Source organism: Elgaria multicarinata, chromosome 7 (assembly GCF_023053635.1).
Source record: "Elgaria multicarinata webbii isolate HBS135686 ecotype San Diego chromosome 7, rElgMul1.1.pri, whole genome shotgun sequence".
NCBI classification, from domain to species: Eukaryota; Metazoa; Chordata; class Lepidosauria; order Squamata; family Anguidae; genus Elgaria; species Elgaria multicarinata.
Genome location: NC_086177.1, coordinates 57,159,173 through 57,231,261, shown reverse-complemented (window position 1 = coordinate 57,231,261; position 72,089 = coordinate 57,159,173). Strand labels below are relative to the sequence as shown.

General features: G+C 43.4%; 1 protein-coding gene across 1 annotated transcript; it reads right to left on the bottom strand.

The window, feature by feature from the left end:
- Nucleotides 1-17,750: 17,750 nt before the first annotated feature.
- On the bottom strand, nt 17,751-56,256 carry GATA6 (GATA binding protein 6). The gene is made up of 7 exons (XM_063129826.1): nt 55,314-56,256; nt 41,728-41,909; nt 34,942-35,067; nt 32,834-32,921; nt 32,634-32,747; nt 27,428-27,435; nt 17,751-18,097 (listed from the first exon to the last, which is right to left on the bottom strand). The coding sequence occupies exons 1-7, from the start codon at nt 56,254-56,256 to the stop codon at nt 17,939-17,941; spliced, it is 1,620 nt and encodes a 539-aa protein (XP_062985896.1). The 3' UTR covers nt 17,751-17,938.
- Between the last annotated feature and the right edge of the window lie 15,833 nt (nt 56,257-72,089).

The window sequence follows — 72,089 nt, the reverse complement described above, 5'->3', positions numbered from 1 at the left end:
CCGTGAAAAACCATGAGTGGCCAGTAATGAGCGTGTGAAAAAACGCTCGTCTTATGACACACATAGGCCGTAGCTAGACCTAAGGTTTATCCCAGGATTGTCCTGGGGTCAAACCTGTTCATCTAAGTGCCACACAGGGCATCCAGTGCTGAGGCAGGGATGAACCCAGGATGATCCTGGGATAAACTTTAGGTCTAGCTACGGCCATAGGCAATATTTTCAAGATAGTTGGTGGTTCTAGATAGGGTGCTACTAGCACTATCAATCAGAAGGCATTGTGCAGCTGCTCTGTCTTTTTCTCCTAAATGGCCGTTCTGCATTAAGAAGGAAGAAGCAATAAGAAAATTTGAGAAGGTCACAAGTAAAAGTCATTGTCATCGGCATCCCCTGAAAACTGTTGTAAATGAGACAGGCGCCATAAAAGCTTCATTTGGAAGCACCTAGTGTTTCCTGTTCTGTAGTTCCTTCACACTGGGGACCCAGCATGGTGTAGTGGTTAGAGTGTTGGATTGGGATTTGGAAGAACCGGATTCTAGTTTCCACTTGGCCATGAAGCTCATTGGGTGACTTTGAGCCAATCACTGACTCTCAGACACAGCTCAATAGCACTGGGAGGGCTTGTTCTGAGGGAGGGGGCCATTCAAAGAAAGTTTTTTCCCCTTGAGTTTTGGAGACCCTTCCAAATTTTAATGAATATATATTAAATGCTTAGCCACAGCTTGGCTCAAAAGGAAAATAAATGCTTTCAAGTAGTAACAAACAGGAAGATGCTACATTTAAATATAATATAGTTTGGGGAGCATATGCAAAATGTTTCCTATATAAATGTACAGATTAATAGTTGAGGCCATGCTTGAATAGACATGCTATATTGTGGTGCCTAAGCACTTGTGTGTGTAGGGGGAGGGGGACTCAGTTTGTGTGGCAAAATGCAACACTGTCTGGAGAACAGAGTGGCCTTGACAATGATTGTTGTTCATACCAGACAGAAAGTGGAAGAGTCTTATCTTTAAATCCAATATACAGTCTAGGGAAAGTAGATTTTTCCATTAGACTGATACTGCCCACCCCAACCTGGTATTCTCCAGATATTTTGAACTACAACTTCCATCACCCCCAGTCCGCATGGCCAATGTTCAGGGATGGTGGTCCAAAACATCTGGAGCCCACCAGGTTGGAAAAGACTGGATTAATACATGCAAAATGTTTTTACAACATGTTTTGCTTTATGCTCAGAAGTATGGCCTTTTGTAGGCTTACAGATATTTCCTTAGAACTGGATAGCTAAGTTTCTCAGCAATGAGAAGACATGCTTCAACTAGTACGTAATGTTGCCTCTCATCTTCTGATGGATATCAGGAGACAGGAACATAGTCCATCAATTCTGCGATAGCTGCACTGGTCGCCTGGTAAGGTGCTGAGGCTTACCTTTCAAGCTCCCTGTGGCCTGCCAGCCACATACTTCAGAGCCTGCCTCCTCGCCATGAGCCCCACCTGTTTACTCTCTCCAGGTTGAGTCCTGTTCTGCGTGCCTTTACTGCACAAAGGGAGGACAATCTGCAGGGCTTTTACTCCCCCCCTTCCCGAGGACCTTTCCTGGAGGCTGTGGGATGACCTCTCCAGTGAAATTTGGAGCTGTTCTTTGCAAAGGCAGTATAAAATTCAAGTAACAAAAGGAATCCAACAGCTGTGGAAAAAAAATACAAGGCAGGGAGGAGGCCCCTGCAACAATACCAAATGAAAAGATACAAGTACCTTGAATTCCCAGTAGTATTCAATCACTAGCCGTTCTCTGTCTCAGGCAGTGACCTACACTACTTCTTTAAAGTGCTTTATAGCAGTTTTGACAACTGTTGGGGCCCAGGACACACTGCATATACAGTTTTCAAAACGTCTTCAAAGTGCTTTAAAGCTATTTAAAAGCAGTAGTGTAGATCCCCTTCCCCCGGGCCAGATCTACACCAAGCAGGATATGGCACTTTGAAAATGGTTTGAAAATTGTATCTGGAATGTGTCCTGAGCCCCAACAGTTGTCACTACTATTATAAACCATTTTAAAACATTAGTGTAGATCCTGCCTTGTTCTGTAATTTGCCTGACCAGTTGTACTGCCTTAATATGGGAAGAGTCTGAGAAACATTTATGTGGCAGAAGAGGACTCAATTAAACTGGTGATCATTTCCAACTGCTCACTTATCCATGAAGCAACCTTTCCCTTGAGAAAGGCTGTGGTTTTAAACATGTTGGGAATTAAAGATGCTCATGTGTCTACAGAGCCAGTACCATTTTGAGAGTAAAAACAAACCAATTCCAAAAAACGTTTGGTTGCTAAACTCTGGTGAGGGTTTCATTGCTGCTCTTAAACTTAAGTTTTTGGTTTTATTGTTTAAAATCTTTGTTGTGAGTTGCCTTGAATTTGGGAGAGGTAGGTAGGTTATAAATTATGTCAATAAATTAATTAGCATTTACAGTGCCTTAGCAATTAAGCAGTGTATTGCTCCCTAACAAGTTTCATGGGACTCCTTTCCTCGCATAGAGGAGAATCAGAAGTTAGTTTGGACTTAGGCCATAGCTAGACCTAAGGTTATCCCTGGATCGTCCTGGGGTCAAACCTGTTCACCTAGGTGACACACAGGAGATCCAGTGCTCAGGCAGGGGCGAACCCTGGATGATCCCAGGATAAACCTTAGGTCTAGCTGTGGCCTTAGTTTCCCAAGGTTAGTTTCCCAAGATTAGGATGATAGTATGGTAAAAATAGGAACGCAATTGTGGCTTGCGTTGCCACAGCTACCATGGTTGTATAGTGGGACTAGGTTGGCAGTTTTTTTAAAAAAACACCATTAAAACTAATTGTCAATAAATAGATTAAAAAAAACAACACCTTCTGATTAGTAAAGAGGAATGGTTTCTGCCTCTCTGCAAGAAAACTGAGGGGAGATGGTTCTAGCCCTGCTTTAGGCTAGAGAAAGGTTGAGGGCCAAACTCTATATTAGTAACTTCCTTCCTGTCGTGGATGGGACTCACTGTTGTATATGGAGGTTTGTTGAAAGAATCTATCAGGTGATCTCACAGTGGTGAAGGACAAAGGAAGGAAAGGACTGCAAAGAGTCATTTTATACACAGTCAAGGGGAGAGAGGAAGTGCTAATAGCTTTGAACTATTAACATTCTTGCTGAAGAATAAGGAGCATGAGAGAATTGCCTACGTATGGGAACTCCAAAGACTCTGAAAACTCCAGGAGGAGTCAATTCTGTAGGAGTTTCTTGGACTCAGCTAAGTTTCCTGGCATTGCACAACTATGAACTGGGACAGAGGGCTGTGTGGAGAAAGATTAGTGCCAGCTGGGATGCACCTAAGGCCAGTACCATCTCCATGATTGTGGTGACTGGTCTTAAGTGAGACTGATGATCATGGAGAGGGCATCCTGGCTCATGTTCACTTTTCTCCAAGTGTACCCGTGCACACAATTGTGTGGAGGAATTTAATTTAGCTTGAGATAATGGAATGTGAGATTACAGTGCTGTTATACAGTAGGTATCTTATACAGGAGCCACTGGCATGTATGCTGGCAGAAATGTCTTGACTCAGCATGTAAAGGACATGACTTCCAGGAATATTACTCCCATCTGCACAGCACGACTGAATAATGCCCTGTTGCTTCAAGGGCTATTAGTCATTATGGTGATGCTCAGATGTTGCATGCCTCTGAATGCCAGCTTCTGGGGGACAATAGTGGAAGAGGCCCATCGCCCACATGTCTTGTTTGTGGGCTTCCCAGAGGCATCAGGTTGGCTGCTCTGGGGAAAAGAAGGTGATGCTCAGATGCAGCAGGGCGCGCTCTCTCTCTCTCTTTCTCTCTCTCTCTGTGTTAAATGCATCCTGTGCCTTACAAAAGCAATGAATTGCATCCAACCAGTTCCTTTTTTCCAAAAGTCTCCTGCAGCAGGACCAGAGGGTGCAGCCCCTTCTGTTGAGCAAGAGCAGGTATAATATAAGTACCTTGCCTGGAGTAAGGCATGAGGTGGGGTATGGGGTGACATAAGGTGTACAAAATTATGCACGGCACGGAGAAGATGGATCTCTCTCTCTCTCTCTCTCTCTCTCATATAATACTAGAACATGGGGGTCATCCCATGAAACTGATGGTTCAGCACAGATAAAAGGAAGTACTTCTTCACATGACACATGGTTAAAGTATGGAATTTGCCATCACAAGGTTCTGTGATGGCCCCAACTTGGATGGTTTTAAAAGGGGATTGGACAAATTCATGGAGGAGACTGCTATCACTAGTTACTAGTCATGATGGCTATATGCTACCTCCAGTAGGAGAAGAAACAGTACACCTTTGAATGTCAATTGCTGCAGAACACAAGTGGAATGGTACTCACTATTGGCTATGCTAGCTAAGGCTGATGGGAGTTGTAGGCCAAAACCTGTGGACACAAGTTGTCCACCCCTGCTTTAAAAGGAGAGGGAGTCCCAGCAGCTGTGGTTACTTCTGCCCATTTCTACACTGGTCCGGAACTCTGGCTTCATCTGTGAATTGAAAGACATAATTCCAGATGCGACATCAACACCTGGGTCTGTCCTGCAGCATGTCTCTGCGCAGAGGTGCAGCACAAGAGCCTCACCATGGCACTCCCAGGGGTGCAACATTGCATTTGGGATGCACCCTGTTTGCTGTTCTTGGGTATTGAGAGAAGAGGCTGGGCGATGATGTTACTCTGTTCTTGGGAGAGTTTCGGGGAAATGGGAAAGCCATCTCATCGCTACAGAAGGCTGCTCTCTGTGAGTTGGGGAGAGGTACAGCCTCAGGGCTACTACCGTGTTCTGTTTCCCTGGGCTGCTCTGTGGTCATATCCCTGGACTGTAAGTGTGGTGTAGTGGCGACAATGTTGGATCAGGACTGGACAGACATGTTAAAGTCCTTACTTATCCATGAAGCCCACTGGATAACTTGGGACTGGTCACTCTCTCTCAGCTTAACCTACCTCAAAGGGTTGTTGTGAGGCTCAAATGGGGAGAGCTAAGTAGGCTGTCTCAACTCCTTGGAGGAGAGGGTGAAATATATCAATGTAAAACACTCCACATCCTCTCATCTGCAGAAGTCACCAGACTGCTGTGTCCCAGATGATTATGTGGGTCTGACAATTTACTTTTAAGCTAGATTCTGTTTTTAGGTAAGCCTCATAAAATATTTGAGAACTGTTGGATTAAACCACAGGGCAGAAGCTTTAATCGTGGGTTTCTGATTTTAATCTGATGAAGTCTGCAAGGAATAGAATTCTGAGACATAGACCAATATAGGGGCAGACCGCCTTTCCCTATATATACCCAGCTGACCTTTAAGATTTTCCACAATCCTCAGAATATCACTACGTAATATCTCGGAAGCAGGCCTTCTCAGTGGTGGCACCCACTTTCTGAGACATCCACCCCCATGCAGTTCGGGAAGCAGAAAATGTGGTATGTTTTAAACACCTCCTGAAAATGGGCATTTTCTGGTTTGTAATTAAACATGTTTCATCATGATGATGCTCTTTGTTACTGTATTTCTTTTATTGTTATTATAGCTGAAATCATTTTTAATGGTGTGTTTTGAGCTGTGATTTTAATGGTATATGTAAAAAAATTAGGGATTTTATTATATTAAGTGTTATATAAGTATTCATAATAAATAATTCTGATTAAACACTTTTGTACTCATGGAACATAGATGTATCTGTGTGTGCAGCATATAACCCATGAAAAAAACGCCATTGGAATGAGTTCTCCATGTAACTCTTCTACGGACTGACCTGTAAGCTCTAGAACTTTACATTTCAAACCCATTCTGATAAAACTGTTTTATGTCCATGCATGCGTAGGACAACTTTTTAAAGTCATCGTATCAGCACAAACTTTTATATCAAAGTGGATCCTCAGACACAGATAGATGGTTTCAGAGTTCTTCTAGATGTCACTCCCAGCAGCAATAGTAATGCCAAACCAGAAATGACAGTGGGCAGAGGTTGGCATTTCCACTGTGGCTGGAAGTATCTCTAAGAAAGACTAGCACAGGAAGGAGCTGTAATGGTTAGCACTCTGAACTTTAAATCCAGTGGTTGAGAGCACATGCTTTGCATGCAGAAGGTCCCAGGTTCAATCCCCAGCATGTCCAGGTAGGGCTGGAAAAACTCCTACCTGAAATCTGAAGAGCTGTTGCCAGTCAGTATCAACAATACTGGGCTGGATGGACCAACTCAGGGCTAGATGGTCTGATCCAGTATAAGTCTGATTCCTATGTTCCTAGATGTTAATTGACTACCTTTCCCAGTTTGATTGTTGCTGTGCCATCCTCACTGTCCCTGCCAGTTGATATGGACTAGGAGCAATGAGCATGAGGACTAGCCGAGTCCCATATAAAATGCAAATGTTCAGCACATCAGCATGCTAACCTCTGGGAAAGCACTCTCAGAGCCTAATGTACTCCACAGCGGATGAGTGCTTCTACTGGTGAAGCTGCCTTACCATCATCTGCTCATCCCCAGATTATCAAGATGCGGATCTATGAGAAAAAGAGACATGGACCGTAAAGGGACTACAGAAGACTGTGAGGGTCTGGAGATGTGAGACTTTATGTCTGGCATGGCTTGAGAAGAAGGAAGTCTGGCTTCCTCTCTTAATCACAAGAAAACATATGTGTACAACTAAAGAAAACATTTGTCATTCACAAGAACATCTTTCAGTTCTCTAAGCCTATGGACAGTAAATACTTTAAAACATTAATTACATGATAATAATTTTAGGGAAGTTTGCAGAGGGTTAGGAGAGAAGAGAAAAACATGACTTCCTCAAATCTGGTTTGTTTAATTTACCCCCAAATATATTTCTAACTCTTCTGAAAATGCAGAATATGAAGTCAGTTTTGGGACTCATTGATATGGATTTACCAAGAGCATGTTCAGTTAAGTTTCTTTCCTGATATACGATATATTCTGGAAACAGCTGGTGCAGTTTGTGCTGCATCCCAAGATGAAATCACTGTTTAATCCCTCACTTCCAGGCTTGGTTGTGGGAAAGTGCATTTCTGATGGAAATGGAACTCCTTTCCCTGTAACATTCTGCAGAATGTCTGAACAGACATCATGCAAAGTATTTCTAACTTCCTTGGGAGGAGGCATAAGGAAGAGCTGTGGAGTCTCCTCTGGCTAGGGAAGACTCCAAGCTACACTTTAAATGGCAGGGTTCAAACCTCCCTCCTCCAGCAGATCTAATTCTTTCCAAGTTAATTTAGGAATCAATGATGATTTCTTAAAGCACACATGTTGTATCCGTGTAGCCCCCAAAATAGATTTCAATGCTTGAACCATCACAAAGACAAATGAAAGTTATTAACTGCAAAGCTGAGTGGGGTAAACAGGGACTTCAGAGGTTATGTCAATAGGGAATCAGAAAATTCAAGGCCAATAAGATTTTTCAGATTTACAAAGCATCAGCTGTAGGATGTTGTAGAACTGTCACTCTGCCTGCAGGATGACATCTGTCTGTGTCACGGGTGGAAACCTTTGGTGATGTAGACATACCATCAGTAGGGAGGAGCAATGCTGGCAATTCCATTCTGTTCAAGCCAGATGGAACTCCGCAATGTTTCTATTCTGAGAAGTGGTGGTGGTTTGTAGCAGATTCCCCCCTGCCGCCATTTTGGATATGGTTTGTGCATTTTTGGGGTCCTGCAGACTTTTTTGGAGGGGGACTTGAAATTTGCACAAATGGGGTTTTAATTGTTTAATTATGTTTTTTTATCAGTGATCTTATGCAAATACGCAAAATCACAAGTCCACTATGTAGCCTCACATAGGCATCTTCCCCTCTTGTAAATATCCTTGTCAGTTTCATCCTCGCCAGGCACTACTACTTTAGCCCAGCAGAGCCATATTTAATTTGTTTTTAGCTGTGTATATTTACTGTTTTATACTGTATGCTTTTATCTGTATGCTGCCCTGAGATCTTAATGATATAGGGCATGATATAAATGTTTTAAATAAATAACAAATAATATTCTTTACTTGTCAAAGAACTTGCCAATTTCATCCACGCTTCCAGATTCAAACCCGGAGTGGATGATGATGATGATGATGATGATGATGATGATGATGATGATAATGATGATGATTTACATTTACATTTATATACTGCCCCATAGCCGAAGCTCTCTGGGTGGTTTACAAAAGTTAAAAACAGTGATTCACTGCTCCACTGACATAGGAGCCACATACGACCCACCCACTGGCATTAGTTCTGGTGGGAGCCTTGGGCTGCAGTCCTATGGATGCAGAGAAACAAGTTTTCCCCCTCCCTCTGAGATAGGAGGCAGAATACAGGTTCTCTCCTCCCTGCCTCTGTGGATCTTTCTGTGGCCCTTCCCTCTAACCTCAGGGAGGATTGGAGGCTTTGAAAGTATGGCATGGGTACAGTGAGGAAAACTTTGGATACGCAGCACCCAAATCTCTCCCTGCCCCAAACATGCGGGAGTATTTAGACAAGCCTGAGAGCTCATCTAAATGTTTCCTTTCCATTGCTCACAAAAGGAAGGAAGTGTTGTTGTTGTTGTTTGTGTTTGTTTGTTTTTGAGGAAATCCAGGAGGAAAGGAGTGGCGAATATCACCCCCACCCCAGGACTTCACCTGTGAGCCACACTCTTGCTGTCACCACTGCCTTGCAGAATTCTGTGCGATGGCAGCAAAAGAAGTCCAGTAGTTTAACTAAATTTGACCTACTTAGTGCTCCATAGTGGTAAACAACCATTTATTTATTTTTACACCACCGTGAATTTCAGTAGTGCTGCAGCAGTGAGGAGCCAAAAGAGCTGTGTGTGGCTCTCACCTACTGGTTTAGGAAATGTTGGAGTGCTCCAGATAACAATAGGATTGCCCTGTAAAGTGCAGGACTGTTATGTGGAGGCTGCAAGATTTGAGAGGAGACAGGGGAGCTAGAGGGGCTAGTCCCCAAGGGCAGTTGCCATTATGCATGTGTGCCATCTGCTTCCAAATTTTAAGTCAGCCAATAATATTAATCTACAAGAGATCCCTCAAACCACATTTCACACCATCAGGAGAAATTATTTCAGGTTTCAAACATACAGGCTTGTCATTGTCTTGACACAGAATGCAATGTGCTTTCACTAGCTTGTCCTGCAGCTCTGCCATTACAGTTTGTCCTGCTGCTTCCCTGCTAACGGCCTTTGTTTCTGTGCTATAGTACAGTGTCCTGTCATAAAGCCCAAACTCCATACCAAATCAGGCCTATAAATCACTCATCCTAATAAAAGGAAGGTCTTTAAGTATAGCGCGTGGGTCTTTCTTGCCGTTCTGTCAATCCTGGGCAAAGTACACTTTTATTGGACCAACATTGTGCAATAAACACAGCTCCAGGGACCTTTGCCCTGCTGCTTCCCAACAGAATTTATGTTTTGTTTGCATTTGGGGGTGGAGGGCAAGTGGAAAGGTAAGGCTTGTTGTTTTAAAGTCCTTATATTACACCACTTATTGTATGAAGGTAATCTCAGAGTAACATGAAGAAAGGACTGCTTCACATCATGCCCAGAAGAAAAGAGAGAAGAAAAAAGCTGAACACGATGGGAATATTATTTAATTGAATTCTCCCATGCTGGTCCCAGCCTAGTGGGCTAGTGGGGTTGCTGGTGGACAAGTTGCCCTTTCATGATGTCATTTTTCCAATTTCTGAGACTATGGCCTTGTTCACACATTATATTAACTGAAGATTCGCTTCTTGGGTTTCCTGAAGTGTTGCAGCAACCTCATGGGAGAAATTGTCAACATCTCTAGTGTGCTTCACTGTTTTCTCAAACAGCCTTGATGGGAGCTAGCCACGTTGTCATTTCTGCCTACTATCTATGACCAAATGTTATTGATGGATTACATTTCTATATCACCCATTAGCCAAAACTGTCTGGGCAATTCACAAAGCGAACTTAAAACCTCAAAACACACGGACACAGGAAAACATAATTTTTAAAATGCATACTTTTAAAACAGAATAAAATCAGAGTAAGGACCAAGATAAAAGCCAACAGAAATGGGGAATATCAGGGTTAAAATTTGTAGGTTAATATCAGCAGATCTAAAAATGTACTAACATATTTTTTTTCAAACCAACAGGCTAAAAAGCCTGAGAAACTAAAAAGGGTTTCACCTGGCACTGAAAAGACCACAATGTAAGCACCAGAGACACGATGGGGTGCCACCACTGAAAAAGCTCTCCATAGTAGCCAGGCTCCCAGAGAAGGGCCTCTGAGGATGATCTTAGGATCTGGGCAGTAACTTGGCTCCAAGCCATTTAGGACTTTGTAGGTTAATTTCAGCGGTTTGAATTGGCCCCAGAAACAGACTGGTATCCAGCGCAGATCATAAAGCACTGGTGTATTATATTCAGATCTAGCCATCCCCATTAACTATCTTGCTTAGATGGCTTCCAGCTGATGAACTGAAGTCAGGTTTGTTCCCAAATGCATAAACACAGAGGATCATTGGGAGGGAGGGGAAATCCCGTTTCCCTACTGTTGCTTTGCCTCCTGCTTCTGTCCCACAGGGATGAGCAGCTTCCTCTTTCTTCAACGGGGAAGAAAGAGGAGGCAAACAATTACCACATGGCCCATTCAGTGGGCGTTTTTATCATGCAGCTTCTCCTGCATACAGCAGGAAACGGCAGCAAGTTTTGTTATAGCCCCAAAAAATCAGATTTGATGAGGCTCATTTTGTGATGGAAAAAAGAGCAGAAGGAGTGGGAGATGCGTGAGAAGAATGCTTTATCGATAAAACACTCATCTGAAGAAGCCCTTAGGCTGGATATGGTGGGATCTCATTTCATTTCTATTATTTCCAGTTTCTGAGATAATCCAGTTCATTTCTCTATATAAACTATGCTTGATAACATCTGCTTGGTGAACTTTGGCTATTGGGCAGTATAGAAGTGAAATAAATAAATACATCTACAAATATGATCAATACACCCCTACTTTCCTCTCCCAGATAACTACTAAAAATATTGAATGATTTATTCCCTATAGGTACCCACTGGTTTCTTCTCTCCAATTAGAACCTTTTAACCAGTAATTTGCTCTGATTCATATGCACATCAGTGTGCCACTACCAGAGTTTCTCCACACAACCATTCTCACAACCGCATGTTAACAGATATGTGAACCAGTTGTGTACATGTCTACATAGAATCTCAGTGAGCCCTCTGATATTGCTGATGGTTTTTTGAGCCACTGAAACTGGAAGATCTGCATAAGGTTGCTTTTGATTCACACAGTACTGTCTCAATTCGTCATCAGTAAAATAAGGAAACAAGGTTTGACAGTCTGTTTGAATCTTTTAGAGGGGAAAATTTAAAAACAAGCCTATTCTGTAAAATACAGATGAATTCCATTTATCTTCTGCCACAAACAATATAGACCTAAAATAGCTGAAGTCACTTGACATCCAGTTATTTGTAACGTATTTATATGTGCACCTTTGCAGCAAGAGGTGATCTGTAAAGCAAAGCAGGTTTCTGCATTTGAATCACCCTTATCCCATGTTTAAGAGGCTAATGTTGGGAGAAGAGGAACATGAATTTCTCCTGTATTCAACTGCTGTGATTGGTTGTTGGTGTAGTTTTTCCGTCCCTAATCCTGCAAATCATCTGCCTGGGAGGATGTACTAGGTTTTTAGGAAATAGCTGATTTTGCTTTATTGGACATGCTGGAAGACAAATGAAAAAATGTTAATCCACCTCTCATAAAATAATATGTCTTATTATGAAATACAAACACCAAATGTTAATGATTAAGAATTTAAAAATATAAATAAGTAAAAAGTAGTAATTGTATCAAAGGGAAGATATTGGAGAGACACAAGCAGGTTCACAATTAATTCTGGGTAACTGGCATAAAAATGACCTGTATGGTTTCCAAAGAGAAAATGGAGTTAAAGCCCTACCATTTGGGTCAAAGAATTATTTGAGTAAATGAACAGGTGTGAGGCTGTATTATTCTAGGTCAAAAGTGTACTTAAAAGGTTTTCCTTATCAATTAATGACCAAAAAATATTGTCAGAAAATAGTTTTCACCCATGTTCCTGCTGTTCTAGTATGTACAGATTGAAAGATATGTTGACTGTTAAAGACATTTCCAGGAAGAAAATGATCCATACTTATGGCTGGCATTTTTTTAAAAATAACAATAACATCAGATTCTCAAGGGTGGAATTCCACAGATGAGGAAAGAGAATCATGACAACTATTTTGCCTGTTTCAGCAAAAGCCCTTTGAAGGTTTATTGCTCTTCCTTCACCCTGCTGAAATACCTCTCCAATGGCTAACTAAACATGATCGTACAAATAGCACGAAGCCTATCCATGTTTACTCAGAAGATCCTATTGTAGTCAATGGAACTTACTCCCATGTAAGTGTGTGTGGGACTGCCCCCAAAGACACCACCACTCTCCAAAAGAAACTAGCTTGGTAGAGATCTTTCTGAACCTACCCCTGGAAGACAGGTTTACTTCAATTTAAGTGAGAGCACATACTTATTCTTTTATGCATTCATAGAATTAAGGTTGCAATAAAACATAGCATTATAAAAATCAAAATAAATTTGGGGAAGATGCGCAATACAGCACAGGGGGTAGTATAACCAATGTTAGTTTTACATAGAGTAGACCTATTGACATGAATGGGATTTAGTGTCACAACTAACTTCAGTCTCATTCATTTTAATAGGTCTACTAACATTGGATACTTCCTGAGTTGTGTATGCACAGGTTGCTATTTCAGTTCTGGCCAATATGTCGGAAGGACCGAAGTCAGCAGGTTTGGGAAATGCCCCTGTCTGGGACCCCAGAGCAGCCTTCTCCACTTGGTCTTTTCCGGGTGAGCTGGGCTACATCTCCCATCATACCAAACACCTTCCCAATGGTGATGCTGGCTGGAGATTATGGGTGTTGTTATCCAACACATCCGTGGGGCATCTGGTCAGGGGAGGTTGTCCCAGAGGGCTGAAGCCAGTCAGGCTCTCTAGGGCAAGATGGAGCAGTGGTCAAACTCAGTATAAGGTATGCCAGCATTAATAGATGTTTGACTTTTCCTATATGGTAGACAATAAATTGTCAGACACATGCTGCTATGGATGGATGACTACAAATCACTCCTCCAAGTTGAATGTGTGAACTCCATTTAAAAGTATATTTGAGGTGCTTGAACAATTCTACCTGTATTTCAGTGATCTTATTTTCCATACAGTCAGCAAAAAAGCATGACAAGGAGAAATATTCCATGATATCAGTTTCTTTTATCACATCTGCTTTCATTACTCCCATTTAGTATACATATTTGCCCTTTGATACAGGTCAAAAAGTGCATCTGTTAATGAACGTAATGAATCCATCAGCCATCATGTTGAGACTCAAATCAAGGCATTCAGCCTTTAAACATGGAGAGACTGGGAAAAAAAATATTAAGATCCACATCATGTGGAATGCGGTGGGGAAATGTTCCTTTACTCCCAAAAGATTTTTCCACTTTTCCAAAATATATTAAGACAGAGATGGGATATTTGTGGCCTTCCAGATATTTGGGCCTGCAACTCCCTTCAGCCCTAGCCAGCATAGACAATAGTGAGGAATGAAGGGAGTTGTAGGCTAAAACTTTTGGAGGGCCACAAGTTGCTATTAAGAGATAATATAGATGACTTATTAGGTGAAGGGACGAATTTGTTAATTCATGCAGGCTTTCCTCCTGCTTGGCTTGATTGTACGTATGGTAAATGTGCTGTCTGCTCATAACCTGCCATTCATGTGTTGCTTTTTCTCATCCACTTCATCATAGACATGCAGGCAATTTGTGCTCACAGCAGCCCAATGCACCACATTATCAGTTCACACCTGAGGCTGGATCAATGCTAATGTTGGATTTAGCACCTGCTGCTTTTGTCTAAATGGTTTGGGGCCAGGTTATTTGAAGGAACGCCTCCTCCCATACGTACCTGCCCAGACCTTAAGATCATCTACAAGGGCCCTTCTCCGTGAGCCCCTGCCAAAGGAAGTGAGGCAGGTGGCTACTAGAAGGAGGGCTTTCTCCGCTGTGGCACCCCAGTTGTGGAATGAGCTCCCCAGAGAAGTCCGCCTGGTGCCTACACTGTACTGCTTTCGTCGCCAGCTGAAGACCTTTTTATTCTCTCAGTATTTTAACACTTAATTTTAACTTAAATTTAAATTTTACTGTTCTAACCCTGTATTTTAATCTTATATCAATTTTGCTGCGTGGTTTTATCCTGGTTGTGCTTTTTATACTGTATTTTGTAATTGTGCTTTTAACATGTTTTTTTATTATGGTTTTAATTTTTGTGAACTGCCCAGAGAGCTTCAGCTTTGGGTGGTATAAAAATGTAATAAATAAAAATAAAAAATAAAAAATTGTCTGTACCACTGAATAGATCAGGAGTTAGCAACTTGTGGTTCTTCAGATGTTTGGGTCTACAACTCCCATCATGCTTCACCACTGGCTATGCCAGCTAGGGCTGATAGGACTTGCAGTCCAACAATATCTGGGCGGTTAAAAGTTGCCCATCCCAGGGATAGATGGTAGATATGAGACTTCACTTATTGATTGTTGCCCATACAGAATGGAGCTCCCTCAGATGGACCCTGTCTCCAAACTATGATTTGATAGTGAAATAAACCACTAACAAAACAGGGTATTATTCTAGGACATCATCATCTTATTTTGACGAAGGAATGCATAGTGCCATAAAAAGGGGGTAAGCAAGAAGACAGAGATGGCAAGGAGAGGGCCAACAATTGAAGGGGAGATTGAAGGGTAACAAGAAGGCTGGATCCACACAACACAACTTACACTCAAGGCTGAGTATGGTTTTAGTGTGGCTTATTGTTGAACCCTGGGTTGATGTTGAAATGTGGGTTGTTGTGTTGTCTGAAACTAACCACAACAAACCATCCTTGTTAACCATGAACAAACCACGAAGAGAGCCCATTGTTTGTTGTTAGGTTGTGAACTATGGCTTGTTTGTTGTTAACAAACCATGGTTTCTAGCTGGGTTCACACAACTCACAACAACCCAGGATTCAACAAGAAGCCACATTACATCCATACTCAACCTTGAGTGTGGGTTGCTGTGATCTTTCTAAGAGCATTTCTGGTCCACTGGGGTAGAGGGTTGCTTCCCTTCCCTTTTGGGATTAGCTCCACTGGAGGTTTAGTATTAGGGATACCTGAGCTTATACATCACAGGAGCAGGGCTGTGATGAAACCTCAAGAGTTTTAGCCTCCCAACCTGGTGCCCTACAGAGATCTCGAACTACAATTCCCATAATTCCCAACCATTGGCATGCTAGCTGGGACTAATGGGATGTGGAGTCCAAAGCACCAGGTTGCCTGCCCCTGATCTAGTGAGCCACTTTGATGGTAATGAAAACCTTCATCCCCAATCCTGCCCTTCCTATTCCATTGCTTATTTGCCTATTCAAAATGCAGGCTGTACAAAGGTCCTCTGCATTAGCACTGTGCTGAGATAAAGTTAACACAGGGCCACCCTAATCATAAAGGCAACCTTGGCAGCAATCCAGGGTGCCAGACTTCCAGGCCTGCCTGCCTTACTCATCTGGAGGAGGCATAGAACCGCCTCACCCTTGCATTCCAGAGGACAAGGATCAAGAGATTTTCCCTCTCCAGGTCCAATCTCTGACATCTCCTGGGAGAGCCACTGCCGTCAGTGTAGAGTCAATGTCAAGCTAGATGAACCAATAGAGTTGACTCAGTATGGGTCGGATTCCCTTGTTCCTAAACGTTTAATTCACCTACAGCATCCAAGAAGAAGAAGAAGAAGAAGAAGAAGGGAAGGGAAGGGAAGGGAAGGGAAGGGAAGGGAAGGAAGGAAGGAAGGAAGGAAGGAAGGAAGGAAGGAAGGAAGGAAGGAAGGAAGAAAGAAACCCATTTGTGCAGCCTTGGGACTACAATATATTAATAGGCTAGACAAGAAGACAGGCTCAGATCTTTTGATGTGTGTCACAAAATTCCTGTAGTGCACATGGTAGTCCTTATTTGTATAACTTCCAGTCCCTGCTTCCCCATGTCCTTTAGTATTACAGTAACTAGAATTATGAAAATTGATTGATGGATCTGACCCAAGTACCTTAGTACCCAAGTACCTTAGATCAGATCAATAATATATACATAATAAGCAAAGAGGATTGGTCCATGAGAACCACCACCCCTTCCAAAATCCACAACTGGGCAATACTTTTATTAGGACCAGCCAAAATATTAAAAATCTGTCCTACACACTGTGTAGCTCAAACTTGCCCATTCCTGTCTGTGGTGTTGATGGTTGGCAATAAGTGAGGGAAGTTATTATTATTTGCATGTGTAGATGGTAGAGGGGTTTGAATATTCTTTTGAAAATTCCAACATCTACTTACCCAATTCCTTTGCAAATTTGAGCATACCCCTGTTTTGTAAATATACTAAAGAGAAATAAGATTGTACAAAGGAACACATAACCCTTTTATTTTTAAACCTCTGATGAAAACAACTTTCCACATGACATCCCATTGTTTTGTTTTGTTTTAAAAATGTAAGCCAACCTAGCTATGGGTCAGCTACATCATACAGCTTGCATCCAATATTTTAAAGATGCCTCAATATTTTAATGGAGTATTTACATATTTATCCATTAGGTAGTAAAGTTTTACTGCAATTGATACTTTTCTAGCACATACTTTATTCAGTGGCAAGATATTGGGGGATGAATGTGTAGTTATATATAAAAGCTTATGACCGGATAGACAGTTAGGGTCATTTTTTTTCCTGAGAAAACATTTGTTCTTGAAACTTTTGTTTTAAAAATCAGAAACACAGAAGTAGAATGTTTTTGTTGCAATAAAAAAACCCTATAAGGATGCCTAGTTAACTTTTTTCTTTTAAATTATTTACGTACCATTAAGTTAAAATGTTTACATTCATTCCATTCATTCATATAAAAACTGTTGTTAAATCTTATGCTTGTGATTTAACACTGATTGCTGCAACACAAATTGCACTTTTATAAAAAAAAAACAAAAAAACAAAATTATCGTATATATGGAAGGAGAAAAAATCTGAATGCTACCCTGTTTACAAATTCTGACTGACTACATACAGTACAGTCACAACATAGACACTCTATCCTCCTCCATCACAGTATAGGTTAAAAAACAATAATGCAAATATTTTATACCAAGTTCTTGTTAGCAAGTTCTAACTCGGGAGGGGTGTACCAAATGTGATTTCCTTCATTGGGCTGTATTGGAAGTCTGCCTCAGAAAAGCTAGTCAGAGATATGGGCATGTTGTGAGAGCAGAAGGCACTAGCTGGAACACTGACCTGCGACAGGAGATCACATCAAACCACCAAGTTCAAGATATGCGCATTGGAACAAGCCGCACACTCGTTTAGCTCTTCTATGTTGCACTATGCAATGCAAGCTTTGCCTATTTGTCTACAAAAAAAATAATGTCAACACCAAGTGGATCCTGGATGCTGGTCGAGCAGGAGTGGAAACAAATACACAAGAGCATGGGTAGTAGTTGTGGTGACGATCTAGTGCAGATGGGCACTCCTCCTTGTCGAGCTAATAGAAGTGGTTCGGGCTCCCTTGATTTTCTTGCATAGCTGAGGACGTGGGCAATCAAAGAAAGGCCAGGATGGGTGGGTGGGTGGGTGAGGGGAGGAAGTAAACACCTCTAGAATCAAGGCGCAGATACGACTGGCAAGGAATGAGCCTGTCATCATTGTCATTGCTTCTTGGGCTGCTTGATACAACGACGACTAAAGACACAACGCAAGTGTTGATGGCGGCTGCCCAGTGCAAGTATCCAGCACCGTGGTTTTGTCACCAATTCATGTGAGAGTCAAGGCACACCAGGAAGGATCCTGTCTCACAGAGGCCGTCACTTCCGCAGTGGAGGACAGGCTGACGCCAGGGTACAGCCCTTCCTGGCCAGAATATTTGAGCGTGCTGGTCTCGGGACTGGCGCTCTCTCCCCGGCCAGGCATCACCTGCAGCAAAGAAACAACACGAAAAGTTTAAGTACATATAGGTTTCTTATAAAAATGCATTCTTAATGTGTTCACTGCTCTGAAATTTTTGAATGGGGAGCAGTATATAAAAAATATAAATAAATAAATAAATAAATAAATAAATAAATAAAAACTACATTGCCTGGGGTAGGGGGGCAGCCCTAAAGAAACGCTGCCATAACTAAAAATGGGAATTGCCATCAGCTACATTAGGGGTAAGCAAACTTTTGGTGCTGTGGGCATACTGGGCAATTTCAGTAACTGCCCTGGGCACTTCTACAAAATGGCTACCATGGGAGACATGACTAGTTCCAAAGGGTCCTTTGAACTCCCCGTTTTCACCAACAACAGAAATCTGTTTCGCAGTGACCCAAGCTCTCAGTAAGAAAAGATTTTATTTATTTTATTTTAACTGGGAGGTTATGGCACCTTGACAGGTGCCAGAAGATGTATTTGAGGGTGCCTTGGTACCAAAGGCATCACAGCGTCAACCCCTGGGCTACATCATCTGCTAATTCACCCATTAAAGTGAGTACCTGGGAGCAATCAGGACTGATCATTTCCGATGAAAAAATATATATTTAGTGAACCAGTCCAGTCCAGTGTCTTTGGATCCAATTTGGAAGCCTTTAGGCTAAAAAGCCCCAAATCTTAAAAATTATTTTTTAAAAATCCAGCCAAAATTCAGAAGTCAATCATTTGTAAATTGGGGACTTCTCACTGTTACCCCTGTTTCCTCCCCATTTTTCTTCCTTGTGGATCACTGGTTTAAGAATCAATTTGTAGACCACCATTGTCTACACCTGAAAATATAAGACATGCTCCATTTCCCAGCCCTGTGCCCACCGTAGGAGACTCGCCTTCATCACTTCCTCCCTCCCCACCCCTACAATGTGCTGGCCATGGCTCATGTTTGGTAGGAATAAATAAAAGATATTAATTTCTTACCATCACATTTCTATTATTTTTAAAGCAAAAATTAATGTATGAAGTGTACATATAATCTTTCAGTTAATAATGGCCTCCAAGATGTTCCTCAAAATGTCTTTCCAAATTAATGAGTTTATAAATCAAGAAACATTCAATTTTTAATCATGTGTCGCATGGAATCTGAATATCTTCTGTCAGTGTAGAATTCCTACTTTGGAAATACAAATATTGCATTTTCCCAGAATGCAAACCACAGTCTTTTCTTGCTGGGAAAATACTACTCAAGTAATGCTTCTCAAACATTTTGGGTGCTGGATGGCATGAATTATCAGCAGTAAAATACAAAAGATGAAATAGGCCTCATTGGCCCATGCAACAACGAATAAAGAACTATGATGCTCCTTAAGGTATATTTGGAAGGACTGGAAGAGGGCACCATCATTCATCATCTGGCCCAGTCAAAGCCCTGCATAAACCAATCTGGGAGGAAATTGGTTCCCTCTTCTTTGTAGAGTCGTCTCTTCTACTCTTTCAGAATCTTGTTATATGACAGCCTTTCCCTATCTGGGGCCATTCAGTTACATTGGACAGGAACTCTCAGCATTCTCAGTCAGCATGCGTGTGTGTACATTTTCAAAAGACTTTAAAGCAAGAACAAATAGTTGTGTGGCACCTTAAGGACTAACAAACTTTATTTATGATATAAGGCAGCCTTCCCCAACCTGGTGTCTTCCAGATATGTTGGATTGCAATTCCCATGGAAAAACTGGCATAAAGTTTCTTGGGCTAAAGCCCACTTCATCAGATTGCATAGTCTGTAATTCTCAATTGTCAGGTAGATATTTTTTGTTAGATGATGTTTGAATTCACAAGCTAAAAGATAGGCTGTGATAAACATAGGTGTAAAGGCCGGGGGTGGGGGGAGGGGAGGGAATGAAAAGGTTGCCATCCTAGAAAAAAGGGAGTTTTATGGGAAACTCCAATGTGAAATTCCCTAATCAAAAGTTAAATTCTATTCATTTTGTTCTGAATAAAGATAGTGAGATTGTTTGCATGTAACACAGTTGTGGGTGAGGCTGCAATCACGCTGTCTCCCACACACTTGTCACTTCTGCTTTGAATCAGCTTCTGTAAACCACCCAGAGCGCCCTGGCTATGGGAGCGGTATATAAGTTAAATAAATAAATAAATAAATAAATAAATAAATCAACAACTCAAGAAAGCCCCATTCCTGGGTTGTTTGAAGTGATGGCTAAACCTGGAACTCTGGATTGTTGTAGGGCTAAACAACCAAGAGTTTAACCCAGTAACAAACCATCAATGATTTTGGGGGTTAACTCTGAGTTGTTTAATCCTAAACAACCCAGGAATAGGATATTCCTGGACTGTTGATTAAAGCTGATTCAAAACAGAAGTGGTGCACATGCAGGAGTCAGCACACTCATTCCCTTGCTTGTGATCCCATTGTCACTACTGCAAACTAGGCCAAAAGTTTCCTGCTCCAGTACTGGTGTTAATTAGTGTTATCACTAATTACTGCTGCTGTGAAACATTACTGCATTTAGTTTGCATACTTTAAGCACTAAGTAAATAGTCACATATGGGATGTGTTGTTATTTTTAATTCCACTGCTATTAACTAATAACCAAGGATCACATCTTTTGCATCTGATGAAATGGGCTCTAGTCCCACGAAAGATTACATTAGCAAATCTTTAAGGTGCCACAAGACTCTTCGCTGGTTTTGCTGCAACAGACTAACTAAAGTACCCCTTCTTAAACTATTACGGCAGCAAGAACCTTCACGTAGTTTAAGAGTCATTTTTTAACCACACTGCTTGAGTCCGGCTCGTTAATTTTTTTTAAATCCTATTTTTAAGAAAGAAAAAAAGAAAGAAAGAAAGAAGTCCAACATCAAACCCAATTTTAGGCACAAGTAAAACATGTGAGTGACTTTATCGCTGGCATGGCGCATAGCTCAGAGTGCAGCTGTGTGTGACAGACAACGGGTCTGGCCTACATGACAACTTCTGGTGGATATTCAAAACAGAAAATCAGTGCGAATTCCAGAAGCTGACCTTGTGATAAGAGATAAGAAACTGGAGTGGAAAAACAGCCAGACAGCTGTAGTAAATGTGTAGCTACTGGATCCTCCCAAGCCTTTATGAATGGTCACAGCACTTCAACATTCATTTCATCTCATTCTTCCTATTTCTTTCTGTCTGTCTGTCTTTCTTTCAGTTGAATCAGATGAAACCTTTTGTAGCTGCTAAGGGAGGATCAGTTGGAGCTTAATCTGAATTGGGGTTGTCAGTGGTCTTAGCTTCAGAAATGATTTCCAGGGCCAAGGCTGAGAACAAGAATAACTGGAGCAATAACAACAAGGCACCCTGGAGAGCACGTGTCTCTCATTATTTAGTAACTAGGCAGCTCTCGTGCTCTCTGGGGGTTGGATACAGGATCTGCCCTTGTTGCAAAGAAGGGATCCACTCATGGAAGGTCCCTCCAGCTGTTTTTTAGAGTTCCCCATCCCACCCTGGCTCACATCATTCAGCATTCAGCATTCATTTTCAGCGGCTGGAGAAGCTATAGGAAGACGAGACATGGGATGGTCCACATCTACCATAGTGGTTGATGAAGCTTAAATCTGGATGCTACCCACAGTCAGGTAAACAAACTGCTTGGCAGAAATCCTTATTTCAAGACAAACCTGACTTCTGACATCAGTCCTTTTGGAAATGAAGCACTGGGCTCATTCCTGTTATCTTTGCACGATCAGCAGGGGGTGGGATCCATTGATTTCAGCTGAAGTCACTTCAGAATGAGTCAATCTCTGTAGGCTGCAACCCACAGAATTCTTTAAATTGTGTTGGGTTGCAGCCTAGAGATTACACACAGACATACACATACAATCCATTACCAATTCAGGAGAAGATGCAGTGCTTGTGCAGAATGGTAAGCCAAGATTCTGGAGAATGCAGGCTTACCATGAACAAGTTGTGTGTGAATGCACACAACCTGTTCAATCCCACTAACACAACTGCTAAACTAACTAGAAATTGTTTGCTCAGCTGAACCTGGGATCCTGGCTTGTTGCTCCCTTCACTAGCCAGGATTGCAAACCAGGCTTATGCATCCTGGATTGTTTAGGAACAACAAACCAGGATCCTGGGTTCCAATGACATGCTAAATAAACCATATATGATTTATTTAGGCAGTTGTACCAGTGAGAGGAGACAAGCAGGAGTGAACATGCAGCTCATTCATGCAAATCCAGTTGTGGCTTCTTGTGGTTTCCCACTAGTCTTCTGCCTGCTCTGGGGCACACCTGGGGCATGTCTACACCTACAGGTGTAGAGGGCTGGAGAGGGGGCAATCCCGGACTTACCTACTTCCGGGATCGTCAGTCTGTGTCTACATGCGGTGTGCGACGTCCTGGGAGGAAGAGGCCATCGCACTTGCCATTTTGGTTTTGGTTTTTAAATGAAAAGAGCGCACAAGCGCTCAAATGCAAAAAGTAAGTTTTTTAAAAACACACACACACACACCCTGCTGTCGCTTTCCCCACCCCACCCCCGATGGAACTGGGACAAACCGGGATGGCGGGTTACACCTCCCACGGTCTCAAGATCATCCCGAGACCGAGGGAAAAACCATGATTAAAGGTTAGGGCGAGATCCCAGGGAAAGGGAGTGATCATCCCTCCCTGCTCCTGGGATCCCCTGTGCGTCATGTGGACACACAGTGATGATCCTGGGGCAATCCCCAGGATATCACCCCATGTAAACACACCCTTGAAGTCTTTCTCACTTTGGCAGGTGGTAGTCGGGATAGACAAAAGCATAAGGGGAAAAACTGGTGAAAAAAGCTGTCTCATCACCCAATTCAGCAGATTTAATGGTAGTGGAGGAATCTCTGGGTTATGATTTGGCAACACTATTAATCTAATCTAATGCATTCCCCTGACTTTCCACTTTACAGTCTACAAGGCTGCTAAGATAAAATGTTTTAAGTAGAATTCAATACAGAATATAAAACATATTCAAACAATACATTAACATCTCCTAGGCCTGGAGATGAGTATTTCTAAAGAGAAAAGGAAAGTGCCCAAAATCTCCACTGGACATCTAGTGCTTATCACATGGTGTTTCTGGATCTTGGCCACGGCAAAGGACTTTGGCAGTGGCTCAAAAATATTAGCCCAATTCTTTTGAGAAACAACAAGTGACAAGAGATTGATGACTCTGGATCTCCAAGGAAATCTTAGAGAAAGTACTTGAAACTTGGATGCACGAGAGATGCTACTTGTTTTTTGAGATAAGCAAAACTGCAGCTGACTCTGAAGCTTGTAATGCTTGGATTCTGTATCTGCATTATTTGCATAACAATGGTTTGATCTTTAATTTATTATTGTTGTATTTTCTCTATTCCCCTTTACAAATGAGGATCTGTGGGATTTTCTCCCTCAGGTGACAAAATAACTTGACTGGCTGTGGGTCTTGGGAATCTTGAGTGGCCAGAGGTAGGGGAGGCATTTGCTTAGGGTGACCACCTAAAAGTCACCAAAAGAGAAGAAATATATCACCAAAAAGAAAAAAAGAAAAAGAGGATACCAATTTGCTTAAAATGTCGTTGTTATTATTATTATTATTATTATTATTATTAAAATACAAATAAATACAGTTCATCTCACCATAGTGCATAAGATAGGCACCATGTGACCTGCATGCCTGCCTCTTCAGTCTGCTGCCCAGGTACTAACTGGAGCTGGGCAACCGTTCTTACAGTCCTTTATCTTTAACCTGGAATTGGAGCGGACAGTGATTCAAACAGAGGGTGCCTTCAAACAGTGGATGATTCTCTGGCAGCCCTTCAAACAGAGGATGGGCCTCTTGAAAAGAGGGCACATGGCCACCCAATGTGGTGTAGTGGAGCCAGGGTTCACTGGGATGAAATGCCAGGACCTTTTCATTAGAGACAATGTCATCAGCTACCGCCCGCCCCCCATTATTCTTCCTCGTTTCCTCTTAAGCTTAGCTTTTAGATTCACAGTAGTGGAGGTGGGGAGAAGGGGGAAAGGGATTTTCCCAGCAACAATACAGGGCCTTACTAGACCTACCTGAAAGTCCGGTTGGGAGGAGGGGCAAGCCCACACTGCAGCTAGCGCGGGCTGTCGCCCCAGTCTACACGTTGACGCAACGGAGTAAAGGAAAGCCCCGTCACATCGGCCATTTTGTTTTCTTTCTTAAAGGGGCCATGTGCGCAGGAGCGCACCAACAATGAAGGTAGGTTCTTTTTTTAAAAAAAGGGTTCCCTGCTCCCCCTGCCCCCGATTCCCCCCCCGCCCGCGATGTCCAATCCCCTGCCCGCCCGCCCCGCCCGCGATGTCCAATGCCTGCCCGATGTCCCCTGGGCTGAAATGTACGATCCCCTGCCTGCCCCACCACCCGCAATGTTCGATGCCTGCCCGATGTCTCCTGGGCCATGATTTTCCCCCCCATCTCCCCTGGCTTCTGTTTCCCGCCTCCCCCATGTCCCATAGGCCACGATTTCCATCCCCCATGTCTCCACCGTAGCCCTGATGGCCGCAGTGCTCCCGTCCGCCACTTTTCCTGGCTACTCGGGAGTAAATGCCGTAGCCGGGAAAAGCGGAGGACCTGGCTACATGCCTGTCACAGGAAAAACTGGGCCAGAAGCGGTGCCGGTTACCCCAGGCCCAGGGAGGGTTACCTCTGCCTGAGCCTGGGATACCCTGTGCATCATCTGGACGCACAGGGGTGAGCCCAGGGCTCGCACTGGGCTAAAGCCCCATCTAGCAAGACCCACAGTGTTCCAAAAATCCATATAATCTTCTTTTAGGCCAACTCAAAGATCACAGAAAATCTGCATATATTGTTGAGAGCTACACCTGTGGTAATGCGAGGAATTTGGGGGGTGGCTTCATCTTAAATGGGTAATTAAGACCCATTAGCTTTACAAAAGATCTACTCCCGACAGAGATGAAAATGGCAAGAACCTGTTTGTTGCCTTTTGAGATAAAATGCTTCTCCCTAGTGCTCAGCCGACAGAGATGAAAATGGCAAGAACTTGTTTGATGTCTTTTGAGATAAAATGGTTCTCCTAGTGCTCAGCCGATGGTCTCACACCGATGGAACATGTTGTCTCCCTCTCTTTTCCTTTCTCATGCAATCTCACGTTCCTCCTGCCAAAGTCCAACAAGCTAACCAATACAATGTCCTTCGCCAGCTCGCCATTCTAGGACTCTCAGTTGATGCTAATAGATTTGGTGTTATGCTATTGTGTGTGTATATGTATAATACATACACACTTGGGTAAACTCATAATTCACACAGAGAGATATAGAACAACATAGCCTGCATTTCTAGGCTCCCATTGGATCCATGGCTTTGGGGACTGTCATGATTAGTGCCTGCAGTTCACTACCCCACTGCTGCCATGTCTCATGCAGCAAACATCTTTGCTCATTCTTGACTGTGCATAAAAAAATCTGAGGATGTTCAGAAAATGAGTTCAGTTTGAAACACTATTAAGCTTGACATAAGTCTTAGGTAAATGGAAAATGGATGGAGTGAGAGAGAGGAAGCTGCTTAGATAGTTCAGTTGATCCATGATCTCATATGGGAAGAACAAGGACTATGGGCCAAATGACAAAGACTTGGAGCCAAAAGTCATGCAAGCTGAAGTCGCCATGTACAAGGGGACTTCCACCCACACAATGGGACTTCCCCATCCTCTCCCCACACCCTACAGCTCCCTATGAGCTCCAAATCTGCTCCTGAAGGTCCTCCAGAGTAGATTTTGGGGGGGCAGGTGGGGGCTGCAGGGAAGAGGGGTAATCCATTCCTCTAGCAGTTGACCAGTGTGGAATCCAACCCAATGAATAAACCATCAGGAGACACTGACTGAGTGGCCATAACCGAAGTACCTTGCCTTCTGGGTCGAGAGGGACGGGGTCGTGGCCTCTGCATCAGCTCTGAAAGTTTCACTTTTCAAGGGGAGTAAAATGTGATTGGACTGAAAATGACTGCGGGTGATAGGAGTTCTGCTGAATTTCCACATTGCTGGAAATGCTTTTGGCACCACTGTCCAGAAAGGGGTAATAAATCATTTCTGTACCAGTAAAGGGATTTGTTTTCTCCAATTCATTAACAACCTTTCTGTGAACTGAAAGCAACAGTATCTAAAACTGCGTTGGATTCAGTCCCTAACCAATTTTTAATCTTTCATGTCAATTTGGAATTTTCCTGGCTGGCAGAGGATAAGAATTATGGCTCCTCCTTTAAAAAAAAATGTTTTAAACCATATCTAAATATTAGATCAATCTCATAAGATGGAAGTAGTTTGGCGTAGCACGGGGTTATCAAAATTTCCAGTTAATATTAGGACTACAACTTCATTGTAGCTTATCAGTTCTATAGCATTTTTAGAGAGGACATCAGCTGCAGTACCACTCTCACCTTTGCCCACAACTACCCTGGGAACTACATTGGAATGAGAGACAGAAGTCTTACTCAGTGCCAGCTCTGGGTTTTGGAGGGCCCTTGGGCAAGACACCCTCAATGGGCCCCATCCTTCAGTGAGCCTACCTTCTCACCCCCATTGTCACCAGATGCCATTGCTCCCCATTTTCTTTCTCACTGTTGCTACAACTTGTTTGCTTGACATGCAGAGAGCCAGCAAGCAAAAAGGTGGGGGCATCTCCTGCTCGTCCTTCTCACCACCATCATTGTCTGGACCGGAGCAAGAGGCAAGTGAAGTAACAGGTGGCAATGGGGAAGAGGAGGAGCAACTCCGGGGGGCTCTCATCTTTGGGGCCCTGCTGGGGTGTGGGCCTTGGGCAGGTGCCCAACCACTGACTCTGGCCCTGGTCCTACTCATGCATTTGCTCTACACATAGGGCTGATGCCTGAAGGGTGGATGGGGCCATGCTTCCTGGTGCCCCTGGCCCTGACATTCAGGAAAGGACTGAAGGGGGCATGTCAGCTGCACTGAATGGAGGCTCCTCCACACAGTCTGAAGTGCCAGTCACCCAGAGGTCCCAATTACCTGGAAGAGCCAAAGTGAGGACAACCAGATTCCCATTCAGGCCTTTGCTGAACACACGGCAGACAGACCAGCTGGGGGAGGGGGGAGAGCCAGGCTGTGTGTGCAGATGTCAAGGTCAGGAGTGGTTCCCCACCACCACTCAGTCCTCCACATGTTCACCCTATGGGGAAGGGAAGATCTGCATAGGGCTACTTTGCAACCTTAGTTGTTTTTGCAAAGTGGTTTGCAGCCTGATCCTCTGCATGTTTACTTGGAAATAAGCCCTGAGTTGTGAACGTTGTACTGTAAGCTTAAGAAACTGCCCCCCTTCCACTCCACTGACTTGGCTACCCTTTCTTATGCCCGTTTTGTCACTTGTATTTTCCCTTTTTTGCAGGGAATCTGGCTTCAGTGGTGAGTGGAAAGCACTTGGAAAATGCTCAGAGGGACTTTATCTGTAACTTAGCCCTCGTATTAAAAAAAATAAGACCCCCTTGGCTGAATCCTGGTGAGGTCTTGGCACAAATTAGCTTATAGCTTGCCCAAAACAAGGAGGAGGTAGGTGAGAGTTGCAAAAGAAAGAAAGAAAGAAAGAACAACCCAAACAAAAAATAGGCATTTATGAATAGTTGCTGGCAGAAAAATGAGGAGGGATTGTTGTGTGGAGGGAAACAGAATGTAGTTTTCTTGTAATAGGGGCAGCTAGAGCTTCATTTTTTAAAAAAAGGGAGAAGAGAGGGAGGCTGCAATTGCTCAAAGGTGAGAGAAAAGCATTCTGCATATGTTCAGAGGCACTCTTTATTTCACTGTTATGTTTGTTAACCTTGGTGAAATGTAAAGAAATGCCAGTAATTCTCAATTTGGATGCGTGTCTATGGGTGTATTAATACACAAAAATGCATGCCATGGGCCAGGGCCAACCTCAGCATGACACAAAGTGAAATGGTCACTACCACTACCAGTTTACTGTTTATTTGTCTATTGAAAAGTACTTATAAGCTGCCTTCCAGGGCAGAGCCCCCCCCCCCCCCCCAAAGATGGCTTATGAAATATAATTAACGTAAGAAGAGATTATGCAGGATCAGACCAAAGGCCAATCTAGTCCAGTATTCTCTTCACATACTGGCCAACCAGATGCCCATGGAAAACCCACAAGCAGGACTGGACTGCTCTACCACCCAACTGCTCACGTACCCCCAACAACTGACTCTGATACTGGAGGTAATGTAAATATAATAACCCACAATCCATTTAGAAAACTGAAAAACAGAAGCTGTTTAAAGCTGTTTAACACCAACTGACAGCACGTTTTAATAGAATGTGCTTGGAAACAAATACATTTTAAAGGCTGCGGGACCAGGAGCAAGCAAGTTTCATTCACCTGTTCACCACACCGGTTTTCTGTGAAACAAGTCCCCAACCTCCTGAACAGTCCAGTCAAAGATAAGAGTACGACTGCGTCAGCTCATTTTCACATGATTTGTATTAGCAAATATGGCGAGTTCAGGCAATGCTGCTGCTCGTTAATGATTGCTGTGGGAAAGCCCAAGGCTACACTGTCTTGCAGCCAACATCTAAAAGGTGGACATCGTTGCAGTGTGGACATGTGGCTTTGAACACTGTTGCACAGGTTTGAGAAATGCAGCCAGATCTAGCCAGACTTGCACGTGTGGATGTTTAAAGATCTGTCTGCCTATCTGATACCACCACCCTTGGTGTTCCTCCTGCAGAAACCATAAGAAGTCATGCTGCATTTAGCTCCTTATGAAACCCGCTGCAACATTCCTTATTCTTCTGACAAATGTTTCAAATGGTTTTCATCCTCCAATCGCTCCCCTAAACAACATATTCCGGACTTTAAAAATAATAATAGTGTGGCCATTGATCAGAAATGCTTGGAGTTGTAGTGCAAAACACGTGGAGGACACCGGTTTAGGGAAGGCGACGACAACAACAGCATTTGTTATTGTTGTATAAAAACAACAGCAACCCTAATTTGCCTGTAAAAATTCAAGAATAGCAGATTAGGGGCCGTTTCACAGTTGATTCAGTACTGAGGACACAGTATTCTGCATGATAAATATGGGAGATGTTCCAGGCAAATCAAATCATCAGGAACACATAGCAGAAATTATGATTATCCATGGTACCCTAGCACATGTTTGGGGATGTATGTTTTCCATTCACAGTATACATAATTACTAGCATGCCCATGATGCTAAATAACACAGCCAAATGGTTCTAAGGGATCATCTACACCAAGCAGGATGTTCCACTATGAAAGCAATATATAAAAGGCAGGAGCCACACTACTACTGTATTGAAGTGCACTGACCACTATTGGGGCCCTTTGACACATATCATATACCACATACCATAGCGCTTTCATACCCCTATATCCTGCTTGGTGTGGTGGCTCCTGCCTTTTATATACTGCTTTCATAGTGGAATATCCGGCTTGGTGAAGATGAACCCCAAGTCATATTGGTCCCATTGGAATTTACTTGAATGCTTACTAATGCATCCCAATACCTGATCCTGAACATAATGACTCAAGCCAATCTCATTGATTATAATGGTAGGCTACAGGAGGAAGCACAAACATAAAGTAAATAGCCATGATCCAACACAGGAGCACTTAAGATTATTTCATTCAAGGAACTAAAGCATGAATCGGATAATGTATAAAGCCCTAGATGCAGATCAAACTAAACCCATCTTGCTAATCTGCTATTATTGGTTAACAGGGCACAATCGTCTGCATGCTTATTCACTGTTTTCAGTGGGCCGTACATATAAATAAAGTGTGTATAGGATTGCAATCCTCAGCAAGTTTACTCAGATGCAAGTCCCATTGAGTTCCCTGAGCTCGTAAATGTGCTTAGCAGTAAATTCCTTTAAACTCAGCAGACTTACTGCCAAGCACACATACATACATAGGATTGTGCTGATGGGAAGGAAGCATGCCTCTTTAGTAGCCTTGTGCAATGAGATCCTAACCAAAGGGGCCCAGCCAGTTCAAGGCCAAACTAACAGCACTGCAGTAAATGTCTATACATAATAACATTTGCGGAGAACATATTTTCTCTTTTACAATGTAATTGCATATTTGAGCAGTGAAACAAACACAAAGGAATTGGGTCAGGCAATAGGAGACACTAGAAGCCAATGGATTATAAGAATGAGTTACAGTGATTGTTTGACTGAAAAGAAGCCACATGGAGGCAACGTGTGGAATACATGAAGTATACATCTATCATTCCATTTACAGGAAATCCGTAAAAATACTTATATCTGAATTATACAATGGCTATAAAAAAAAAGGCAAGCCGATGAAAAAATACACAAAATCTGTAATACAACCAGTGGAAAATGACTATGTTTCAATGAATGCAAGTGAGCTTAGCGTCCTCTCTGGGATAGTGCCCTCACTCTCTCCTGCCATCCCCTGCCATGGCTGTCTACTTCCATTTTAGATTAACCACAGTTAACCATGTCACCTGAGCTCTAAACAGAACTCTAAAGTGTGATTACTCATAACTATGGTTACCCTGCCTTATCTGGGTTCCTTATTGTGCATAGAGTTCTACTTAGGTTCAAGAAACCATGAGTAGAACTCCTGTTCAGGTTTCCCAGTTCAACACGACAAGGTCTGAACTTGGGGAGGCAGGGGTAGTGTGTATGGCTCTGTCCCAGTAAAGCCCTCACACTTTACTTTGAACACCTAAACAGGGTTTCTGTCCATCAGACACCTTATTATTTCTGTATGATCCCTGATTCTCTCCCCACCTGCCCCACACTTTGTGGGTCAATGGCCGTTTATAGGAAAAAGGTTCCCCACCTCTTCCTTATATTTACCAAAAGAAAAAGGTCGTTACTGGGGTTAGAGGTCACCTGACCTGGCCTATTTAAATTATAGTAACTTACATCAATACATATAAATTAGTACCGTATTTCTTCGATTCTAAGACGCCATCAATTGTAAGATGCACACTAATTTCAGTACCACCAACAGAAAAAAAGCTTCGATTCTAAGAAATAATAAATGCACCCGTGATTCTAAGATGCACCCCATTTTTAGAGATGTTTATATGGGGGGAAAAGTGCATCTTAGAATCGAAGAAATACAGTATATGAAAATGTGTACCCTCTTTTGAGGATGGGGCAGAGGGCCCATCCACATATAGTACACTGTACTGGGCCTAACATTTTCCCCTGACAAAGGCCTTAGCTAGACCGGGCGAAATTCCAGGGCGAACCCCAAGATCGTCCCTGTACGTCCACATGATGCGCAGGGGATCCCAGGATCAGGGAGGGATCATCGAACCCTTGCCCTGGGATCTCACCCTCCCCTCTGGGCCCGCTTTTTCCGTGGTCTCAGACTGAGCCAGAGACTGTGGAACGTGTGGCCCATTGCTGCGGTTTGACCCAGCTCTGCGCAAGAGCCGGGAGCTGTACCCATCAGGGGTAGGGTGGGGGAGCGGGGAAATTAAATTATTTTTTAAAAAAGGACCTACTTTTGTGCATGACCGTTTGTGCACTCCTGTTTCTTTAAAAAAAAATGGCAGGCGCAATGCCTCTCTTCCTGAGGTCGTCGCACCTCATGTGTAAACGGAGGCGGGATCTCACGTTAATCACAACGCAAGATCTTCCCTCCTCCATTGCGGACTATAAGGTAGGTCTAGCTAAGGCCAAAAATTAGTAACTTCAGTTTGCTAAATTGTTAGTTATCTCAGTTACTTCAATTGCTCAAAAAACATTCTAGATGAAGATTTTAGTAATATTTAAATGAATTAAAGTGTAATAGATTAATTGGTTACCCAATTAATTGGCTATTCAGTTCAAAGGGAGATAATTAATTACTACCGTTCTAATTAAATTGGTTGACAGCCCTGACATGCTTGCATTAGATGAGTAGAGCATGAATAGAGATATCCATCATAATCTCATGAATCTGGATTATATGCACTTATATAAGTAATCTTATCAACAACTTCTTGACTGTACTAGATGCTAAAATATTTGACACTAAAATAACGAATTTATAAAGTCATTCATCTTCCCACCAAATCCAAGTAAGGGTTTTCTACACTGGACTCCCCCATCCCAACAGAGGGAACAATGGGGAGGGGAGGTGTTCCACGAGTCTGTACTCATGGAGTACAGCATGTTGCTGTGTTGCACCATATAACATGGGTTAAGGGTATGAGCTGCACAAGGAAAATTTTAGCCTCTGGATCACTGCACCCTGGATCAAGGCCAATGCCTACTGTAAAACAGAGTACACAATATAATATATAATACAACAGAGTATAAATAAGAGAAGGCATTCATATATCTTAATAAAGATGTTTGTGAAGTACTTTAGTTTTAGATTGTGTTTGCGTTTATAGGTAATTTCCTGAGAAATTCCCTCTCCAGTATCAGCTAACGAACTGAAAAGTTTATTTAGATTACTGTTCTACTAGATAAGATAAAAATGGAGATAACATGTGCCATGGAAATCCACTTGCTTACAAGTATGGATACTATTTTATTACTTACCCCTGAGGCTGTGGTTTGTGCGCTAGGGGACGTGTTTTTTCTACAGTCGTCTGAGTTCGTAGAAGACGTGGAAGTTGGAGTCATAGGAACGGCATTATTGCTATTATTACCTGCAACAGTAGCATACCAAGTTAGCACTGTATGTTCTCCAAATAGCCAAATCTCCGTTCCTCCAAAACCCTTTGATTATATTTACCCGAACATGACTTTATCTTAGATAAGTTCTTCGGTTTTCGTTTCCTGGTTTGAATTCCGTCTTTTTTCATGGCAAGGGGTCGGGGCACCTAAAAGAGAACACCAAAATGTTAAAAAAAAATATGAATTAGCAATTAGAAAAAAGTTTTCTAGCAAACTTACCTGCCTACATTACAACCATCCTGCTATGAGCAACATTTGTTAAAATTAATGACTTTAGAACCTTCTGTTAGGCACAGATATCCAAGTCTAGTATCAAGATATTTGATGTTGTTCCCTGCCTCGATCCAGAGGGAGAGTCAGGTAAAAAATAAATATACGATGATGATGATGATGATGATGATGATGATGATGATGATGAACTACCACAAGGGAGAAGGGTACCCTGAAGTTCCCCACCCAAACCACCTGGAAAGTACACTGAGCATAGCACACTGGACACCAGATCACAGCCTTCCCCACTATGGTGAGATGTATTACATTTCTATTTAAATTATAGTTATTATTTCTACATTTGCATTTATACATATAAATTAGCAATTATGCAAATTGGTGCCCTCTTTTTCGTGATGTGTTCCTTCTTTTTCGGCAGTGCGTAAGTAGCTACCCTAGATGGGTGGATGGTGCATCTGCCCCAGAAACCCAGCTACACCCACGATGATCTCCACAGCTATAAATTTAGCACCAGTCCTGTTCCTGCTGGCAGTAGGGGCCTTCGGGGAGTGAGATAGAGGTGGCACTGGATCTGCTGGATCCAAAGAACTTCCATTGCCCTGAGAAGCCCCAGGCTTGGGGCCCACAACTGCAGCAGTCAGGGGCTGGGATAGCTAGTTTCCCTCCCCTCCATTGGTTTCAATGGGGTGAATTTTAAAAGAAAAGATCTGCCAGGAATGGAGGAGGGAAGAGGAAATGTTTTGGAAGTGGCAGCTAATTGTCCACTTTGCCCTCCTTCACCCCTCTTAGGATTGCTCTCTAATTTGTTACATCATCACTAATCATTAGGGTGGCCACTTACAGATCACCCCAAAACAGAAAAATGCATCATCAAAGACAAAAGAGGACACAGACATGCAGAACATTTGCATATATTAATTTATATGTACAGCTGCAAATTTAGAAACAATTACTATGTTTTAAATAGAAATGCAATCAAATCTCAAGTGCCTGCTCAGTCTGCTGTGAAGGTGCTAACCATTAATGGGCAATGTAGGAATACAGGAAAGCAGCCTTATACTGCGATAGATCACTGGTCCACCTAGCCTAGTATTCTTGACACTCATTACCAGTGGTTCTCGAAGATTTCAGGCAAGACATTTTCCAGCTCGACATGGACAGGTGGGGATTGAACATGGGACCTTCTGCATGCAAAGCATTTGCTCTACCATTGAGCTATAGCCTAAGCCCTCCCTGCTCTCTCTTCTTATGGGTCTTTTATCTTTACATCACACTTGGACTGGACAGCCCTTCAAATGGAGGGCACCTTCAAATAGAGGACAGTCCTCTGTAAAGTCAGACATATGACCACCCTACTATTTGTGCAAAATTCCAATTATCCCACATCTTATGTACACAGAGGAAAGACAGCAGGATTAGATTACACATGATTCTTTTAGAAGCTGAAGCCACAAACCGTGACACTTGATCCTTCAAACTACATTGTATGTAGAGAGGCACATTCAGTGAAGTGAAGACCACAAGATCTTTGTGGGCTCGTAGGACCTTATCCCCACATTCAGCATACTTAAAAAGCAATTAGTGCTAGAATCTTTGAGAGTGCTGATCCAGACTCAGAATGAATACTAGACTCCCTCCAGCCATATCCCATCCATCTAATAGGCAATTAGTTCCCATAACATATTTGATGTTCAGAGACCCCACAACTGCAGAAGCAGAAACATAGTTGCTAGGCACAACTGGTTTCATGCCAAAAGTAAATTTTAAAAATCCCATTCTCCCATAATTTTTCTAGCGAACTGAGACCTGGGTCAACTTGCTTGTGAATTTTCATGCACAGTCCATCTGAGAAATGGCTGTAGGATGGCATGCCCATTAAATATGCATTGAGCAAAGATTAAAATAGCTCTTGATAATACTAAAGTAGCTGCTTACCCCGTGAAGTTTCATGTACAGGCCACAGGCATTACACACAGGCTCCCCTTCTGCATTCCTACGCCAGAGGGTGGTGGTCGTAGTGTGACAGTTGGCACAAGACAAACCCAGTCGTCTTGAAGAAGGCTAGAGGCAAGCATAAGGGAAGACAAACTAATCAAAGAAATACAGGCAGAACTGAATTCTCTCCCTAAGCAGCTGCAGGAATGTTCTGATTAACCCCACCCCACCCCCCAGCAAAAAAAGGGCACCAAGAACAGGTAGAAAAGAAGAGACAAGTGCCTCAAAGGCTGGCCTAATACATTTCAAAAGTATCTTATCCAGAAACACTTAAATGCACAGTACCAATTGTAACACATAATACTAATTCATTTGGTTTGCAGAGGGGCGGAGAGCTAGTCAAAATGAATTACAGTTAGATCCCAGTGAAATAAATAGCACTTCTAGGTGTTGACATTGCTTTCGATCGGATCTAAATGTAACTAATTCAGTCTGTAGCTAAACTCACTATGCTGTGCATTTAAGGGAGACATTTGAGGAAGAGATTTTAAAAAAATGTATGTGTACATTTCAGATTCCTAGCTGGTAACTTAATTTAACTCCTGCTCCCATTAAGTAACAAAGCTAAAAGAATATAATTGTTCTGTTTAAAAGGGATTCCTACTTCTGAACCATATTAGCTTCGCTAGGTTCTGTCCAGTGTCTCCCCACCCCAATTGTTTTGATTATATTAATCATTTCCCATTAGTTCCATGAGGGTTATTTGGCAGAATTAACATTCCAAGATGCTTTGCAGAACTAGGCTTTAGTTGGGAGTGGGGGTAGGTGGGGGGTTGTCAGCAAATTCATGTATAGGAAAAAGGCCTATATTATAAACAAGTCATTTATGACACTCTTCAGTGGAGTTTGGAGCCAAGATGAGGCAACTTCACATCAGAAATAATCATACAACAAAGAGCTTCACAATTGCAGTCCGTAGATCATAACTGAAGGCAGTCCCCATAAATATGTGAAGTGAAGGTGAAAGGATTATAAAATTTCCTTTAGCAATTGATCTCTTTTACATTAATCACAGGCAAAGAATTCCAGCAACATCATAAATTTGCTGTTTTGCACAAGTATTGCAGCGTCAAAAAACACATCAGTTGACTGACTGTAATATGTTTGCATGCGGGGGGCGGGGGGGGGGGGGGCGGAATCAGTTCCCAAAATCTGCATTTTTCTCATCCAACATTGTAAAATTATGACACCCAAGCATAAATAGATTTGCTCAAATTCCACCCATCTTTCTGCAGTATTATCAGTTGGCTGCTAGGAACATTGCTTCACCATTAATTAGTTCCGTTGAGACAACTGTCACATAAAAACAAAAACCCAGACAGTCATTGTCAGTAAGTATCTTTATCCTTTCTCACTTAATTAAGAGCTCTTTTTATAATGAAAAATGCTAAAATACGTTAAACACAGATTTTAACAGATCTTTTAAGCAAGCAACACTAGAGGAAATCACAGAGTCAGTAAGTTCTATACACAGTGTGTTTTACTCCTGAGTAGGTGTACATAGGATTGTGCTAGACAATTATTAAGGCTGCAGTGTTAACCCTATTTGTCTGGGAATAAGTTCCACTGAACTCAATGGGCTTTACTTCTGAGTAGACATGCACAGGATTGCACAATACCGCAAGTGATGTTATTGTGATGCTTGTGATTCTAAGGATAAGATTAAATTCCTCAGCTGTCATTTAACAATATATAGTATTTGTTTGTTTGCTTGTAAACTTATGAGTCACCTTTTGGCCCAAATATAGCTCCCAAGATGACTTACAGCTAAAACTTGAAACAATTTAAAAGCTTAAAAAAACACGTTCATACCTTTAAAACTTTAAAAACAATTTAGGGTACACTCCTGTGCATGTTTAAACAGAAAAACGTCCTACAGCTTCCCCCCCCCCCCCCGTCTAAACATCGGTTAAAAAATTTAAAACACCAGTTAAGAGCAGAAATTGAGAGTAGGATAGAATCTTAAAAACAGCTACGTTTGTTCATCTTTAAGATGCCACATTCTCTTTGTTCTGTATTCTATTGGTTTCAGGAAAAAATACACAGGGACTGCCAAATGTTCCGGTGGCTCCGGAGGAAAGGCTCCAAATGAAATTGGGAACAATTGGCCAAATCCATCAACAGCCAGAAGTGAGTCCCTCTGGAAGTAAGGAAATCAGACATGCCACAACTAAATTTCATTTGATTTCAATAAAACTATTTGGGGGGGGGGGATTTTGACCACTATTTATTTTATATTATTGTATTTCCATTTTTTTAAAAAAAAATCTTTATTTCCAAATGGGTACAAGCTTACATATATTTGATAGTGAATGCTTCTCAACAACACATAACTAAAAGCAGCATTTTAAAAATTAAATCTTAGATCTGAATTGAAAGTGATCACATTTTTTTTAAAATGTGCACATTATCTCCATGGAAGCAGAGTATTGGAATGCATACAGTGTTCGTGCTTTCTCTCTCTCCCGGTCTCTCTTTCTCTCTTTTTTTACATATGGCCACACATTTTTCAATTGTGTGTAACAATACGTCCTGGGTTGGATTTCATCATACCTAGAGTAGAACCATTGAAATCAATGGGAATTAAGTTGGTTACTTGTGACTTTCTTGCCCCGTTGATTTTGATGGGTCTGCTCTAAACAAGACTAAATCTGGATCCAGCCCTGTGTATATGTCTAGTTTGTTTATTTTAAATGTGCAGATGTATATTTAAGGAATCCCCTAAAATGATTTGCTTCTAGAAGGGAGTTGAGTTTTTCCAAGTCAAGGTGAGTTGGGAAGGACTTGTGGGGTAGACCATGTAGAGGAAACGGTTGACTTTATTCCTCCTAGGTACATTATGTCATACTTAATGAAATTAGGTAGCTAACTAGTTACCAAACCCCACCAGAGATTAACTCTGAAAATCCCTTGGGCTTCAGGACACTTCACTGAATAGATGGTAATCAGATGAGGAAAGTGTGACTTTTAAAAGCTCATTGTCTATTCCTTGAGGGGGTTTGTTTGTGCCCCTTGAACAGATTGGTGAAGATGACACAGCCTAACTAAAGAACAGCAGGAAAATTCCAATGAACACAAATATAACACAAATAAAATAAAAATTCCAATACAACGCAAATAAAATGTAATTAAATTAGTAATTGCATGTGATTTTGTATAGAAAAGTTATAAATATTTTCCAGCTGCTGCAATGGGGTGGAATTGAAAAGAACTTCAAATAAGATCTGTTATTTATTTATTTGTTCTTTATGCATTTATATCTATTATTATTATTATTATTATTATTATTATTATTATTATTAGGGCAGCTTAGATAACATTCCATTATAACAGGGGAGTTGTAATTAAACATTTGGAAGGCCACAACATGCCCACCTCTGAATTAAAATAACATAAAAATACAAAAAGCTACAATAAAAATGAAGCAGCAAATTAATCCTAAATAAAACCAATTGAGGGCACTTTTTTTTTTACAAAGTTGTTGAAAATCCTGGGGAAATTAGAAGGTCTTAACCTGGTGCCCAAAATATAACAACGTGGGTGCCAGGTAAGCCTCCTTTGGGAAAACTTAACATCGGTGGGGCACTCCATTCCACCAGGGCACCCAGAGAAGACCCTCTGATGAAGACTTTACTGTATTGGTTTTCACACCATCACTAAATATCAGCTTGCCAATACATTGCATTACTGGGACAGGGGAATCAATTGATTTTCAATGTATTTGCTCTGCTTTTGAGCAACTGGTTTGAGGTTCTATTGCTTTTCAGTGTTTATATTGTTTTTATTTTTCTTATGTATGTTGCCTTATACACGGTTTAATTTAGAAAGCTCACCCAAAGGTTTTATATGGAAATATTGAGATTATTCTCTCTCTCTCTCTCTCTCTCTCTCTCTCTCTCTCTCTCTCGTGTATGTGTGCTTGCAGAAAGAAGGAGAATGTGTGTAAATAAGGGTCGTAACATGGGAGCTTAAAAAGGAAGCAAGGGCAGAATTACCTGCTGTCCTTGTAAGAAAATATTGGGGAGGGGGGGAGAAGGAGAAGGATTCACCCCCCCCAATAAATATCTTTTGCCTCTAGTCCTCATGGGTGACGCATGTGTACTTCGTTCTGCCACCAGGGAACATCCCCAGCAGCAGAGGGTAACCTGCAGAGTGTATATCTGCCTAAACAAGGATAGGAGAATTCATTGCACCAAGCTAACAGAAGGAGTCATAAATTCCTCCCTGTAAGAGCTGCCTGCAGGCTGAAAGCATCTAAAAGGTGAAGGAGGCCTTTGGCCTACTGTCTCTGAGTCCAAATACATCCCCACAAATGGTCAACTCAAAGGGAAGGGAGGCTGAGACCTCAGAATCAATTTAGTGTACTCTGGGTGCCCAGTGGTCACTTTGAGGGCAAAAGGAAAGCATGTTGGTGGGAGTTATTTTATGGGATGTCCCAGAGGAGGAGGACGGTGTATTCCTTTGCCCCCCTTTTTAAAAAGAGTCTGTTGACCCTTTCTTCCCTCTGCAGTTCATCCTATCACCCCACGTCACAAATTTCAGAGGGGTCCGCCCTTGGGTTTCTTGCATTACTTCATTTCCATATTGAGTGAAAGATGACTCTATTTTTAAAAACAACCTCCTAACGTATTCTCTATTGAGCTTTAAGCCCTCAATAAAGAACAGCAATATTGAGTATTTACTTGCTTCCTGGGTCAACAGACTTAAATGGTGCTAAAATAGAAACCGTCAGGAATGTTCGGGCTATATTTTATGAATTGCTTCATTCTAGGGAATTGGGGGATTCTAATCCTAATGCACACTGACATACTTTGAATTCCTAAAAATCCAGCCCTCACTCTCATTTGATGGGAGTGAGAATCTCAATTTTGTTTCTGAAGGATAGGGCATGTTTATAGCCCTTATGATCTGGAAAAGAATGCTTGTTATGGTGAATGCAGCTACGTCCTTTTACTTGAACTAACAAGACAACAACAGTCTATACCAAAAGTACAATCAGGCTATTAGCTACCCTCATTTCCCCCACCCCCACAAAACACTTACCCGAAAAATTAAAGTGAGACTCAATCAGTCCCACTGATTTCCAAATTGGTGGATCAAGGCTTCAATAGAAAGTTAATGCACTTAAAATTAAGCCCTCAATAACCTTTAATTTCATCACAATCTTAACCTTAACAGCAATAGCAGTACAATCTTATGCATCTCTATGCAGAAGTAAATCGTACTGTGTTCAACAGGGCTTACTTCCAGAAAAGTATGCATAAAATTGCAGCCTAAATGCAAAGTGTGATGCAAGGAGCTCACATTGGGCATTTCTTTTTTGTCCCCATTCCCCCACGGCGGGATGGGTCAGTGGGTGCTCTTGGTTGCGGTGGGGACATGTCTAACGCCTCCTTGGATTTTGGATCTTGCCCACTGAGTTTCAGATTTGTAGTAGTGCATCCCATCCCATCCCATCCCCAGTCTTTTAACTCTGATGTGTAAAATCTGTATTTTAAATCTGCTAGGTTTTACTCTGGTTGTACTTTTATATTGTGGCTTTAAGCTTCTATATTTCATATTTTATGTTGTACCTTGTGGTTTCCATTTTTGTGAATCGCCCAGAGAGCTTCAGCTATTGGGCGGTCTAGAAATGAAATGAAATAAACAAATAATTCCTCACAATCTAACTGTTCAAAAGAAGAAGTGTGTACATGACTGCAGTTCTAGCATGCACTGTGTTTTAATATATTTTTTCCTCCTGTGCCTAATACTGCTAAGTGCAGGTTCAAATTGGTCACTTCTCAGACATCCTAACAGTCATGAAACTGTCATGTTTTAACGGGTAGTGGGACATGTGGGATAAAATACAAAACCAGGCTTATGATTTTTGAAGGGGGTTGTGTGCTGTGCAGAATCGAAAATATTCTTAAAGATCCCCCCTCTCACTATATGTAAAAAGTATTCTTTGAAGATCTTTTTGACATGTAACTGCTTATGTATTTTGTGACAAATAGGTACATGAGGACCTATAGAGTAGAAGCCATTGGACAGTTAACACAAACTTACAAATGTTACAATTGTTAGTCAAGAGTGCTAATTTTTACTGGACCTTCCTTAAATTTTGTAAGATCTGTCCATTGGGTCATACAGAGTGCATGCCCCCGGCGGCATCTTAATTACCCATGGCTCCATGCTAATTCCTGTTTCTAGGACCATGCTAATTCCTGTTTCTAGGACCATCGCTATGAGAAATTTCACAGCAAGCAGTAAATTAAGAAATTATTTTGCCATTTCCTTCCATTACGTAACAACTCTTCTCTCCCTTTCAATCACATACAATTAAGAGTGTGAGCTTCCATTGCTTTCAATGGGACACAAAATCACATCACTGGGACCCAGGCAACTCAATCCTATGCATGTTTACTCAGGAGTAAATCCCATTAAGTTCAATGAGACAGTGTACATAGGATTGAAGCCCGATCCATGTTTATCCACATTTTTATCCACATTCCAACTCCTACTTATTTTAATGGTTGTTTTGTACCGGTCATAAAGCTGTGATTGTTACTCTATGGGTCTTTACAGGCTTATAGTGTCATGAAGTGTTTTGCAGCAGGAAATGTATCAATACCATTTTAAAACAGAAAGGGAAAAGGATGCATGGATTTTTGGATCTCAGCACAGGTAGGGAGAAGACGATTCAATTCCCCCCCCCCCCGCCGTATACACACACCCATCACTCACCACTCTCTTCTGGGGCTTGATGAGGGGTCTGCTGAGGCCGTTCATCTTGGTGTAGAGCCCACAGGCATTGCAGAGATAGTTGCCAGTGCCATCCCTTCTCCACAGGGGGGTCTGGATGGAGCCACAATTGACACATTCCCGGCCCTCTGAGAGCTCATCCAGGAGATCTGCAAAGGGGAAGGCTGGGTTAGCCTGGAAAGCAAGCAGGGAGCCCTGCTTGGAGCGTCTTCTGCTTCATCTTGGGCTCCGGAGGAAGAACCTCTCTGGATTCCCCTCCACACCCAGAAGTTGCAAGCCCCAATCACAGCTTCCCACGGAATGGCCTCCATTCTGCCACCTCATTCCCAAAACAGTGGTTAGCGAGTGAGCCCTGCTGATTAGTCTGGCAGCCAAAGCAAAGGCCCAGGGATTTCAGGGCAGCCCATGCTTACTCAGAAATATGCAGCCCCGTTCAGCCCTTACTTGGGCATAAGCCCCAAGAAATGTAACAGATCATCTTTGCAAGTAGACGTTCACAGGGCTGAAGTCAGCAGGGTTAACATCTGAGTAAATGCAGTTAGGATCACACTATTATTAGCCACTGCCTAGAACATGGCAACCACGGGAACTTAGTTTGCTTAGATTCATCAAAACAGCAGTACAATCCTATGCAAGTTTACTCAGGAAACGCCCCCCCTGCAAAGATTTCAGTGGGACTTACTCTGTTGTAAGTGTCCATAGGAGTACAGCCCAAGTTTATTATAATTTGTTTTGTTTACTATAAATTTTACAATGGGTGCTACAACAAAAAGTTGCAGTATGAAGCCCTCCTGTTTAGTGTTCTAGCTATTCATTCACCCAAAGCCTTCTTTCAAGATACTCCATTCCATCCCGCCCGCCCCCCTACACCAACAGATACTCAAGTGTTCTGTACTACCCGCTGAGTATGCTTAGCTTTCACTGGGTGGTTTTACAGAAGTTTGCTCCCTAAATGTTTTTTGCAAATCGTGGGAATCCCCAAGCAGGGTGATACCTTGCCCGCTCACTCACCCTCTTTTTCTCAGTAGCCCCTTTATGGCTACACAGCCATTATAACTTAGCACCTCAGTACTCTATTAGCATATAGGATACAATGCCATCTTTCCTTCAAGGAGCTCATGGTTTTCCCCTTTAACATTTTAGTTTCACAACAATCCTGCGAGGTAGGTCTGGCTGAGAAATTGTGACTGGCTCAAGATCACTCAGTAAGCTTAATGGATGGTGTCTGGATTTGAACCCAAGTCATATTTCCCATACCGTACAATACAATTGTACATTTTATTTGCAAAATATTTCCCCATATTCATACATTGTTCAAAAACAGGGTTGCCTCCTCCTTTCTCTGCTTCAGAAACCAACAACCAGATGCTATGGACATGTTTACTTTGCAGCAACTTTTAAGACTTGCAAGGTACACACATACAATTTAAAATACATATGTATTTCAATTTATTTTTTTTACTGAAAAGTATACACACATACACAAACACACATACACACACTTCCAAGGAAATATACACAGATATATTGTTATAATTTCTAGGGAAGTTTAAATATACACACACATTTATCTGCAAGTTGAGGAATTTAGGATCGGGATGGTGAGTCATCATAGCCCAAGGGAAAGGTGACTGATCTCTTTCGCAATGGAGTAAGCCCCTTCCCACCCATCCTCAAAAACAAAACAACAAACTAGTCAGGCGCTAAAGACAGGAAATAGGAGGCAAGTTCACCATTTGCCCACAAGTAGATGTGGCCTTGGAAATCTTGAACCAACCTTCAAAGCAGAAAAACCTCATTCTGCATACACACCCACCTCTATCATCACTGCCCAAGAGCCCATGGCAGCTGCTATCTTGCCCAAGCCATAGTTTAAATATACTGCATATCAGTCAAGTGAGGGAATGGGAGACTTGTTGAGCGGGTGGAGAGCAGGGAATGGGCTTGTCTAATCCTTCCTCCCATTGCCTCTGCTGAGATAGGGGTAGTGACTCCTTCATGCACATTTATTATATGTGTGCACAAACACGTTCTCCTGATGTATCAGCGGTCTCAGGGAGGAGATCAGTCAAAAAACTGTTCAAAGCCTAGATCTAGCTAAATCACTTTTTTAAAAGAGAGAGAGAGAAAGAGAGAGAGAGAGAGAGAGAGAGAGAGAAAGCTCCAGACAGATCCTTCCTGTCCTGCTCAACCAGTTATCACTCCAAATGCTATACATAAGCAGAAGTGTTGTTACATGTAAACAAGTACCTCCCATTTCAAATGCACTTTCTTCAGAGGAGTGTCAAGAAGAAGAAAGTAATCACAAGGTGCATTCTAAGGCTAGTTAATCCTACTTTGAGTAGACCCATTGAAATGAACGGGAGTTAAGTGAGTTGTGGCTAACTTAAGTCTCATTCATTTCAATGAGTCTGACTTTATATTGGTCATACATGGGGTACTACCTTAAAGATGTGATCCTATGCAGTTTTGGACAACTCCCAGCATTCCCCAGTCAGCCATGCTAGAAGTTGTAAGGACTTTAAACCTGATAGAGTTTAGATGCATTTATATGTACTCTATGGCTCCTGTGTTCTCAATTCTAAAGGTTTCAATTATATGGGCATTTCTTCGGCACACACTAGTTTCTGACTGCCCCGATTTTAGTGGCTGGGGAGCTGCTCTTGAAGTGCTACTGGAGAATTACTTAACTGAATGAACGTGAAAGAGGATCGCATGGGATTTCCTTTAAACCCCAGCCAAAAAAGCTCATGACAACAAGCTTTGCAAAAGGGAAAGTTCTATTTCAGGAAATTCCTGATCAGGATTTAAAGCTGCATTTCCCTGTAGATATAAATAGAGGAGCGGGGATAGTCACCTTGAGACAGAGGTTCGGCTATTGAGCTGTATAGAAATACAATAAATAAATAAATAAATTCTCAATAGTTGTAGACATTTACAATGAAGTCAAGAGGACATGCACAGTCCAATCCTGTGCAAATTTACTCAGAAATAAGTCCCACTGAGTTCAATAGTACTGACTCCCAAGTAAGTGAGTACAGAATTGCAGCCTGGGGCTATGAACACTTAGTTGGGAGTTAGCCCCACTGAATATGCTGAAATTTACTTCAGAGTAAACTTGCATGGAATGAAGCTGTTTGGATCAGGGTTCCCTTGAATTCCCTGTGATTGAAGCGTCTACCTCCATGTGTTGTGAAGGGAGTCTCTTTATGAAGGAAAACCTATTCTATGCTTCTCAAGAATTAACCTGGAAGTAAATGCCATTGAAATCCATTGATAAATTTAGGGTCAGCCTACATGCTTTTATACGTCTGTATAAATCTATAGTTCTGTTCTGAATGAGCAAATACACAATTTCAGGTTGTGGTGTAAAATGCTGCAGCTGCTGGAAAAGGACATGTAACCTAGAGAACATCCTGGTCGATCTATCAAAGTCAGCTCCATTGCGTACAGAAGACCCACTTTTAAGCAAACAGTGGTTTGGGACACTCGGTGTCAAATGGGAATGCAAATCCCTGGGGAAGTTTTCCACAGCTGGCTCCCTTGAAATACTTGTGAGCTGTGGAAAAGAAGCATGCATACCAAAAAGCTCACTGAAATTGGGGGGGGGGGTGATTTTGGATCTGCCACCCTAGGAATCCTTTGGAACAGAGCTGACCTTACTTCTAAGTAAACACAACATAGGATCGGGCTGTTGTTACTGGATGTGACACTGGAGTCTAATTTACAAACTACAGAGCAGCAGACCTGTTACAGAAAGAAGGCATTTGTGGCACCCTAAATGCTTGCTGGTAGACTAAAGCCCACTTCATTCAGCTGCTAACCTTATCTCAGATCTATCAAAGTTGGTGCCATGAAAAAGATCTCCTTAGTCTGCAATCCAATGCACACTTTCCTGGGAGTAAACCCCATTCAACTAAATGGGACTTACTTCTGAGTAGACAAATACAGGATTGAACTATTAGTGGTGGGTGGCAGGGGAGCCTAATTTCAAGTAAATGGCTCAACTTTGATCCATCCCCCGCCCCAGTGTGTTTTCCCAAGACATAGCCTGCTTCTGGCCATAACTGTAGCTGAATTTTACCTTAAGAGTTCTCTAATTGCTGCAAAACAATCGACAAGGATAGACAGCTTGGGACAGAGAATACAAGATTCTCTTCCCACCATCATCATGTAGGAACTTTCCATCTTCGTCACTCTTTCTCCAAATCAGTGGCCCTCAAGCTAGCAGTCAATGGAAAAGAATTCTAAAACACAAATCCATCTTCTTTCCACATAATAAAAACTCCTAGTTAAAGGAACGAGAGAAATGCATTTGTTTTCCATCCCACCACTGAAATCTGCCATGGAGTAGGGCTTCTCCTAACCCAGGGACCTCCAAATGGTGGAACTACAACATACATCATCCCACCCAGTGCCCACTGGCAGGGGATAATGGGCATGGTAGTCTTGCACATCTGGAGGGCTGCTGGTTGGGGAAAGGCTGCTCCTGGGGAAAAAATCTTGTTGATTTTAATGGTAGATTTTTTTTTTACAGTGTTGCTGGAAAATTGGTTCTATTGCAATGCTTGCTCGGGAGTAACACCCACTGAACTCAATGGGTTTGACTTCCAAGAATGGCTGTCAAGAGTTTCACAATCTTCCCATCATGTTCTCCTTTACCTGCCATTATAGTATGCTGCTGCTACCTATTAAGTTGGCATACCAGAAAGCGAAAGGGATCTTATAAATGTCAGCAAGCCTTTGTCATCTGTATTAACAACGGAAATGGGGCATGGAAAGCCCGGGAGCATCGAAAAGGCACTTTCTGACTCTCCCTTCCCTTTTTCAAAAAGTTTTCATCTTTAAAAAAAGGTCAGAATTGATGTAGCAGGTTGCAGCCCCAGCGTCAGACTGGGCCTACGGCCATACTACCTTGAACACGCCCGATCTTGTCTGATCTCGGATGTAGCAGGTTGCAGCCCCAGCGTCAGACTGGAATTTTGCACACCTTGCTGGCAACAGATGGATCTCAGCATTACAAGCCACAGGGGCAGCAGCCTTCTCCAACCTGGTCCCCTCCAGGTGTGCTGGACTACAATTCCCATTTCCCCCAGCCAGCATGGGAGGATATCAGGTTTGGGAACTCATGTCAGGGATTCAAGGGCACTGGAATGTTATATTATTCCACTTTGTTAAAACAAAACAAAACAACAACCTCCCCCTGCAGAAAAGTGGTTTTACCAGGAGACAATAAGTATTCCTCCTTCTCTTGAGACAATAAGTATTCCTCCTTCTCTCAAATAGATGAGAATGTTGTTGTTTTTAACATAGTGGACAAATGCTTCAGACCTTTATCTGGCTGGCTCTCACAATGAGTCTGTAAGGCAGACCACTATTGTTCCGTTTTACACATGGGAGAACTCAAGCCACTGCAAGACATTTATTGTGAGTGGGTAAGGATTCCAGGTCCACCCACATTACTCAGCTTTCTAGATTAATATGGCAAACTTGCCCAGTAAAACCGGTGCTCCCAGATAGTTTGAAATATAGGGGGGTAGGTGATAGGAGCTACAAATTAACAAATGTACACTCCTTAATGCCCAGTATGTTATTTGGAAACAAGTGTTATTGGCTTTAGCCACGTGTATGTTAGGACACTAAAATATTGTATCCATCCATTTAATTTAAAGGATTGAATTACTGTATTTTTAAAAACTATTTTTTTTAAAAAAATTAAGAAACAAGTTGTTTTTAAGATGCACTTATCCAAATTTCAGGTAGAATTCTGCATTTTCTGTTACCTATGATTTGGTACAATGATTTGATTAATGCATTGGATTTGCATTTTAACTAGAACTCCACTTTGTGAGCACATTTCAGTTTACAATTAACACACATCCCTTGTTTTCAACTGAGGTCTTTCTATCTAAAATCTATCAAAAATTATATATATGCCCCCCTTTCACAATTATTAATGTGTGTTTATTAGTTGCAAGAGCTTAGTCCAGTCTTTCAAGCAAGCTAGTGTCTATACTGATGCACATTATTTGGGTGACTGTTGTTACAAGTACAGTAGTATTTATTTTAATCACTTTGCTTGATAGGTGGCTTAAAAATCAAGTCTGTGAAACTGTTGGTACCCCAATCTAAACAGATTAACACAGAACTTTAACATAGAAGTAAGCGTGCATAAGGTCACAACCCAGAAGAACTGTAAATTAGTTGCCAATTCATGAAATCAAGCTTCTTCAATCCATTTTTAAGAAGTATGGCTAGGTGGAATTTTTTTAAAATAATAATTATAATCTAATGATCTATTTTCTTGCAAGAAAAATTTGCAGAATTTTAAATTGCACAATGTTATTTTTATTTTATTTATTTAACTTTTTTTAAAAAAAACAGCATGAATTAAAAGAATTTTTTTTTCTCCTTAAATTTTCTGGAGATTTCCATGCAACCTTCAGTTACATAGGAAGCTGCCATTGACTGACAACACCTCTCTAGAGTTTCAGGCAGAATTCTTTCAGCTCTAAAATATCATCCTACACCATTAGATCTTCCATCAGAAAGTTAGGAAGCTAATACAGAAATATTCCTCTTATCTTCACATTCATCTTGATCCAACAAGGTGTGAGCACAGAGCTGATACTGATGCAAGTGTGTATTAAGAAGCACATTCACATCTGCACTGCCCTGTTCACACCAGCTGGATGCCTCCCTCACAACAGATAGAAAGACATGTCTCCTTCTGAGTATTGAGTGGACAAAGTTTATTTCATTCAATTTTATTTTATACAAAACATTTCAATATACATGTTTATTGGTGGCAGTTTCCAAAATAAACTATTAAGCAGGAAAACTAAAGTACATCTTATTCTCAGATCCTAAAAGGAATAATAAAAGCAACAGCCATGTTGTTGTTGTAGTAGTTGTTATAATTTAGTATCCCCAAAATAAGAGTTCATATAGAAGTATTTTATATAGAAATACTTTATATAGAAATATTTCTATGGAATTTAGTTCCATACAATGGCTATGATCCAAAGACTCCCATTGATTTCATCAGTTTGCAGCAAGGGGTCGTTATAAAGTCTCTCCAGCACTTTATAAATACGTAGCAGCAGGCCTAGCTTATCCAGCAGAACATGGGGCTATTTCCACTTTCACCATGATTCAACACTGTTACTCAGTATCCACACATTTCTCTAAGTGTTCAAAAGATCCTTACAGTATATCAATATTAAAGATAGAAAAGAGGCTAGGTAAGAGATAGTAGCTAGTCTAAAGCCACCCACTGAGATCATAGCTCAGTTAAGATTGGAGTCAGGGGCTTCACAGGTCGTACTGACAATCACAATCTTACATCAGCTACAGAGAACTCAATGCTTGGTTCTTGGGTTTGGGGGTATTGTATGAAAGTTCAGGAAGCCAGGATGAATTTATTCTATGGCATGACTTTTCATAGGCAAAGGGCAGACTTAGATGTTCTGAGAAGATGACATGTACTGCTAAAAACAACACCTTGATATAACTAGAGATTTTAAATGGCACACAGTTGTAAAATACATGAAAAAACCAAATAGCAAATGAAAATGACATGCCAGACTCAGGTTCTTGGACATTTTCTGTGCTGCAAAAGTGTAACAGCACACTAAAACTGCAAAAGAGTAACAGCACACAACTAAGTAATCTAGTGGCTGAGAAAGTATATCTGCCACATAGATGATCCTAAACACAATAAGGGTGCAATCCTATGCATGATTGCACAGAAATAAGTCCTACAATTCATAACATCCCCTAGCCAGCATGACTGGCAAGGGAATACTGTGAAATATAGGACTTATTTCTGTCTAAATATGCATAGAATTGTGCCTTAAAGGCAGTAGATTCCCCGACTCAATCATTTCTAAGTAATGTATGTAAAATGAGCATAATCATATTTGGGACTCTCCCAGTTTTTAAACAATCAAATGGGACATCGGTACATGAAATTAAGTCCCAATAATTTAGGACTGGGGTTAAGTAAATGGGGGAAGTGTTTAAAATGCATCTATACTGATACTCAAGAGGCAATGGGCTACTTTCAGTTCGGAATCTTAAAAGCCTTTTAAAGCAGATATGAAATATAAAGAAAAATAGGTTTGGGGCACATTTTGTAATTTAGTGACAGGAAAATTTACAGATGATTTTCTTGAAAGGTGTCAGCACTAGAGGTTGCTTAATATATTAATCTCAAAAAGTGGCATTTTCAGACAGAATTTCACCTTTGCAGCTCCTTTAGTTAAACTACTGCTTTACTAACTGTTTTAGTTAAACTACTGGGGCTGCAAGACTCACATATTGTTTTTCAAAAATAATTTATACTGAATTAATGCAGTGCAATCCCAAACACACTTACCAAGGAATAAATCCCATTGGACACAACCAGGCTTACTTCCAAGTAAAGATGCATAGGACTGCACTGCATTCATTCAGCCAGTGTGGTCTAAATTATTTTCAAAGAATGATATGTGAATTTTCTACATTATTTAGTGAAACTAAATTAATTTCATTCAGACTTCTCAAAGTGATGGATTATTTTGGAAAATCATCTCGAAAGCCTTTTTACCGCAATTCAGCATTGAGAAACTGTAATGTTTGTTTTAAAAAGTTACTCAATCAATCAGTCTGCTAAAAAGCAAGCAGTTAACTCACTGAACTTTAACCAGCTAACAGCCTTTGAGTTTTGCAAAGGCAGGTCTCCCAGTTGTGGAAGATCTAATCAAGACACACTGTCCTCACCCATTAATTCTTGAAAGAAAAAAAATCACTGTCAGTAAACCCCCATCCTTAAGGAAAATCTGAGGGTTTACCTAGAGTAAAATGCTTTTAGGTATGTCAAGCCTTGAATATGATTTAATCAAACCCAGCCGTTTGAGGCGCAAGCAAGCAATCAGGCCATTGATAACACGTTGCTCACGGTGCGTTGGGAAAGACAACACTGCGGAGGTGATCAGGGAAATAAATCAAGGGTTTCTGGCTTCTTTGGAAGGAACTACAGCAAAACTGCAGACTTACACAGAACTAACATGGGTGAGGAGCAGACTCTTCCTATTTTGCCCTCTAGGCTGTTTTGTCACGCTTTTCCTTCCCCAAATTGCGATCCTGCCTATCGAAAGTTGGGTTCCACATTTAAAAGGCAGCATAGAAATGATTTTAAATAAATAAAATGTTCCCTTCCAAATATATGCACTTTGGCTCCGCACTTTTCTCAGGGCTCGGTTTTGCCAGGACAGGGAGATTTAGGAAGGGCAGAGGCATTGCTCCCCTCTTCCTCCATCTCTCACCACTCTGTGATCCAGATTATGAGGGCAGGAAGATCCTGCCCTCCTATGTGTATTTACTCAGCGGTAAATGCCATTGTATTCAGCGGGGCTTATTCCCAGGTAAATATGCAGCCTAAGCGCCCCCAAAGTACTAGAGCTGCATGTCAAAGACATGAATCCATTAACTCTAAAAAGGGCAGTGGTGGTCTTGGTGACTTCTGTCAATAATTTGGCTGTTGCTGTTCTATTATTAATAATACAGAAAACCTTCACAGCAAATGCTCTTAAAAATGCACCACATTTTGCAATTAAGGCTGCAACCCTATGCCTGTTTACCTGGGAGTAAGCCCCATTGATCATATTTCTGATATGTGCTGTAAATAGCAACACATAAACTTTAAATTCCCTCACCACATCTGAAAAGGTACCTTTGCATTTTATTTATCTTTGCTGATCCCTTCCACTAAAACCATTTTTTAAAACGCAGTTTTTAAAACTCTGGAAAGATGTCCTCTAGAGTTGCAATTGGTCCCCACTCTCACTTGCGTTCAGGAAGGTGGCTGCAATCCATCTTTTTAACTTGGCTTCCTAAATTGTTTCTATGGTTTTTAATGTTTTACTTTTAATAAAACAATTTAATACTTTTATCTGATAATTTTAATTGTTAATTTTTTTGTACACCTACTCAGGTTTTAGAAGGGTGGTACAGAAATACCTTGAAATAAATAAAATGGGAGTGTAAGATATTAGGAGACACTTGTTATGTGTTTGGCAGCTTCACAAGCTTCTTGTTACTGGCTTTAGCACACGTGTTAACATGTATGTGATTCTTCTTATGTGAGTAGCAATATATTTTACAGTACGAGGTAATGCTATCTTGTGTCTTTAGAAGACCATCCTAAAAAAAGCGGAGGGGGATATAGTCTTTAACAATACCCCCTCTTTCTTTTAGAAGTACCCAGGAAAGATTACTTTTATTTTTCGGGGAAGGGGTTTTAAAAACCATGAAGGAAAACCCAGAATAGCGTTGCATTTAGAAATCTCTTTGAAAAGAAATGAAAGACTTCTAAGAAAATGTAATCACAGGATGACTTCCCAGTTCCTAAATTCGTATCATAAATACATTTTGGTATGTATTTAGAAATGGCATCTTTAGGTCCGAAGTTAACTCTTCTTCCTTTCACTTTCAATTATGATTATCTCCTTCTGATTCAAGTTCTGTGGAATCCAAGAGTTTTATCTAATGGGTAGTATCCAATGTTAGTCCTATGTAGAGTAGATCCATTGAAATGGATACTACTTAGATTAGTCATTTAAATCCCATTCATATTCTATTATTATTATTATTAATATTATTTACATTTGTATACCATCCCATAGCTGAGGCTGTCTGGGCAGTTCACATAGGATTCAATGGTTCTACTCTAAGAAGGACAAGCATCAGCTACTACCTCACAGAGCACAAGCCATTTTCTTTCTGATCTCCTCCTATTTCTGTGGTTAAACCCAAAATTAATCTTGCCCTCAGATATCCTAAACAGGCTTAGATGCAAGTCTTGTTAAAATCACCCACTTTCTCTCACAAGGAAACACAAATACTACATTCTCCATCCTAAAATATGTAATGGGAAGAGAGGTTTTTGATAAGTGGAGAAAGAGAAAAAAGTTTTAAAGCCATGTCTTCTTGTCATGGAGGAAATATTGCTGAAAACCTCTTGGAAGATTTGTTTTAAAATAAAGTTAATTTCTGTCCAAAGACTAGTTGGAAAAATTCAGTTAAATTCATTCTCTCTTCTCTCTCTCTCTCTCTCTCTTTATTCCAGAAACCTGTGAAATCTTATTTCAAATGCCTTCTTCAGACATTTAAAAAAGAATCTGATTGCATTAATACCACTGATTGCTTTGAACTTGGTCCCTTCCTTTGATTTTTTTTTTCTGGAATCCCAGTTATGTTCTTCTTTATAAAGAAAAGGAAAACACAATAACACTACCACTTTTCAGCAGAAAAAGCCGAATTTACACGCTAAGAATGTTAATGATAATAGAGTAGTAGTATTTAAAAATAACCCTCCTATACATTAAGCTCTCTGCTTTTCACATGTAGAAATCAAAGCAGGGAAGATAAGTCCTGAAATGGCCTCAAAAGCTCCAACGTTTAATTCCTATTAGTGCAGTTACTAACACTATTGACCCAAAATTCTACCCGGTCCACCTCTTGGGGCTAAAGAAGCTTTTACTCAAAGTTACTCGTTGGCTATTTAGTATCCTCATTCTTAATTAGTAATGTACAGATGCAACCTATACACATTTAGTAAGCCTTGAAGTCTCTCGCAGTTACTTCTGAGCAGACGTGTCTAGGATGGAGCAGTTTTTAATGACTCCATTGATCAGCGCAATCCCATGCACGTTTTCTCAGAAGTAAGTCCCATTGTGATTTAACGGGACTTGTGGCCTGACAAATGTGTTCAGGACGTCCACGCATTTTAAGGTCTCCTTTGAGGCCTTCAAACACCCCATACAGTAATACTATCTCGCTAGTGATCAGGCTATCCAACTCAAAAGGGGTGCGCTATGCCGCCGCCACCCTCAAGCCTTCTGATCTTGGCCTGGCTGCCGCAGCTCAGTCACAGAGGCCGAGCTGCCCTCCACCAGTGTCCACACCTTTCCCCACCGCCGCCTGCACGTCAGAGCGGCGCTCGCCCGATGATGTCACGCTGCCCAAACCGGCCCTTTCCGCTCGCCTTTCCTCGCCCTGCGCCCCAAAGGCGCTTTACGCGCCAGGACGCGCGACAGTGGCAAGAGCGGAACCTTCAGGAGGGAAAAGGCGCCGCTTCCCTCCGCAGGGAGAACCGGAGGAGGGGCGCTTAACCCTTTCCCCACCGCACCTGCCTTTCCCTCCCCCACATCTTCTCGTCCAAGCGGGGGTTTAAATGCGCGTTTTTCATCCCAAAGCGCCCACCAGCAATGAAAATGTTTTTTTTTTTAAACCAACCCTTCCTTTCCCTAAAAGGGTCTTCCACTTTCTCAAGACGACGCCCTTAGATGCTTGGATGGGGAAGTAAGGAGCGCCCCCAAAGCGGATTTATTCTGAATTTATGAACCAGAAAAGCCTGCCGCGCCATTCCCATCAAGAGGCAAGGAAAGGAGGCTCGAGGCCGCCGCTCCAGAGATACACGGGGGCACGATCCGGCTGACCATAACACGATTTGGAAGCTCAGTGTATTGGATCCTGACTTAGCCGTACTTTGGAGGAGGCCCATTGAAAGCAATAAGGACACAATCCTATGCAGTTTTACACAGATGAATGCTCTAGAATTCCCAGCATGGCTGGCTGGGAAATGATGGGAGATGTAGGGTTTTTCTCTATAGGATGGCGCGTTAAACCCAGAGCCAAACCCATTGTTTCTCCTGAGGGAGCAGGGAATGGATCCTTCCGAGCCTCAGGCGGACAGTTGCATTGTACTGAAAGGCTACGGATCCAGCATCCCAGCTACACTCCGAGAAGCGGGGAGGGGACAAGATTAAAGGGAGACTTGGCAGGGCAGGTAGGAGATGATCAAGCGGCCTCTCTCCAATTCGGATCGCCAACGAATCCGTTGTACTTTGGATTCGTGTGTAGGGAATACAACTCTCCTCTCAATTACAAACTGCGGCTGACAACTGCGCAGAGGACGCAAGAGTGCGCACAACCCACAGGCAAAAATATCCCGCCCCAAGTTCCTTGAAGGGAAGCGGAAAACGTGCGCCCCAGCGTTTGCGGGGCTTTCTCACTAGGGCGCGCCTGTCCCGTTTCACGCCAATTGCTCCAGAAACCTTGGCTCAAATTTACAGCGGTGTTTTAGCCCTTCTTGCTTCGCTGCATTTCCCTAGGATTCGTGGTAATCCTCGTTACGTGAGCAGCACAATGCAATTTTTTCTGTCGTTTATTAGTCAGAATTAATATTGATATAATAAAATAAATTAATACTACTTATAATAACGAAACATAATCTATCGGTTGTTCTGAAAACAACTGCAATCCCCCTCCTCGTGTATTCGGAACTACTCAGTTTAATCGCAGTTTTTCACCCTTGTAAGAATTCCCCCTATCGTGGTACAACTCTGGTGCTTTGCCTTGCGTTAAAGAGGAAGGATCCTTTGCAGTGCAATGCTACAGAACTCCTACAGTGCAATCCTCAGGAGTACGCTCCGTGGAAAACACCGGGCCTTACTCCCAGGGAGATGCGCCAAGGACGCTGCCGCGAGCGATGGCCAGGCCGACCCCCTGCCGCCCACTCTTACCTGTGCCGGAGGGCCGCACGGCCAGGGGCGCGGCGCGGCTGGGCAGGCAGTGCAGCATGGAGTTGTCGAAGGGGTTGGCCCAACCCGGGCTGCTGAACTGGGCGCCCACGTAGGGCCCGTAGTAGGATCCGTTCAAGGGCCGGAATTGCTCGCGGGGGCTGTAGGCGGCGGCCTCGCGGGGAGCGCCGTTGGTGGCCGGCGGGCTGCTAGCCGGGTAGGCGAAGCGGCCCGAGGCCGGGTGGGCGCAGCCGCCGCCGGTGGCGCCGTAGGAGGAGGACGGGCTCTCGGGACCCGCCTGCGGGGGCCAGGCCGATGGGCCCCCGCCCTGGCCGGCTCCTGCGGGGCTCTGCAAGTAGGGCGACAGCATGGAGCCCACGCGGGTGGTGGGCACGTAGACGGGCGAGCCGGCCGAGGAGGGCACGAAGCCGCCGCCGCCGCCGCCGCCTCCGGGGGAAGAGCCGTCGTAGGCGCCGCCCTGCAGGCCTTGCGGGTGGTGGTGGTGGTGGTGCGCGTGCGGGTGGTGGGCGTGCGGGTGCGGGTACATGTCCTCGACGGGCAGCGGCGGCGGCGGCGGGGCGGGATCCGGGCTCAGCTTGGCCGAGGCGCGGCTGGACCAGATGAGCTTGTTGGTCTGATCCAGGTCAGCGAAGAGCAGCAGGTCCTCCCAGCTGGGCAGGCTGGACGGCGCGGCGGCCAGAGACACGAAGGGGCCCAGCAAAGCCCGGCCCTCGGCCAGGCCCAGCGGCTGCGGCGAGGCCGGAAGCGCTCCGCCGGGCTCCTGCTTGAAGGTCCGGCCGGTGCCGGTGCTGCCGCCCGGGGAGCAGCCCGAGGACGAGGAGGGCGACGGCGAAGGGCCGGGCAGCTCCCTGGCGGCCAAGGGGCACGGCGAATCGTCGGAGCCGCAGCGCTTCAGCAGGCACCAGCCGCCCTCGGCCAGGGCCATTCAGCCCCGCGGCGCTCGCCTCGCCTTCGGCCTCGCTGCGCGGCCTCCCAGGCTACAGCCTCTGCCAAGCAAAGAGAGAGAAGGAAAGGCGAGTTAGCAACAGCCAGCAGCCGCTGGGGCCTTTTCCCCCGACCCACCCCTCGCTTTCCGGCGACGTGTAAACACGCGATTCCAAAGAGTACCTCTGAGCACGTGAAGAGTGCGAGTCTCTCCCCCACCAGGTAATCGCAACCTGCACCCGACATAAGGAACTTCCAAACCACCCGACCCTTTTCGTTTAAGAAACTCCCCCAAATCCGGCCAACACGCTCCCGCTGGAACAGGCAGGCCGACCGCAGCGGCACCAAGATCGTCTTCCCGCTCCTTCTAGGACAGGGAAGGAAAATCGGAGCTAGCCGCTTCCTATCTTTCGGTTTCCCTTTCAGACTTCCCCCTGTCCCCGGCATTTCTGCCCCCTGTCCCCGGCATTTCCCCTCAGCGTCTGTTACCCGGTCTGTAAAATGGGGCCACAGAGTGCAAGAGACAGAAAAGGCAAAAGGCGAAGCCCGCCCAGTGACAACACGCGGCGCCTAATTACACAGACGAAGACCTCCGCCAGTCCCCGCGTCGCTCGCCCCCCTCGGGCTCCCGCAGGATCGGGGATTCCTCTGGTCCTGCCTGCCTGCCTGCGAGCAGCCCAGCACTTACTTCCAGCCCCTCCTGGGATTCTGCTTGCAGACCCAGCGAGTGACAAAAGCAAGAGGGGGGGGGCGTGGACTCTCTCTTCCCTTGCCTCATTTCGGTTTCAGCCAATGAGTCACTGGATTTCGTTCCAGAATGAAAACAATCAGTAATGCAATTACCGGCGGGGGGGGGGGGTCGGTGGGAGGCGGAGAAGGGCTGCTGCTCCTGCAAAGCGGCCCAAGGCGCAGAAATGAAGTCTGGAGGGAGAAGTGGCCGAGGGCAGCCCGAAGGTTTTGGGGGGCTGCGACCCTGGCTTTCGACCCCGCGTGGGACGATGTGTGGATGGCCCCGCGTCGAGGGCCAAGATCGTCGCTGCCAAAGGGGAAGCGGCAGATCATAAAGGGGCGGCGGCGGCGGCGGCGGCGGCTGGTGCCAGTCTGCGCCAAGGTTGCTCCTTCTTTCCTTCTCTCTCCCCCTCCCTCCGGCCTGCCAAGGTTGACCCAGCCCGTTCCCAGCGCCGAAGCGCCACGGCACACCTTAGAAATGGCACCCATCCACAATCAACAGAAGGCGCAGCTCCTGGTTGCCGCTACTGACCTCCGCCGCCGCCCGGGCCAGGTCTCGCCTAAAGATCAGCCCCGCACCGGGAGGCGGCCGCCAGCCCCGGCGCCATCCAGCCATAACTCTGTGTGTGTGTGGGGGGGAGAGAATTAGGAGACTGCAGGGAAAGGCAGCGCTCTTTTCTCCCTCCCAACCGATCGCAAACCAGCCCAGTTCGGCCCAGAGGAGCCGCATTCAAATTGTGTCCCCGCGCTTTCCCCGCCCCGCTCTCGGCGCCCGCGGCGAGAGGCACAAAATCCGTCTCTCTCTCGCTCTCTGTCGCGAACAGAGATAAGCGGCCGATAAGAGCGCGGCGGGGGAGATAAGGCGGCCCGGGCGGAGGGGAGAGGCGGCTGTCCCCGGGGAGGATGCTGGCTGGCGGCCTCGACGGACCCAGGAGAAGCCTCGACGGAGCCCTCCCTCCCTCCCTCCCTCCAATCGCCCCGTCGCACCTCTTCGCAGCGGTCGGGGCTCCTTCTTCTCGCGTCCGTCTCCTCGGCGGGCTGCGATCGGGCCGAGCCAAGGACCTGGCTGAGCTGCGCGGCGGCGGCGGCGGCGGCTCCTGCGACTGGCCGCTGCAGATATAGAAAGGAGCGCGAGAGGAGGCGCCTCTAGCAGCCGGGCCGGAAAAGTGCAGCCAGCGAGTCCTTGATTGGGTTCAGGGAGAGCCCTGAGCAAATACCAGCGAGCGAGCGAGAGAGCGCACTCTTGGCGGGGGTGTCAGTCCCAGCGCCAGGCCCTCCCCTGGAAGACAAGCCGGCGCTGGGCGGAGAAGGTAATGCCCCCGACAGGGTGGGGGAGGGGAGGGGAGGGGAGGGGAAGGGAAGGGACAAACTGACACCCTCCCTCCCTCCCTCCCTCCCCCCAGCGTAAGCCAATTAGATGAGCAGGGAAGGGGTTTAGGGTGGCCAGGGCCAAAAATACTACAAAATCGAAGGCATACAACAACAAAACTGGACAAAAATGGGCGTCTCAGTTCCTATTTTGTTGCTGATGATGCTACATAAAACCATTCCATCTTCCCTTTTACGAATAAATGTTTGGTCTCCCCCCGCCCCCCCCCCAACACCCCTCTCCTCTTCGGTGTTTTAAATCCCTTCTTCTTTCTGTGTTACTTTTAATTAAACGATTTCTTCTTTTCTTTTTTAAACTCCCAATTTCAGGGACGAATTGGCTGTTTTTTCTGCATTCGCTTTTCTCAAAGATGGTCGGGAATCAAGTCTGGGGGAGCTTTTCTTTTCTTTTTTTTAAGGTTGCTGCCGTTTTTTAAATGTTTCTTTTTCGCTCCTCGGGTACTACCTAGGCAACTGAGCCGAATCCTTTTCCTATGGGCAAATTTGTGGCGTTTCTTCCGGCGCGGGGGTACAAGTCAAAGGAGAGAGACACTGTATAATATATGCTCAAACGAAAAGTCCAGATTTCTCAAACGAAGCGCTGTGAACTTCGCTGTCTCTCCCCCACACCCCGCTCTCCCCACCCCACCCCTTGCGTCCCCCTCTGCCTCTCCCTTCCCTCCCTTGTCCGTTCTTATCTTAACTGCATACAGACTGATATGGTACTTAGCAGGAAAGTGACTGGAAATTAAAATAACTTCTTCCCTCCAAGGTTATCAACTACGTATCTGTCATCATCAGTTTGTACAGAAACCGAATGATCTGGATCAAGGGGCTGAACGGAGCTCAATGGAGCCCACACGAATTATTCCTTCCGACAGACACAGTAGAAAACTGCAGAGTGACGGCCGGAGAGAGCTAGGGGGAGAGAGAGACAGAGACAGACAGAATATGACTTATCTGTCCAGAGGTTTGTATTGTTATTCCTTCCAGGCAAGGTGAGTGAATATACACAAACACAGGACCTGCTTAGATTATTGCTGGGAATAATCTTTCAGTCTGTGTTTTGGGGATACATACCCTGAAACATGCACTAATAGATTAACTACCTAGTATAATTTTATACACTACATGTATTTTGTGTGTCTGCTTTATATATTACTTGTGTATTACAGTATGCATATAGCTTTAATCTGATATATTATGTATGTACTACATGATGGATATAAATTAAGTCTGTTACACACACACACACAGAACCAGTGCAGCGTTATACACGCCTACTCAGAAGTAAGCCCCATTGAGTTCATTGGAACTTACTCCCAAGTAAATGTATAGAGGATTGCAGCCTCATGAAAATAACCCCGAATGTTCCTTTCTAGAGATGATGGATGGGATGGGTGGGAATGAGATCTAGAAACAAATAAAGTAAATGTAACTGTATTAAAAAAGGTGATTTGAATTAACAGCCTTCTTGTCAGGGGTGGGGGTAGGGGGAGTTGATATAACAAAACTGTAAAATTGATTCAATTTATGCTTTTGTCAATTTCGTATATTAATAGAGGGTTACTAATATATTTGTTATGTTAACCCCCGGGCTTCAAGCTACTTCTATTCACACTGGGATGGGGTTAGAAAGTCCCACCCGTCTTGAGAGTTGATCACCTCTTTTTAAACGTGGATCGAAGCAAACACGTGGACAGAAGCAAACACGTCTGCTGGCACGTATGAAAATGAACCCAGGGTTAAAAAGCCCGAAGTCACACACTGCCTCTTTTATCCAACTTCCCAGTTTAATGGAAAATGTAAATGATTTCAACAGCAAAGACGGTGGGATTTCTACCCGATTGAAAAATTAATTCCAGCCCAATCCTATACATGTCTATTCAAACGTAAGCTTGCTGCTAGGTAAGAGTATAGGATTGGAACTTCTGAGTAGCCATGTGTTGTGAAAAATTATTATCATCATCATCATCATCATCTTCCTTCTCCTTTTCCTTCTCCTTGGGAAAGGACTGTGCCTAAGACCAACTGTGCCTGAGATATGCTGGGCTCTCCATGACCGATTCCCTCACCGTTCCCAAGGGCTTCTGCCTCTGCCCTCATCCACCCATTCTCTGGGGCAGGAGAAGAGCCAGGGCCTAGCAGAGGTCTGATTTCTCCTCTAATGGCTCCAAAGTGACCTGCCTTTTTAACCTCCCGCCTGCCAGCCTTTTTCAACACGGTTGAGCTGTCTGTTTACTTTATAGCCATCTCTCCTCCTCCTCCTCTCCATTTGGGTCTCTGATAAGAAACCTGCGCCTGGGTGAAATTATAGGGGGAATTCTTTTCTCTCCGCCCTGCCCAGACAAACTCCTGCATCGGGATTGGGATCGCTTACCTAAAATTGAAGGGGAGAAACGGAAAGGGCTAAGCGGTGTAACTGATTCTGCCCCCACCCTACCCGTGTGCCCCTTTTGGACTGGCGAAACTGAGCAGAGGTGAGAGCGTGGCAGATGCCCCTTTTCTTGGTTCCTGTGAACCGTTCCTGTTGCAGGAATGTGAGCAGGCTGTGGAGCAATCTCTCAGGCCCTTTCTACACCTAATGATTATCCCAGGAAAATGGAGGGATTGTCCCTGCCTAAGCCCAGGATCCCCTGTGTGTCATTTGCATGCACAGGGATGATCCCAGGACGATCCTGGGGGGAAAGGCAGGTGTAGAAACCATAGCCAATGTTTGTCCTAATTAGAGTAGACCCATTAGGCTAACATTGGGTGTAAACGTGCTATTATTATTATTATTATTATTATTATTATTATTATTATTATTATTATTATTATTACATTTATATCCCACCTTTTTTCCTCCAAGGAACCCAAAACGGCGTACAAAATGGCTCCTCCCCATTTTATCCTCACAACAACAACCCTGTGAAGTAGGTTGGGCTGAGAGTTGGTGACTGGCCCAAAGTCACCCAGTGGGTTTCCATGGCCAAGTGGGGACTAGAACCTGGATCTCCAGATTCCCAGTCCAACACTTTAGCCACTACACCACATTGGCACCACACTTATTGCAGAATGTGCTCAGGATCAGTCAGTTAAGGGTGCTTAGGATGGCAGCCTAGAGCCACCCGTGTAGTACACGTGTGATCTTACGCACAAACAGAGACTGGTATACATATACAGGCATTCTTCTACATACACTCATGGCCACCACATTCTCAGTCCGCCTCTGATCTCTAGGAGATGGAAAGTAGATCAGAGGAGATTTCTCAAGCAATCTAGGCTGCCAGCATGCCAGCTTTCCAGTTCCACTGAACTCTTCGTCTGCCTGACCAAGCACACTGCGACTGCCAATCCTGGGTTATTGTAGCTTTTAGGCATGTATGCATGAGTAGAGGCAGCATTCTGACAGCTGAGGAGAGGGGTGAAGAAGCTAGCTTGAAGCCTGCCGTGTCTCGGCAGTGGTGGGAAGCAAGCAAAAGGATTGGCGAATGGCGGGCAGGGGTGGTCTCCTGCCTGCCTTGGCACTCATCTCTGACAACAGCTCCTTGGACCTGCAAGGAACATGCAAACAGCTGGCAGTACAGTCCGTGTGTTTCTGGAGGGAGGGTTTCTTTCCCCACTTATGAAACCAATAAGCTGTAGCAAAGCTTCAAGGAATTTCCCTCACTGCCCAGTATGCAATCTGCCAGCAGAAAATGGCCCCATTCAGAAGACTCTTTAAACCATGGCTTTAACCATGGTGAATAAAGCAAAAAGTGGTTAAAGGTGTCTTCTGAACACGGCCCGGCTTTCTGGCTTAACAACTGTGGTTAAAGCCCTGGTTTAAGGTGTCCTCTGAACAGGGCCAGTGAGTGCCTTGGGCCAAGTGGTGGTCACTCTTGGGCAGGATCTGGTTTAGGGGCCACCAGTTGCCGATCAGTGGGCTAGTGCCACCCGTCTTGTCCTGCAGTGTGGTTCCATCGTCACACCAGTAGGCAGGAAAGGGGGCGAGGGGCGAAGCCAGCACAACCCCTGCTTACTGAGGGAACAGTGTCTTCCCTCCTGTCCTGGGCGCTTATTGCTACGGGTTTATTTTGGCTGAGGACACACATGCGCACGCGCACACACTCTGCATTGGAAACCGTCATTCAAGGCAAAGACCTAGAAGGGAAAAACGTGGAGGGGGAATTATAGTCGCCCCACTGTCACTCCGTTCCAACAAACGCACAGAAGAGATTTATTGTGGCGGCGCATGCGGGAATCTGTTAGGTCTTCATCAAGTTCCGCTGTCATTCTTTTTCTTTCGGTAGGTTCATATATTTTCAATTGCTTTCCTGCTGCCAATGTCATCTGAGACTTTTACCCAAGAAGATATAACAGGCACCAGCGGATCGGCTCATTAGAAAAGGAAAACAAAACCCCAAACGGCTTGAAGAGCCAGATATTCACCCTACCGAAAATGGAAGCGCGATGCTGTGTGCATCGCCTCCTCATTTTGCCAGGGAAGTTAGGATGATTTTCAAAGCATGGTTGATTTAAGAAAAAAACGAAGTCCAAAGTGGGCAGCTACAGAATTTCTCAAAAACATTGAAACTACTTTTATACTTGCGGCGTTTTCTCCTTTGCCCAGTTTTCTAAAACGAATATAAAGGTTTTATTGGCTCCCCCCACAAAAAAAGCACCGTGTTGTTTGTTTGTTTGTTGTTTTCTTCCGACTTAGGTCCCAAATGAAGAACATTCACGTGTGACACAAACAGTGGGCAGAAACTCAGGTGGAGTGTCAGTGTCACCTGTGGAAACGGTTTGAGGGTTCAAGTTCTAACGCGCTGAGAGGAATTCGGCCAATCAGGCCGCCGATCTTCGTGTTTAAGGCTTATTTATTTGTGGTGCAGGGCTTGGGGGCAAAAGTGCAGGACCCCACTCGACAGAATCAGCAGGGGTGGGGGCCAACCGTGGCAGGGCCACGTTTTGAAGTCACACACTACACATACACCCTCAAGACCATTCAGACTAAAGTGTTAAATTACCTAATTGCACCACTGCTGGTACTCGTGTATTCCCTGTTAGCTGTGCTTAATTTCTAAAATGAGCAGGATCAGCAAATCACACCCTTAAAGCCAGCACTTCACATGATATGTGTGTGTGGCTGTGGTTGGATACAGTTCTCCATTGGTGAGGTACTTTGTACTAGCTCAGAAGTACTCTTATTACTTTAACCTGAAATTTCTGCCTTAGAAGCCTTAGCCCCCATAACAGATGTGTGGGGATTGATACAGTCAGTGCGAGTGAAAAGCACTCTTGATATGTTCAAGGACAGCCTCTTGGGTGTCTTGGAGCAGGAGCTTCTGCACAAATGAAGCTCCGATACTATCTAGGATCCTATTAGGACGGACCCACTCTAAACCTGAAATCCTAAACCTTCTTCCCAGAGGGTATGCCCATTGATCACAGTTTACTTCTGATTAAACTGTTTATTGGCATTTTTAGGTCCCATTAAAATAGTTTTCAGTGTGAAAACTTAGTCATCGTGGCCAACTGAGGTCCCATTAATTTCAATGGGAACTATGCAAGTAACTTGGGCTGCCAGCCTGTATGCAGGGAGTATACCTGGGAGTAACTCCCTTTGAACTCGATGGGGTTTACTTCGGATTAGACATGCACAAGGATTGCGCTGTTAGTCTGGATCCAACCCATTGATACAACAGCAATTTACGCGGGAGGAAAAATCCTACTGTTTTTCTCCTCTCAGCCAGCAGAGTAACTATAATGAGGAATAGCCCGCATGGTTACGAAGAACTGAACTTTGTCCAGTGATTACTCTGAAGATACAAGACCGTAGCAGAACGTAATGTTTCTCTGGACACACACAGAGGACTGCCTCCTTTACCACGGATTTAAAGCCCCAGGCAAGACTAGGCGTGAATTTATAATTTCGTTTTTATTTTATTTCCAGCCTGCCGGTCCTAGATATTTCCGCTCCTAGGTATGTTGACACAGAAGTAAATTCCATTAAATTCAATGGAGTTTAGTCCCAAACAAGGGAGCAGAGAAATGCAGCTTTAGTGTAGTCTAGAAGAAAACTACAGACGAGTAACCCCCTTAAGTGAAAATAAAAAGGAATTGGACAAGAGTCCTTTTTGGTTTTAGAATAAATAAATAAATAAATATAATAGTAATAATAATAATAATAATAATAATAATAATAATAATAATAATAATAATAATAATAATAATAAGTCCACAGTTACTGGTTTTCAAAACGTACACCTCAATCCCGGAACCAGATAAGGAAGGCTGCAGATTGTTAATTCAACATTCGATCCAGTGCTTTAAAATCAAAAGCAACAATTTAAACAACGAAACCAACCCATATTGTATTTCTTGAGAAACATTACGCTGATTTCAGCTTGCCACCCCTGTGCGCATTTACTTGGGAGTAAGACCCATTGAACTGTGTGGGACTTAAAGGCAAGCAGAAATACGTAGGAGACAGCAGCATTTAGGCAAGAGGAGACAAGCGGGGTTCCTGATATATGTTCATTGCTCTTCTGGTTTCTAATTCTCCTTTGAGCAGAGATCCGAATTCAGTAATGCTCCTTTACAGCCTGTTTCTTTGCACTCTGGATTTCTCTGCTGGGAGGTCTTGCAACCTCGTGTAAATGAGGGGGGAGGGGAAACAGCGCAGTCCTATCCATGTCAACTTAGACATAAGTTTCATTGAGTGTAATGGGGGTTATTCCCATATAAGTGTGTCCAGGATTGCAGCCTAAATCAGCCTGACGTTTGACTGGGACAGACTCCTAAGCAGACTTGACAGCTCGGCCTTTACAAAGCAATCCTATACATGTCTACTCAGAAGGAAGTCCCACTGAGTTCAATGTGGCTTACTCCCCCGTAAATGGGAACAGGATTGTAGTCCTACGACCCAGTGAGTTCAATCGAACTCTCTAGAAAAGATGCGTAGGGCTGCAGACTTATTTGGAAGCCAATCCTATAGAAATCAATGGGATGCTTTCCTAGAATAATGTTGGGAACTTCTGGGTCGAGTATCGGTTGAAGGTCATGTACACCGCCTCATCCTGCTTGGGTATCGAGGCGCACCTTTCCAACGTCGTAACTAAAAAACATGTTCCTTCATGCCCGTTTACACGGAATTTCATGAAAGTCTCAAACTGCTTTGTTCTACGCTTGAGAGTTCCGATCTGCATTCGAAGAAACTACTCCGAATCCCGGATCAATGATTTGCGGTTGGCAGTGTACCTGGATCATCTTGACAGGCACACACCGCCGTATGTTGATATAATAATAATAATAATAGTTACCGGCCTCTCCCTCTGGATCGAGGCGGGGCACAATACAAATTACACCATAAAGTATATAAAACTATGTATATCAAACAAAAGCGAGCTCCATTGATTTGCGGGTCGTTGCTCAACCTCCAACCTCACCACCCCCGCGCGCTTCGAACTGCATCTTTTCCAGCGCCCTTTACTTTCAAGCAACCGCCTGGTTGGGATCGCAGCTAGAGAGAAGCGGTCCACATTTCTGGAGGCTCCTGTGATTGAACTACCGGAGAAATCGAGGTGTCGGTTTCTAATCTGAGTAATTTGCGAACCTGCTATTACGAAATAATAATAATAATAATAATAATAATAATAATAATAATAATAATAATAATAGGAAATGAGTAGGAAATAATAGTAACAACTTAAGCTATTATTATTATTGTTGTTGTTGTTGTTGTTGTCCAGAATTTGCCAGCAAATTCCATCGAAAAACACTAGATGAGCTCAATTCTGCTAAAATTAAGAACCAAACGTCCGTTTAATTGTAAGGGATAAGATTTAAACCTGCGCTGAAGGCTACGATCCCGTGTGAACCCCTCCGAGTAAACCTGGGTGCCGAGCTTTGACCCACACATCTCGCCCTCTGAAACCAGGGGCGCTCCAGCGTGCTGACGTTTGGCTGGAAGGAGATCCCTGCGAAGTTTTGGACCAGGCTGTGGTGCCCCCAAGACGTGGGGGATGCGTGGGTAACGTGTCTCCAGGCACTGCCTCGGCATTAAGCGGAGAAGGAAAGGTCACTTTGGTAGCTATCAAAGGGGAGAGACGCATTCTTTTCGAGCTGTGTTTATGTAACACACTGTGCTTTATAAATTGCTGCTCAGTTCAGAGCGGCCCTGATAAGAAGGGACTTTACTGAAAGCTCCTGCCTCAATGCGGCCCCCTCCCTCTCCCCTTTTCCAATGCAGGGTTATCAAGGCCACCCAATGATACCAGTATTTCCACTCTCAAATACCCCTAACGGCAAACCCAGCCAGGACTTCAAAGCAGATGGGTGGTGTGTGTGTGTGTGTGTTTGTGGTCTAGGTTACCTTCCCTCTAAACCCCCATATTTTTTTCACACTGGAAAGGACATCCAACCAAGTAGACATAACAAAAAGAAATCGCAAAAAAGGAAGGTTCTCTCCGCCTCTTCTTCTTGTTGAACTGTTGGGTGTATCCCAAAACACAACCAGAAGCTTAGCTCCTCAGAAATCAATATTTATTTAACTTATACTTGATAAGCTGTTCTGCATTCGAATCCTAATCACTTTGCTGAAGGTATTTCAGGCTTGTTTTAATTTTCAGCAGAGGCTGGATCTCGCCTTCTGTCTGAGAGTGTTGTAGTTGCATCCTGCATTATAGAGCCTGCATTGAGCTGAGGGTTGGACTACATGACCTCGAAGACCTCTTCCAAATCTGACATTCTATTATTCTAACTTATCATCTCCAAGCCTTCTCAGACATTACACTTTCCTGCACCGAGATTGATCTCTCATGGTGATTATTGACTACCTGACTTGCGAATGGCTGGGGGTGGGGGGTGGAAGAGAGAAAACACTCATGCTACTTTTCAGACATTAAAACACATTTGTACAATGTGTGATCCACCCATTGAAATACAGTAAAATAGTGTCTGATAGGTTGGCTGTATTTGAGTGGATGGATCACAAATCGGACTCTCTTGCATTACACTTTGATATAACATGGTAACATAGTGTCATATTAAGATGAGGGAGATCCGGATTCAAATCCTGACTCAGGCACAAAACTCACTGGGTTGCCCTGGGCCAGTCACTATCTTGCAGTCTACACTACTTCATAGGGCTGTTGTGATGATAATATGGGTAGGGCAGGAAAAGGACTGGGTATGGACAGGTGGGATATCAGTGCAATAGAGGGATCTAAACTGGATCAACTGCGCCAAAGGAAGTGGACCACCTCGCCCCCTCCTTCCCGTGGCAGCCCCACCAGCCCCCTGAAAATGCTACACAGAGAGTCAGGAGAATAGGGTGAGCTATGTGTGTGTGGAAGGAGGGGAGCGAGATTCCCCCTCCCAAATTGGATGGAGGGCTCCTCAGCTCTCCCTTTTGAAAAGTTCCTTTCTTGCCTGAAAGGCAGATTCTGGATCCAACCCATATTGCCAGAATCATTTTAAAATTATTATTATTATTATTATTATTATTATTATTATTATTATTTGCAGTATAACAACAAAAAGGGAGGATATCAAAATTTAAGAAAAGAAAAGAACACAACATAAAAACATACCCCTTCACAATAATCATTCACACCATTGATAAAAGAAAGAGGGGGTGGGGAGAGAGAGAGAGAGTCAGTCAGTCAGTCAGTCAGTCGGTCCTACTGGCATTGGTGCACTACAATGAGTTTATAAGCAGAGTAAAGAGGAGCAGGGATGTGAGGAGCCAGCAGTCCTACCTGATGAGCATTGCAGCACATTTAAGACGCCATCATATGCATGTTTCGGCTGGCTGGGGAATGCTGGGAGTTATAGGAATTTCTTCTGTCTAAACATGCATGCAACTGCATCCTTAATGAGTTTCTCATCCAGAATGTGAACATCCTCTATAATGCCTACGTTCCTCAGGTGAGATATAGTTCTGGTTGATTTCAGTGGCCTGTATTTCCAGGCCAGCAAATCCAGGCCATGCAGCTCATTCCACACCGTGTCACTAGCTCAGCGCAGCTGGTGATTTTAATCATTGAACTTTATAGGCTTGAAATGATTGTAATGTTAGCTTTTCTTATCTTATCAATCGCGTGGGACATAATTCCAGCCTTGTTTTCGTTTTTAGTTCAAATTTCAGCCTGCGATTAGACAACTTTTTTTCCCTTTCAAATTACAGCTTGAAAATGGATGTGGCTGCATGGCGGAGCAAGCAATAAGCCAGCCACTTCATTCAAACTGTAGCACCCATGTAGCGGAGCCTTACTTGGAGTGGTTTCCCAGCTTTTGCATATTTTTTCTTGGGCGTCAGAAGATCCAGGTTCTAGTCCCCACTCGGCCATAGAAACCCACTGGGTGACACACACTCTCAGCCCAACCTACCTCACAGGGTTGTTGTTGTGAGGATAACATGGAGCAGAGGAGAAGGATTATGTACACCACCTTGGGTTCCTTGGAGGAAAAAAAGGTGGGATATAAATGTAATAAATATAAAATAAATAATAATAATAATAAAAAATGTACCCCTCTTGCCTTTGGTCCCACTGTCCACTAGAATTCTTCTCCCTGAAAGCTTCTCTGAAAATGAAATGGCCTTCAGGCTGAAATTGGTCCAACACTCCTGATGCAGAATTGTGGAAGACTGTTGAGGTCTACCTTATTAACAATGGAGCACCACAACCAAAACAGTGCTATCTAACCCAAAGTCCTGTCCACCCTCCAGAAAAGGTCACCACATACATTTAAATACACTTATTACATGTCAATGGCCATCAAATCCATGTAGGAAATAAGAAAGACAAATGCATATATTTTTCTTCATGGAATCAATGGCTGTATCTGTACATTGTTAAAACAGATATGCATCATTAAAACATTTACAGCATAACCCTATTTGTGTTTACTCAGAAGTAAATTCCACTGCAGCTCTGTTTGGTTGTTTGGTCCCAGTGGGGAACAAATGGGTGAATATGCCTGGCTAGCATCTTTCCCTAGGTGCCAACACGTCCAAGTCTACATCTGCAAATTTAGAAATCCTTAGGAAAGTTCATATAAATTACACATGAGGCCAAGCCAACCAATCCATTTCTCATTCAAATAGTCTCAAATAAAATAAACTCTACAATTAATCTGTAGCCTGCTCCAGATTATACTAAACTAATGGGGTCCTCCCCTAAACTTAATTACCATGCAGAGGATTTTGGGGGGGGGGTTGTTGCAGCATATGAGGAGGGGAGAGTTAACTCTTCTGTCCTCAGCTACAATCCCCCTTGAAAATTGCCCCTGGAATGGCAACTAAGGGTGCAATCCTATGCATGGTTGACAGAGAAAAAGTCTTACAATTCCCAGCATTCCTGCTGGGAGATGTAGGACACACACACACCCGGCCATCTAAGCATGCATAGGATCGTGCTTTAAGATGAGAAGAAACATTCTATTGGTTCTAGTGGAATAGATCCAAAGCACTAGGAAACTGATCCAGGGCCCAGACCTAGCAATGGCCATGCCATGCCATAACAACTTGTCCCATGATACCAGTGTGTTGCCACACATTGTGTCATTGCACTAGCACTGCAGTCATTGCAGCCTGTCCTCATTGCTTGCTTTCTGGTGCAGCAGAGGACTGCCTCTTAGACCAGCATCTCCCCTCCCCACAAATACTTCACATGACATGATGGAGACTTCACGTGACACAGACTGCATGTGACTGGGAAGGTTTTGCATCATCTCTAATCATGAAGTTAATGGGCTACTGATTCCGATAAGCAGATGCTCAGTTATGATTCTCCTTGCCCACAGGTTTTCCCCCAGGGGTTCCTAATGCGAGTTGCCAGTCTGTTTATCTACCCAAAGGGTAAGTTCTTCTTTTCCCCCACCCCGATTCTTGCATCTTTTTAGTGTGTGTTTTTAATGCTCAGAGAAGCTTGCGGTGTTGTTTGAAATCTTAGCTGAGTCACATTTGAGGAATTGTGGTGCTGATGGCCTCTTATCTTTATTGTGGAATTTGGCAACCTTGTGGATATGACTGGCACCATGGATTTAATCATACACCCCTAAATGAATGGGTGTTTGGCTATTGACATCAGCGGGATGTCAATAGCCAAAGGAGTTCCTCAGAATTAGCAATTCTTTACTGAACCACAGCTGTAATACTGTCATACTAGTAAAGGTTTTCAGTGAGTTTCTGAGCAAATTTTAAATGCTGGTTTTAACCTATTGTTAAAACCAGCATTGTTTTAACAATTGCATTGTTTGGGACCAAATTACTTCAAGGACAGAGTTCACCTGCCCTGACCCATTTCAGCCTGCCCACACATTGCGATTAGCAACAAAAGGCCTTTCTCACTTGGCCACATTTGAGGGCAGTTCAGTTGGCCAATACAAGGGAGAGACCTTTTTTCTGCAACGGCTCTGCACCCTTTGAACGGGTTGCCATCTGGGGTCCAGGGGGCTGTCTAAACAGCGTTTTCACTGCGTGGCATCTGTGAATTGGCGCTGCGTTGGTTACATGACACAGCCGCCAATTTGCTGCCATCACAGGGCAAAGCGCTGAAGCTGTGCATTGGAAAAATCGGGGACTTAGCCCGACTTTTGCTGCCAGAGCAAGGTCCACACAGCTTGTCTGCCATCTGTCCTCACTCCCGCACTGCACTGGGGCATTCCCAGGCAGAAGGTGACCTCCCTTTGGTCACCGGAAGCCAGGGAGGGGCCAGGGCTGGCAAGCTGAATGGCTGCCAGAAAGCCCATGCTGCCTCCTGCACCCCACAGAAGCAAAAGCACCATTTCCCCCCCCTATGTACATTGATGGTGCTATATAAATAAATAATAATAATAATAATAATAATAATAATAATAATAATAATAATAAAGCGGGGCAAACCGGGACTGTCAAAGCAGCCCCCTTACCATTGCAAACTTTTAGGAAGTCCCTCAAGACCCATCTGTTTACTTTGGCCATTTCTTGGTTGTGTTCTATTGGACTGTTCTGAGTTATAGCTGCAAATGTATCTCAAATTTTAGTACCGTCTGGCCTGAATGTTTGTTATTATTCTTTATAAATTTCATTAACGTTTCTGTTTTATTATTCTACAGGATTTTACAATGTAAGCTGCCTTGGGTAGACTTTTGCCCTGAAAAGATGGCCTAGTAATTGTTATTTTGGCATCTGAGTCAGAAAACTTCACAAACACCATTCCCCCCTCTCTGGGAGTAGAAACTACAATTAAAAAAATAACAATTTTCTGGTCCTTCACGACACCCCCAAATCAGCTTGGGGAACGCTTCATTACTTGATGCTAGGGGAGGTAGCTCTTTGCAGGCTCACTGAAAGCCATGAAAGAGATGGAGGATCTGGAACTAAATTGTTTTGCTCCATTCAAGTAGGATTCAATTCTTGCCCTTTTATTTGATGAGTGGGTTAGCCCGGGTTATTGTATGAAATCTCATCCTTCTGAAGGAAACTCCAGCCTGCTGGGTCTGTGCTTTTGGGTGATTTCCACACATTCTTGGAGGATTGGAGTGAAAGAGATCTATAAATATTCAGATAATGTGCAAGGAAAAACAAATATAAAATTTTATTATCTTGTACACATTAGCTGTCTTAAATATAAACACACCCTTGAGGGAGGAATTGTGAAGTCAGCTAGAGGTTTAGCTTTGTGTTACAAATTAGCAAATGGGGTTTGGAAGAGTGGGAAGATGGTGGCTTGAAATGAAAGTGCCTTAGTATCGCAAAAGTGGCATATCTACTGAAGCACAGATTTC

Bases quoted from the DNA above. Each gene is read 5' to 3' on its own strand.
- GATA6 (XM_063129826.1), bottom strand. From the start codon at position 56,256: ATGGCCCTGGCCGAGGGCGGCTGGTGCCTGCTGAAGCGCTGCGGCTCC. The intron at 41,910-55,313 runs GTAAGAGTGGGC...AGGCTAACCCAG, and splicing joins CGTGCGGCCCTCCGGCACAG to CCTTCCCCTTTGCAGATCTC. The intron at 32,748-32,833 runs GTAAATATAATC...CTACTGTTGCAG, and splicing joins TAAGATAAAGTCATGTTCGG to GTAATAATAGCAATAATGCC.